The sequence below is a fragment of the Malania oleifera genome, chromosome 4, assembly GCF_029873635.1.
Source record: "Malania oleifera isolate guangnan ecotype guangnan chromosome 4, ASM2987363v1, whole genome shotgun sequence".
Classification (NCBI taxonomy): domain Eukaryota; kingdom Viridiplantae; phylum Streptophyta; class Magnoliopsida; order Santalales; family Ximeniaceae; genus Malania; species Malania oleifera.
Window position 1 is genome coordinate 123,439,455 of NC_080420.1, and position 72,089 is coordinate 123,511,543.

Below are 72,089 nucleotides of genomic sequence, written 5' to 3' on the forward strand. Positions count from 1 at the left end.
TTTAATAGTGCTAGATATGCATGGGTTTGATGTAATATTTGGTATGGATTGGCTAGCAGCTAATTTTTCCAACATAGATTGCCATACACGAGAAGTGATATTCAGACCTCCAGGAAGAGCAGAATTCAAGTTCATAGGGTCATTAGTACAATCCCTGCCTCAGCTAGTTTCATCTATTCAAGCGAGGAGACTACTACTGAGTGGTTGTCAGAGGTTTGTGGCTTTTGTGAAGGAGATGTCAGAGAATGAATTGAAACTTGTTAGTACGCCTGTAGTAAAGGAGTTTACAAATGTTTTTCTAGATGAGTTGTTAGGTTTGCTACTTGATCGTGAGGTAGATTTTCCTATCGATCTACTTTCAGGTACTACACCGATTTCTAAAGTACCTTACCGAATGGTGCCAGCGGAGTTGGCAGAATTGAAGAATCAGCTGCAAAATTTGCTAGATAAGGGCTTTATACGACCTAGTGTATCTCCGTGGGGAGCTCCATTTCTATTTGTAAAGAAGAAATACGGGTCTATGAGGATGTGCATAGATTACAGGGAGATTAATATAGTGGCAATCAAGAACAAATATCCTCTACCCCGTATAGATGATTTTTTTTAACCAGCTCCAGGGTATCCGGGTGTATTCGAAGATTGATCTTAGATTCGGCTATCATCAAGTGAAAGTGAAAGCAGAAGACATCTCGAAGACGGACTTTAGGACCAGGTGGGGGCATTACGAATTTCTTGTTATGTCGTTTGGTTTGACGAATGCTCCTTCGGTATTCATGGACTTGATTAATAGAGTCTTCCACCACTACCTAGACCAGTTCATTGTTGTTTTTATTGATGATGTACTGGTCTATTCGAGGAGCTATAAGGAGCATAAGACACACTTGAGGCAGGTTCTGCAAATGCTACGAGAAAAGAAATTGTACGCTAAATTTAGTAAATGTGATTTCTGGCTTAAGAAGGTCGTGTTTTTGGGGCATGTTATTTATGGAGATTTTATTTCTATGGATCCTAGTAAAATTGAGGCGGTAGTGAATTGGACTAGACCGAGGAACATCTAGGAGATCAGAGTTTCTTAGGATTAGCTGGTTATTATCGTCGTTTTTTCGAGGGGTTCTCAGCTTCATCAGGGCCTCTAACACAACTGACTAGGAAGAATGTCATATTTGAATGGGATGACAACTGTGTCGCGACGTCCCGGGAGCGGGTGTGCCCTGGGTGGCGAAATTAAAATCAATTTGAATTTTCAATTAAAAAGATGAAAGTGTCGGAGTCGCCACTAACCTTTAGTGCGGTTAGAACACATGATTACTATCCCGTTAGGGGTAGAATCGGTCTACATTATCAGAATTGGGGTCGGGAGTTCGGTTACGCGAGGGGAAGGTACGAGCACCCCCTACGCGCCCGTTCTTACGAATGGTACCTAATTAATTTGAAATTATCCCTAAGTTAATCTAATAATTCTTTAAATTACTCCTTTTTATGAATTTATAAATACATGTAAAAAATAAATAAATAAATAAATATATACATATATATATTCCCTCAGAGCTTAGGGTACGTGGTGCCCAAAGGCTCATACCCCCGCAATAAAATCATAGGGATTATGAGTAAGAAAATATACTCCCAAAATTTTGAAATTGTATATAGAATTTTTATAGGAAAATACTTAGTATGGGAGGTTTTAATATATATTAACAAGATAATAAACTAATAAATTAAATTACTATAATATATGCAATAATAATAAGGATACATATATGCTATATATACTATATAGTAATAAATTGATTATAGCACCTAATAACTTATCCTAATAATGAACCCACCTAATAGATAGTAATAATACACATATCATCATAATAATAACAATATAACTCATATCATAATAATACTAAACTTAGGATAATAATAATAATGATACTATATTATACGTAATAATAATAACGATAATATTAATAATGACAATAATATACTACCATATAATAAGATAATGACATCCTATAAATACAATAATAACAACCCGGAAATAATCAAAACCTTAAAGTTAATATTCAACGTATACACATATGGAAACAATTAATACCTATGGAAACAAATTGGACCCTAGAATAAATGTACAAAATGCAATAATAAATATGGAAATAACTGAAATTATGGAAACAAATTGACCTAAAAATTAGCATGTTAATAAACAATAATATATATTTAAAACAATTAATAAAATTAAGGCAACAAATCAAACCTAAATAATATATAATAATAATCAAAAACCCTAAATCAATATGACTGCCCTAATATACAATATCAATATTACAATAATGGTCACCCAAAATATACAATATCAATATGACAATGATGAAAACCATAGAATAACTATATAATAAGATCAACTAAATATTAACATGATAATTACAACAATAATAAACAATAATATCACAGGAATACATAATAGACAATAATATTACGTAAATATATATACATGCAAATTAGATATACAATTTGAATATTATGGAACTACAATAATAATATGAAAATATGTAAGCTCATATGCAATAGAATGTGCATGAATATGCAAATAATAATATAAGACAATCACAATAATAATACAAATATACAAATTATACAAAAAAATGTGCATTCAAAATAATATAAATATACAAATAAACATATAAGGCAATAACAATAATATATATGCACATTAGATAATAACTAATAAATGACAACAATAATAATAGTACTCCACTAATATAATAATAATAATAATAATAAGAACATACCAACAATATATATAATAATAATACTAATAATAATAAGTCAACAATATAATAATATTACTTAATAATAATACAAACAAAGTAATACTAATACAAACAAAATAATACTAATACAAGTAAAATCAATATAATAATGTTAATACAATTAATATAATGGCAATAATAATATTCAAGCAATTTACTAATAATGATATATAAATAATAATAATAATAATAATAATAATAATAATAATAATATTACTAATAATAATATACAAATAATAATAACAATATGATCAACCTATAAAAAAAAACCTTTAATAACAATTTTAATATATATAACAAGTATAAAATAAAGAAAAGTTTAAACATTAAAATATAAAGTGTGTGTGTGTGCATGTGAAAATATGTGTGTGTGCGCTCACTGTGTGTGTGCGTGTACAGAAAAACTTACAGTGGGGGGGGGGGGGGGGGGTTACCCCAGGACTGAGAATATCCCGGAGACGGCGATGGTGGCTGGAGAAAGGTGGGAAAGCGGCGGCGACTATGAGTGGCCGGAGAAGTGGCGGTTCATGCAGCAGCAGCAGGAATACACCGGAGCTGGTATTATTGGGTGAGCTTGACAGTGGCCAGCCGGAGCAGAGGGTAATAGTGGCCGTCACTGAGTCGCCGAAGGACTCTGGTTCGTGGGCTGTGCGGGTGGCTTGAGAAGGTTGCAGAGGGCTGCTGACGAAGTTCTTGGCTGTAGTGGCCGGAGACAGCCGCGGCTGTGTTGGCGACGACCACGGCTGGGGACAGGTGGCCGCAGCAGCGGCGACTTCTTGCTGGTTCGTCAGGTGAGTGGAGAAGGAGAGTGATGGAGAGGGAGAATGATAGAGGGGGTCCTGCGTCTGAGCTTGGAGGATGGTGGTGGTCGTGGATCTCGTGGCCGAGGATGATGTGGAAGGAGTTGCCGTGGCCAAGAGGAGGATGAGCAACGAAGGAGGATTGAGGCGGCGACAGTGGTGACTGTGGTGGCGTGAGGCTATGACTGGTTCAGTGAGGAACCAGGGGAGAGCGGAGAGGATGGATGGCCGGGTTTTTTTTGTTTTTTTTTTTTTTGGTCTCCGGTTGCCGGCTGTCAAGCTCACCCAATAATACCAGCTCCGGCGTATTCCTACTGCTGCTGCATGAACCGCCACTTCTCCGGCCACTCATAGTCGCCGCCGCTTTCCCACGAGTCTCCAGCCACCATCGCCGTCTCCGGCATCTTCTCAGTCCTGCGGTACCCCCCCCCCCCCCACTGTAAGTTTTCCTGTACACGCACACACACAGTGAGCGCACACACACACTTTATATTTTAATGTTTAAATTTTTCTTTATTTTATACTTGTTATATATATTAAAATTGTTATTAAAGGTTTTTTTTTATAGGTTGATCATATTGTTATTATTATTTGTATATTATTATTAGTAATATTATTATTATTATTATTATTATTTATATATCATTATTAGTAAATTGCTTGAATATTATTATTGCCATTATATTAATTGTATTAACATTATTATATTGATTTTACTTGTATTAGTATTATTTTGTTTGTATTAGTATTACTTTGTTTGTATTATTATTAAGTAATATTATTATATTGTTGACTTATTATTATTAGTATTATTATTATATATATTGTTGGTATGTTCTTATTATTATTATTATTATTATATTAGTGGAGTACTATTATTATTGTTGTCATTTATTAGTTATTATCTAATGTGCATATATATTATTGTTATTGCCTTATATGTTTATTTGTATATTTATATTATTTTGAATGCACATTTTTTTGTATAATTTGTATATTTGTATTATTATTGTGATTGTCTTATATTATTATTTGCATATTCATGCACATTCTATTGCATATGAGCTTACATATTTTCATATTATTATTGTAGTTCCATAATATTCAAATTGTATATCTAATTTGCATGTATATATATTTACGTAATATTATTGTCTATTATGTATTCCTGTGATATTATTGTTTATTATTGTTGTAATTATCATGTTAATATTTAGTTGATCTTATTATATAGTTATTCTATGGTTTTCATCATTGTCATATTGATATTGTATATTTTGGGTGACCATTATTGTAATATTGATATTGTATATTAGGGCAGTCATATTGATTTAGGGTTTTTGATTATTATTATATATTATTTAGGTTTGATTTGTTGCCTTAATTTTATTAATTGTTTTAAATATATATTATTGTTTATTAACATGCTAATTTTTAGGTCAATTTGTTTCCATAATTTCAGTTATTTCCATATTTATTATTGCATTTTGTACATTTATTCTAGGGTCCAATTTGTTTCCATAGGTATTAATTGTTTCCATATGTGTATACGTTGAATATTAACTTTAAGGTTTTGATTATTTCCGGGTTGTTATTATTGTATTTATAGGATGTCATTATCTTATTATATGGTAGTATATTATTGTCATTATTAATATTATCGTTATTATTATTACGTATAATATAGTATCATTATTATTATTATCCTAAGTTTAGTATTATTATGATATGAGTTATATTGTTATTATTATGATGATATGTGTATTATTACTATCTATTAGGTGGGTTCATTATTAGGATAAGTTATTAGGTGCTATAATCAATTTATTACTATATAGTATATATAGCATATATGTATCCTTATTATTATTGCATATATTATAGTAATTTAATTTATTAGTTTATTATCTTGTTAATATATATTAAAACCTCCCATACTAAGTATTTTCCTATAAAAATTCTATATACAATTTCAAAATTTTGGGAGTATATTTTCTTACTCATAATCCCTATGATTTTATTGCGGGGGTATGAGCCTTTGGGCACCACGTACCCTAAGCTCTGAGGGAATATATATATATGTATATATTTATTTATTTATTTATTTTTTACATGTATTTATAAATTCATAAAAAGGAGTAATTTAAAGAATTATTAGATTAACTTAGGGATAATTTCAAATTAATTAGGTACCATTCGTAAGAACGGGCGCGTAGGGGGTGCTCGTACCTTCCCCTCGCGTAACCGAACTCCCGACCCCAATTCTGATAATGTAGACCGATTCTACCCCTAACGGGGTAGTAATCATGTGTTCTAACCGCACTAAAGGTTAGTGGCGACTCCGACACTTTCATCTTTTTAATTGAAAATTCAAATTGATTTTAATTTCGTCACCCGGGGCACACGCGCTCCCGGGACGTCGCGACAGCTTGGCGACTCCGCTAGGGACCTAGAGAGTCGAGCCATTAATTAATTGAAAATTATCCCAAGTTTAAATTTAATAAATCTATTAATTACTCCTTATTTTGTAAATATTGTAATTTGTAAATAACTTTACTTAATTGTAAATATTTTACTTCCATAATTTGTAAAAAACCTCAATTAATTAAAAATATTTTGTTTCCTAATTTGTTGAGCATTAATTGTAGATATTTTGTTTCTAAATATTATGAATAAGCATATTAATTGTAGATATTGTGAATAAGCATATTAATTATAGATATTTTGTATACTAATCATAAATATTTTGTTTCCTTATTTTTTGTTTCCAAATTTTTTAGAATCAACATGTTAATGGCAGATAAAATGTTTCCATATCTTGTGAATAAATACATTAATGGTAGATATCTTACTTCCATATTCTTTATAGCATGTGAATAAATGTGGGGATGGCGGGATTAGGTTAAAGTTTGAATTCACACACTCTCACACTCTATACCCGAGCTTTACCTACTAAGATTAGATAGGGGTGTAATAGCGTTTGTTCCTTCGTAGCTTAAGCTTGATGGGACCCGCGAACCACCTCGCTCAATGCGAGTTTTGTCCGGACCCCTATGGGGGAGGATGAAATTTCAAATTGGGGACCTTTTTGTCAATAGGGATTAGAGCCTACCCACACATACTTGTCTATAGTCTGCCCTAACTAGGATAGAGCCATGAAGAACCCTATATATACGTACCTACCCTAGGTTGGGACAGGAGCCACATCCTTCTTCATGAATAGTGTATTGTATATATGTTGTGGAATACTTTGTATTATATCATGCATTTGACATACATTTAGACATACATACTACTTAGCCAGTATTCAGAAAAAGCCCAGTAGTGAGACAAAGGCCCATCCTTTCAAAATGAAGCACTTGGCCCAACTATTTTAAAATATGGGTTGGCCCAACCCTTTTCAAATAACTCGGGCCCAATTTTTTGAGAAATAACAAGTATAGGCCCAACATTTTCCTAAGAAAAAACTCGGCCCAGGCCTGATTTTCAAAAAAAAAAAAAAAAGGTTAAACCCAAATTTCAAAAATGGGCTTAGGTCCTATTACCTAAAAATCCGGCCCAACCCTTTTCAAATAACTTGGGCCCAATTCTTTAAAAACAAATCCAGGCCCGACCTTTTCCTAAGTAAAAACTCGGCCCAAGCCTGATTTTCAAAAAGGTTAAAACCCAGATTTCAAAAGTGGGCTTCGGCCCTATTGTTTAAAAATATGGGCCAAGATTTTTCTAAGCAATCCAAGCCCAAGCCCTTTTAAAACTAGGGCCTGATCCCATCATGAAATATACTGAAGCCCATATTTTAATATGTTTGAGGCCCAAGTGCACACTAAAATCTACAAGCCCATATTGAACAAATCCAGTGGGTTGACTAACCTGGGTCAACCCCAACCTCAAATCATAATTTGACCCTTCATAGAATCTGAGGTACATGGACTGTTATCAAGGAAAAGAATGATTGAGGGAAGAATTGAATTGAAATTGTGACCCATCAATGATTGTCTTGATCTTAAAATCTCTCATTAGTAGGACTTTTCCTAAAATACTGACAAAGTAGTTAGTTAGGTTACATTGCATCCATGCATTCATGCATAATTTCACACATAATCATGCACGATAGGTCACATGCATGGTCATATCTCTATTTGTATGTGTAATTGCACTAGTTACATCCATGCACAAACATTCATTGCACCCATGCATTCATGCATAATTTCACACATACCCATGCACGATAGGTCACATGCATGTTCATATCTCTATTTGTGTGAGTAATTGCATTAGTTACATCCATGCACAAACGTTTATCACATCCCATGGTCATGCATTAAATACTCACACATTCATGCCTTACATAATCATACATTCAGTTCTAAAAAGGAAGTTTTGGTCCACAGCTCTCTCAAGGAAAAGAAGTCGTTTGAGTAGAAACAAGCAATAATTGAAACCACTACATATCAGTACAATACCCGAAGAAAGGTAAAAGAAATGAGCGAACAGTTAGAAAACAAGGTCCTGGGCATAGAACAAGGACAAGAAGAATTGATTGAAAAAAATGAGCAAAATTATAGAATTGTTGATGAACAAAGGAAAAGCGGTACAAAATGATTCCGAAACAGATATGGACCCTACTCATCCTCCAGGGTTCACCCCAAATCATGGACAAACATCAATTCCACCACAGGGTGTCATGGGGGATCCAATGCCAAATATGCCTCCATTTATCCCAACTGTGCCTGCACAGGGGTTTCCAGTGGCAGGGACTTCTCCCTTAGCAACTCCTGATATGGGGATAAATAGACCTGAGTCTGAGCGTCGTTGTGACGTATTAGAGGAGCGCTTGAAAGCAATTGAAGGGTATAATACATTTGATTCCGTTAACCCTAATGACCTTTGCCTAGTACCAAAGGTCACTCTGCCGCCAAAATTCAAGTTGCCGGATTTTGAAATTTTCGATGGGACCCACTGTCCTCGGACCCACTTGCGCTTGTATTGCCAAAAAATGGCTGCACATACTGATGATGAAAGGTTGATGATGCATTGCTTTCAAGATAGCTTGACTAGAGCAGCTATCAGATGGTACATTCAGCAGGATCGAGCTCGAATTTGTACTTGGAAAGATCTAGCAAATTCCTTCATAGCTCAGTACCGCCACGTGATAGAAATGGCACCTGATCGCATGACCTTACAAAGCATGCAAATGAAACCTAATGAAACATTCAGAGAATATGCATATAGATGGAGGGACATGTCCATCCAAGTGAGCCCTCCAGTGGAAGATAGGGAGGCTATCTCCCTATTCGTGAATACATTGAAAGATCCCTACTTCGGACATCTCCTAGGGGCAACCCCACATGACTTTATGGATATTGTTGCTACTGGAGAGAGAATTGAAACGACCATCAAAGTCGGAAGAACCAAAAGTGGTGATGCAAAAACTGACCCAAGTAAGAGAAAGAAAGACGAGGAAGCACAGATGATTCAGGGGCATCATTACCAAGAGGGTAAAATCCGGGGGACAAATAAGAATTTTGCCTACAAGCCCATAGTCCATCAGATAGTGCATTCAGGTGCGCAACCCCAAGCAGTTCCCTTTGGACCTAAGCCTATTTCAAGGCAGCTGAGTGTTCAGGACACGGGAGGGAGCCCCCTAATGGAAAGAAAGAGAAAAGAAGTTCAACCTATTCCGATGACTTACGCAGAATTGTTCCCGCAATTGGTGGAAATTCAAATGGTTGCACCAATACCAGGATTGTTGCTACAATCCCCTTTCCCAAGGTGGTACGACCCAAATGCTCGATGCGAGTATCATTCTGGGGCAATAGGTCATTCAATCGAAAAATGTTGGCATTTCAAGCATAAAGTACAAACCTTAAGAGATTTGGGTCTATTGGCAATTGACGTGGAGGAGCCTATTTTGCAACATTGAAGGAATATTTTGAAGATTAGATCTGTCAAAGAAGTACAACAAGTTTTGAACCAGAGATATTCCGCATATAGTCTGAATAAATGGGTTTACTTTTGACCATGGAAACAGAGAAATACAAGTGGCAAGCTTTTGATTATTCGCCCCCTACATGGATGCTTTTATCTTCTTTTGTTTTCTTCTTTCTTTTGTTGCAATTTATTAAAGGTTTTATCTCCGAAGTTTCCTTTGCTATCAAAGAAACGAAATTATGCATTTTCGTATATCACTTGCATCGGGAGTTCAATGTCCAAAATTTTGTTTACTCGTGTTTCTTTGCTAAGATAAGGAAAATAAAATACCAATATTCATGAACCAAAAGCAGGTGTTAGTTATGAAAAATTCAAGCTACGAGACGAAAATAAAGCAAGATGAAACAATGTTCATCACTCTATGAGTTCGAATACTGCGAAGAAGTTCTGAAAGCCTCAGTAAATATGGGTTGGTTCCATGAATCTCATGTCAGTCCGCTAATCAAGTTTTGATCGAATGATAGATGGCCATCTTTGGCCAATCAGTTATCCCTAAAAAGAACCCAATATTGATTTACCATTTGTTAACCCACTTGAGCTTGATTGTTAAACTAATTTTTCTTAAAAGTCAGTTCACCAGAAATTTAACTTGGGTTTGAGTGCCTTAGCATTTGACAAGTCATTTGAGACAATAATCATTATCAAAAGGATGGCAGGCTATTTTTTCTGCTACCCAAAAGAAAGGCAAAAGAGAAACCCCTTGCAAAGCCCTTTTTAAGCCTGAAAAATTTCATTCTTAACCCGTCAAAGGATCACACCCCATACTGGGGCAGTTTTAAGAAAATGATCAGTTCCAAATGGAATTCAAATGAAAATGAAGTTAAGATTCCTTCATAAAAGGAAAAGCAAAAGTTGCGATAAAAGGAAGAAGAAAAGGAAGAAGAAAGAAAAATAAGGGACGTACTACATATGTGATCTTTGACCAAATTACCCTTGATAAAATCAACGATTTTGAGCCTTATTTAACTCTTTTCTTCTTTAACCCAAACCCTAGCCTGCATTACAGTCCAAATGAAGTCCTAACCAGATTGGTATACATTGTTGTATCAAATGATTTGTCAGACGCAATATTGTGTCTGAACTACGTAATGACCTGATCCTGAAAGGGTACGTAGGCAACTTGTCCAAATGACAAGTTCGGTCAATACCTTGCAGAAACCCCAATCTGGGGCAAACATTATGAGGGAATGGGATTTTTGAGCCTTGGTTTCCCATTTATTTTGAAAACCCGTATTCCTAAGCCTACATTTCGTCCTGAGTCTTAAAGACCATCTTGAGATCAAAACATGAGTCGGACTTGGCTAGACTAGGGGCAACCATTAAATAGGAGGTTCCTAATGGTTTCACGGCAGAACAAGGTAGAAGAATAGTCCCCTAATAAATTGGGGCAGTCGGCGAAAGAAGAAAATTAGCTATTCAGTTCGAAAAGTTAGCACCATCATTATAAGCTCTAGAATACCGGTATGAATTTTTTCCATTGAAATAGCAGGTGAACACAGTAAAACATCTATTTTGTGCATATGGCCTTTTGATTTAGAAAATTGATGTCCTAAATGCATGATCATTCATCATTCATTCTTTCATTCAAAAAAAAAAAAAAAAAATTTCTTCAAAAGCTCCAAGAGGAGGACGAATGGTCAAAAGGGCTTAATCACTGACACATTCGCCAAAAGAGGATCCTTGTGAAAGCCAAGTAAAATGGTCAGGAATAGTTACAGATGCACCTAAGTGAGGCAAACTCTATGTTGAGTACCAGTGACGCCGATTTGGGTGCCTTCATGTTGAAGCCAAGATCAGTAACAAACGATGGTAACTAGGGCAGATTTTGGTTTGCGTTTTGTTTGGACTAATTTCGATGCTGTCATATCAGAGTGCATGATGAAAACATAGCCAAGATCAGTGGATGAGGATCGAAACTAGGCAAATTTTGAGTTCATCGGAGCAAATTCAAGAACTTTCAAGACAGAATCAAAGTCAAAAGCAGGGTCATGACCAGTGGCATATAAACACTGAGGCAGATTTTGAGCGCCTTTTGGAATTTGAAACATGGCCAGAATCAGCGGCAACTTGGAATTTGAAGGCACACTCGAGATCAGAGATTGGGTTGTTGATTACAAGCACGTTGGAAGGAGAAAAGATTCATGTATTACCATACATCCCATGCATTGCATAATAAAGGAAATACGAAGGGCATCTCATGCAATATGCATACATCTTTGCATTCATGCATCATTATACACACATAGCAACATTTCACTACATTCCAGCATCTTAGGTAGCAACATGCATACATATAGCAATAGAGCACCATTCAATCATACTTGCTCGGTTGAATAAACTTCTGAATAATTCTTTTGCCTCATTGACTGAGCCATTTTTGTCTAGACATATTTTGAAACTGGGGCAGCTGGCCCCAATGCACAGATTGACATACTTTGAAACTGTGGCAGTTGACCCCTTGGTTGTTGAGTCTCAAAGAGGGTAATCTAAAGACAGCCAAAGAAACTCATGTTTTCATTCCCGATTGATAATCCCCAATGGAATAATTCTGAGCCCTATGCTTGAGGACACTTTCCAAAAAATCTCAAGACTTCGTACCCGATTCATCATCCCCCATACAAAGTAGCCATTTTCCTGGTCCAAATTGAGTCATCTACCTTAAAATTAGGGCATCGACCCTCAAATCCAAAGTTGGTGTTGTTCATGACGAAATCGAGGTGTTGGATCACCTCAAAGCTTTCTTGATTACCTCATTCATGAGAGCAGTTTCATCCAAATTATTCTGATTATCTTATTCACTTTTATTTGACCCATCGCAGTCCACTCTTATTGACCCATTGCGGTCCACTTTTATTGACCCATCGCGGTCCATTCTTATTAACCCTTCGTGGTCCCATCTTATTGACCCTTCGCGGTCCCACCTTATTGGCCTATCACGGTCCTATTCTTATTGACCCATCGCGGTCCCATCTTATTGACCCTTCGCGGTCCCACCTTATTGACCTATCACGGTCCTATTCTTATTGACCCATTGTGGTCCCACCTTATTGACCATTCGCGGTCCTATTCTTATTGACCCATTGCGGTCCCACCTTATTGACCTATCACGGTCCCATCTTATTGACCCATTGCGGTCCCACCTTATTGACCTATCACAGTTCCATTCTTATTGACCCATTGCGGTCCCACCTTATTGACCTATCACGGTCCCATCTTATTGACCCATTGTGGTCCCACCTTATTGACCTATCACGGTCCCATTCTTATTGACCCATCGCGGTCCCATCTTATTGACCCATTGCGGTCCCACCTTATTGACCCATCACTGTCCCATCTTATTGACCATTCGCGGTCCAACTCTTATTGACCCTTCACAGTCCCACTTTATTGACCCTTGGCGGTCCCATTCTTATTGACCCATCGCGGTCCCACCTTATTGACCCTTCGTGGTCCCACCTTATTGACCTATCACGGTCCCACTTTATTAACCCTTTGCGGTTCCATCTTATTGACCCATCGAGGTCCCATCTTATTGACCATTCACGGTCCCACCTTATTGACCCTTCATGAACTATAGCTCGGGTTCCTACACCCAGTGCAAGTCATCCTCCGTGAACTATTGCTCGGGTTCCTACACCCGGTGCAAGTCACCTTTCGTGCACTATAGCTCGGGTTCCTACACCCGGTGTAAGTCACCTTTCCGTGAACTATAGCTCGGGTTCCTACACCCGGTGCAAGTCACCTTCCGTGCACTATAGCTCGGGTTCCTACACTCGGTGCAAGTCACCTTCCGTGCACTATAGCTCGGGTTCCTACACCCGGTGCAAGTCACCCCTCCGTGAACTATAGCTCGGGTTTCTACACCCGATGCAAGTCACCTCTCATGAACTATAGCTCGGGTTCCTACACTCGACGCAAGTCATTCTCATGTGCTCTCAAGCATACATGCAAATCGGTTTTCACAAATCATTTTGGTCTCTTCCGTTACAATGGGCCTGGTCCAAAATCAGCGTCTTTTATCTTTGCAGGCTTGTTGCCACAAATAACGTAGGAGAGATCTTACTTTTACTTTGAAGCAACGAATCCTACAAAGAGGGGCAGCTGTAGACACCCCATTTTTACCCAGGCCCAATATGTTTATTACTATTATTATTATTATTATTTTATTATTATTAGTAGTATTTTTATTATTTCATTTATCCTTATTATTATTATTATTATTATTAATTAGTATTATTATTATTATGTTTATTATTATTATTATTATTATTATTCATTAGTATTATTATTATTACTTTTATTTTTATTTTTACTTCTATTTTTGTTGTTTATTATTATTATTATTTATTATTTTCATTATTATTAATATTATTTTTAATTTTTATTATTATTATTATTATTAGTATTTTTATCTTTAGGATTACTATTATTATTATTATTTATTTTCATTATTATTTAATGTATTAGGGTTTTAGAAAAAGCCTTTAAAAAGGCTTGGAGCACGGCTGTGGAATGGGGGGGGCGCTGCGAACGCAGAAGGCACTGCGCACACACACAAGCAGCATGCCAAAAGAAAAAACCCTGTCTTGTTCTACCCCCTCTTCATCTTCCCAGAGAACACGCCCCACTCCTCTCATCTCCATCTCGCCGGCGAACCGTTCTCCTCCTCTCCAGAAACTCCAGCAACAGCACCATCCACGCCACACCCAACCCAGGCTAGCTTCCCGCCGGCCACTCACAGCCCCATCTCTGTCGCCGTGTCTGCAACTGCTACCGCTGCAACCATCCGAGACCTACGCAGCAGCAGCGGCAATTTGTTCCAGCCACCACCGTAGCTCTTCTCCAGCAGCAGTTCCTGCAAGCACCACTCCGGCAAGCCTCCAACGAGACACCAGCCGAGCATCTCTGCTCTGCTGCACAGCAACCCGAACCACCCAGTCCTCTCTGCTCTAGATTTCCAGCCATCATCCTCTCAGTCCCGGCTGTACCCCCCTCCTCTGTAAGTACCCGCTGCCGTCTCCTGTACACGCACACCACACACACCAGCACACACAATCTGTATATGTATATATATTTGATTACATTGTTGTTATTATTACTCTAACACTTGTATGTTATTATTATTATTATTATTATTATTATTATTATTATTATTATTATTATTATTATTATTATTATAGATTGTGGTATATTTAATTGCCCTTGTTTTTTTTTTATACGTATATATCTCACATCAATTTGTTTCTTTTGCAGGATTTCTCTTTTTGTAGCAACATTTATTTAAGTAATATATAAATTATATAGATTTGATATCAATTTGCCTTTTATGGCAGAATTTTTCTTCTTTCTAATTTTAGGAAATCCATATTATTTCTGTGTTAGTGTTCAGGGTTTAGGCCATATTCATTGTTGTGTGTGTTTTAGTGTGTCTTGGTTATTATTGTATTTATTTTACGTTGAATAATTGTAAATTCATGGTTGTGTATTGTTTTTGGTTGCCATATTGAATAGGTACACATTAATTTTGACAATAACTTGTTTCCATAAGTTCAATTATTTTCTTACCCTTTTCATTGGTTTCCATACCTTAATTTTAAGTTCGATTTGTTTCTTTAATTAATTGTTAGCATATGTGTGTTGCATATCTTTGACAGCGTGTTAATATTAAGCTAAAAATCCTATTAGTAAAATATGTATATTATTAGTTAACAATATTTATTATTATGACTGTTAATATTATTCTTATTACTATTATCGTTATTTATTATTATTATTGTTATCATTAAGGTATTTTTTATTATTATTGTTAATATTAGTATTATTATCACTATTGTTTATTCTTATCATTATTAATATTGTTATCACTATTTTTAGTATATTGTTATTGTCTTATATGTTTATTTGTATATTTATATTATTTTGAATGCACATTCCTTTTTTGTATAGTTTGTATATTTGTATTATTATCGTGATTGCCTTATATAATTATTTACATATTCATGCACATTCTATTGTATGTTAGCTTACATATTTTCATATTATTATTGTGTTTCAATTTTAGGTTTTTCTATGTTTCCATATTGTATAGTTTACATTTTACTTGTAGGATTGATTTGTTTCTTTAATTATTTCCATATTGTATATATTTATATATATTGTTAGGTTGTTATATTATTGTCGTATTGTTATATTGTTATCGTTGTAGTGAATATTCCTATAGTGTATATTGTTATATTGTTACATGGTGTATATGAGTATAATGTTATATTAAGTACGTTGTTATATTTAGTATCCTTAGATTACACGTTCATATTAAGAATATTGACATATTTTAGTATTATATTAAGTTTAGTATTTTATTCTATATTATTATTATTATTATTATTATATTTTGTATTATTAGTGTATACACACACACACACACACACACACACACACATATATATATATATATATATATATATGTATTTTAGTACTCTAATATATATGGTCTTATTTTGTTTTAGTATCTTTAATATCTTCATATATATAGTATATGGTATTTTATTGCTTATTATATGTATTGTGGTAGTTTAATATCTTAGTTTTTTTATCCTATTATCATGTATTGAAATCTCCTATGGAATTTTGGTAAATATTTTGAATTATTTATGAAAATCTATAAATTTTGAAAATAAATCTGGGAGCTATTTTTGTAAATTATTTTCGATTTTTTATCCCTATGATTTTATTGCGAGGGTATGAGCCTTCGGGCATCACGTACCCTAAGCTCTGAGGGAATATCTATATATATATTATCTTTATTTATTTATTATTTTATTTATTTATTTATTTATTTATTTATTTATTTTTTACATGTACTTATAAATTCATAAAAAAATGAGTAATTTAAAGAATTATTAGATTAACTTAGGGATAATTTTAAATTAATTAGGTACCGTTCGTAAGAACGGGCGCGTAGGGGGTGCTCGTACCTTCCCCTCGCGTAACCGAACTCCCGAGCCTAACTCTGGTAATGTAGACCGATTCTACCCCTAACGGGGTAGTAATCATGTGTTCTAACCGCACTAAAGGTTAGTGGCGACTCCTACACCATATTTTTCTATGAAAATATTAAAATGATTTTTAATTTCGCCACCCGGGGCACACACGCTCCCGGGACGTTGCGACAAACTGTTAGTAGAGTTTTCAAGAATTAAAGCAGAGGTTAGTCACAGCACCAGTATTGATCATTCCATCAGGAGGTGAGGGTTATGTCATTTACAGTGATGTGTCCTTGAAAGGACTTGGTTGTGTATTTATGCAGCATGGCAGGGTGGTGGCATATGCTTCCAGGCAGTTGAAAGAATATGAAAAGAACTATCCTACCCATGATCTTGAGTTGGTTGTAGTAGTACACACATTAAAGATATGGAGGCATTACTTGTATGGCGAGCGGTGTGAGATCTTCTCTGACCACAAGAGTTTAAAATATTTCTTCACTCAGAAGGAACTGAATATGAGACAGAGGAGGTGCTTAGAGTTAATTAAGGATTTCGATTGTACCATCAGTTATCACCCAAGAAAAGCAAATGTAGTAGATGATGCGTTGAGCAGGAAATCTAGGGAATCAGTGTTGACGGCTATGGAGATCCAGTATTTGATCATAATGGATTTGGAGAGACTCAACATCGAATTAGTTGAAAATGATCCTCAAGTATGTATCGTTAGTTTAGTAGTGCAACCTACTCTACAAGAAAGAATTAAAACTGTTCAGAAAGAAGACCCAAAATTAGCAGAGGTGATGGATAGAGTGCGGAGTGGTCAGGGGGAGGAATTTAGTATTGCAGATGACGGAGCTTTGCAATTTCGTTCCATATTATGTGTTCCTGCCGATATTGAGATCAGGAAGACTATTTTATAGGAAACTCACAAATTTTTGTATACAGTTCATCCCAAAAGTACGAAGATGTATAGGAATCTACGAGATTCGTACTGGTGGAGTGGTATGAAGAAAGAGATTACTGAGTATGTAGCCTAATTTTTGACATGCTTGCAGGTAAAAGCTAAGCACCAGAGGCCAGTGGGTCAGTTGCAGCCGCTATTTATCCCAGAGTGGAAATGGGATCATATATCTATGGACTTTGTGTCAGGATTGCTGACGGCGTTACACAACCAGAATGCCATTTGGGTGATTGTTGACCGTTTGACTAAGACTGCCCACTTTTTACCTATCAAGATCAGCTACTCCCTCAACAGGTTGGCGGAGATTTACATTCAGGTTATAGTTCATTCACATGGGGTGCCAGTACTTATTATGTCAAATCGAGACCCACGTTTTATATCACATTTTTGGAGAAACTTGCAGGAAGCTCTAGGGTCTCAGCTATCGTTTAGCACGGAATTCCATCCTCAGTCAGATGGGCAGACTGAAAGGACGATATAGATATTAGAGGATATGCTTCGAGCGTGCGTATTAGATTTTGGGGGTAGTTGGATTCAATTCATGCCACTGGTAGAATTTACATATAATAATAGTTATCAGACCAGCATTGGCATGGCACCGTTTGAAGCACTGTGTGGTAGGAGTTGGATTCAATTCATGCCACTGGTAGAATTTACATATAATAATAGTTATCAGACCAGCATTGGCATGGCACCGTTTGAAGCACTGTGTGGTAGGAGATGTCATTCTCCTTTATTCTGCGATGAGATGGGTGAGTGGAGTGTTGTGGGACCAGAGCTTGTTCAACAAGCACGTGATAAGGATCAACTTATCAGAGACAGAATCAGTGTAGCTCAGAGCTGACTAGAAAAGTTACGTAGATAACCGCCGCAAGAAATTGGAGTTTGATGTTGGTAATCATGTATTTATGAAAATAACTCTGTTAAAAGGTGTTATGCAATTCGGGAGGAAACGTAAACTTAGCCCTAGGTTTATCGGTCCATTTGAGATTCTAAATAAAGTAGGGCCGCTTGCCTATAGGCTAGCTTTGCCACCTATGTTGCCCAGAATCCACGATGTATTCCACATTTCCATTTTGAGAAAGTACATCCCAGACCCTTCTCATATTATCAGCTATGGTGAATTAGAGGTCAATGATTCACTGGTGTGTGAGGAGGTACCAGTACAGATTCTGGATAGGAAAGTATAGGAGTTACGCAACATGAACATTCCTCTAGTAAAAGTTTTGTGGAGAAATCATGCAGTGGAAGAGGCTTCTTGGGAGTTTGAGAAACAGATGAAGCAAAAGTATTCGCAATTATTCCAAGAAGTTTAACTGGGTAAAATGTAAGTAGTTAGGTAGTATTTCTTTTGCAAGTACATGTAATAGTTTGGTTAGTGTATAGCATTTTAGTTTTTGGGGAATTTTCTTTTGTATATGTAATCTCCCAAGACTCGGAATGTAACCACGGTATTCCTCCGCCATAAGTGAGGGTAAGTAATAAAATAAGTAAACCCTTTTTCTTTTAAGGGATGATGAGTTACATGAATAGTAAATTTCAATGATGAAATTTTATAAGGAGAGGAGAATGTAGTGACCCGAAGGAATTATAGTACTTAGATAATACGAGGGAGAAAAGGAAAAATTAAAAAGGAGGCAAAGTAGGTCCTAATCGACGAAAGCAAAAAGTTCATCGACGATGTGACATATTGGACTCGTCGACGAGGGTGTGCTTCGTCAACGAGAAAATACCGAGAGAGGGTTTTGGGTGATTCTGAATTTCATCTACGAGGAGAGTGATCATCGACGAACTGTCTTCTTGACCTCGTTGACGAGGTGACATGGCTCGTCGACGAAGGTCAGTGTATAAATAGCCCTAAACGCGATTTTTCATTTGAATTTGGTTGCAGGAATTCTCTCTCTCTCTCTCCCCTTTCGGTTTTTCCACCTTCTCTTTAGGATTTCGGGCCGATATTTAGCCAATTCGACGATACGAGGCCACCACAACACTCCTGGGGAAGTTCTCTGCAAATCTACTAGAGTGGATCGTTGGTGGGGTTAGTTCAGAATTCATGCCAAATTTAGGGTAAAGCTTTCTATTTAGTATTTGACTTTCCGACAGTTGTAGAAAGCGTAGTACGTGTAGAAATACTTAAGTTTAGCTCTGGGTAAGTTTAGCTCTGGGGAATGTCATTTTCAAGTTGTTGATCGGGGATCCCTACGGGTGCAAGACTGTTTTTCTTAGGGGCTTTTTAGGAATCAGGTAAGGGGATAAACTAAGTTAGATGTTTTATGAAAATAAGTATGATTTTATAGCATTTGATTTCAAGGAAATATATGTGTATATATATATATATATATATATAATTATATATTATGATGGAAAATACTGTTGAATATGATTATATGTTATGAATATACAAAATACCCATTTTGTGTGGCATGAGTAGAATTTATGATAAATTATGTTTTTCTGGGAATTTGATAATGCTATGGATTTGTTTTGCCGACGTACGGGCCGAGCTATGGATATGATTTGTCGGCGTACGAGCTGAGCTATGGATATGTTTTTCCAGTGTACGGGCTGAGCTATGGATATGATTTTCTGGCGTAAGGGTCGAGCTATGGATATGATTTGTCGGTGTACGAGCTGAGCTATGATACGTTTTGCCGGCGTACAGGCCGAACTATGGTAAAAAATATGAAATGTCAGCGTATGGGCCGATGATTTTTATGATGTATATACATATGCAAAATGATGTGATGATGTTAACTTGGAAAATATTAGTATGAAATATTCATGTATCACAGTTTGATTATATATTATATGTTATTATAACCTAATTGGTTTGGTCTAGGCTAACACTTGCACGGTACCGCTGCTATGTGTTCATGATCATCATAATATTGTGTTAATGCTGTTGTATAGAGTAGCTTGAGGATGGATAGTCGATGTGGTTTTAAAAAGTGTGGACTCCCCTAGTGTACAGACCAGGTCTGGCAGACCCATCGGACTTACAGACTGTACTTTTTACTTGGTAGTGGTCGGCCAACCATTGGCAGGTCTTGCCTTCGGGCCACACAACCCAATCATGTGGGGGTAATACATGACAACAGCCAGTTAACCTACTAGGGTTGTTTTCATATTATACTTATATGAGATGAATTACGCTATGGAATCCATTATGTTCTGTCATGCTTTGATTATACATACTTTTCCCAGAAATGATACATACAATTTTACTGATTATGTTTATGTATATGATTATATGTATATCACATAAATGCTCATATTGCCACACACTAGTATTAGTTTATTTCCTTTACTAAGAGGTGTCTCACCCCGAATTATATAAACATTTTAGGAACCTTTGAGAGGAGAGCAAATAAAGCTCCGTTGGGATAGACACAACTACTTTGCCCTTTCTAAAGGGTAAGTTTTGGTAGGGTTAGTTGGATTTTTGTGGGAAATGACCCTAGGACTTTCTTTTTGGGATGTATATACCTAAATACAATGCATGTAGTAACTCTAGTATTGAGATGGATGGTTTTGTATTTATGATATTATGATTTTGTTTTTTCTTCTGCTTAGGCTTCCGTATTGTGTGTTTGATATATCCCTAGTAAACTCAAGTTCAGGTTGATTATGATCTGCTAGATGGTTATATTTTTTTCTATTTTATCAAGAAAAAAAATATTTATGGAAATTAAGCAGGTCGTTACATTTATGGTGTAAGGTGCAAGATCTTTACTAACCATAAGAGTCTCAAGTACTTCTTCACCCAAAAGGAGTTGAATATGAGACAGCGCAGATGGCTCGAGTTAATAAAGGATTACGACTGCACCATTAGCTATCACCCAAGAAAAGCGAACGTGGTAGCCGATGCATTGTACTGAAAATCTGGATTACGTCAACCTCAACAGTTATGGCTTCGCACCAGATCATAATGGACCTAGAGAGGTTAGGAGTAAAATTGGTAGAAGGGAATCATCAGGCGTTCATTTCTAGTTTGGTGGTTCAACCAACTTTATGGGAGAGAATCAGAACAGCTCACTTGAAAGATGCAGAGTTGATGGAGATTATAGAGAAGATATAGGATAAAAATCACACAGACTTTAATGTTGCTGACGATGGAGTTCTCTGATTTCACACTCGATTGTGTGTGCCAGATGACACAGAGATAAAGAGGATGATTCTGGGGGAAGCTCACCGCTCTCTCTATACTGTTCACCCGGGTAGCACGACGATGTATAGAGACTTGTGAGAATCGTTCTGGTGGAGTACCATGAAGGGAAAATTACTAAATTTGTAGGTCAGTGCTTGACATGTCAACAGGTAAAGGTAGAACTCCGGAGGCTAGCAGGACCCCTTCAACCACTAGATATCCCTACGTGGAAGTGGGAGCATATCTCAATGGACTTTGTATCAGGATTGCCTTCAGCATTGTATGGGGAAAATGCAATATGGGTAGTGGTTGACAGATTGATGAAGACTACCCATTTCATTTTGGTTAGAACCAGTTATTCCATGGATAAGCTGACAAAGCTTTATGTTCAGGAGATAGTTAGAATACAAGGCGTGCCTGTGTCCATTGTTTAAGATCGGGATCCGCGGTTCACCTCCCGGTTCTAGAAGAGTCTATAGGGAGCGTTGGGTTCTCAACTCACTTTCAATACTACATTTCACCTTAAGATGGGTGGACAATCCGAACAAACCATTCAGATTCTCGAGAATATGCTACGAGCATATGTGTTAGATTTTGGGGCAGTTGGATCAGATGTCTGCCATTGGTTGAGTTTGCATACAATAATAGTCACCAAGCCAGCATTGGAATGACACCATATAAGGCTTTGTATGGTCGACAGTGCTGATCTCCGTTGTACTGGGATGAAGTAGGTGAACGGCAGATTTTTGGGGCTAGAACTTGTTCAGTAGGCCTCTGCAAAGGTCGAGCTTATTGAGGAAAGGATCAAAGCAGTCTAGAGTCGACAGAAGAGTTATGCAGATACTCACTAACGGGAGCTAGAATTCGAGATAGGTGATATGATATTTTGAGGATTGCTCCGATGAAGGGGGTGATGAGGTATGGAAAGAAGGGAAAGCTAAGCCCTAGATACATTAGGTCGTTCAAGATTTTGGAGAGGATTGGTTCGGCAGTGTACAGAATAGCATTACCTTTAGCATTGTCTAGGATACACGACGTGTTCTACATGTCCATGTTGAGGAAGTACATTCCAGACCTCTCACATGTGATCAGTTATGAGTCATTGGAGATCGAGGATGCTCTGGCATACGAGTAGATACGAGTTCAAATTATGGATCGACAAATACAAGAACTGCGTACCAAGAATATACTGTTAGTGGAGGTGCTGTGGCGGAATCATGCAGTTGAAGAGGCTTCTTAGGAGTTAGAAACGAAAATACGCCAGAAGCACCTGCATCTATTCAGCGAGGGCTAGTGCTAGACAGGTAAGGGTATAGTTGTATATGGAGGGATTAGAGTAGGTTGTGTAGTTAGTTGTTGGTAGTTTTAATTATAGATAGTCTTTGGGAAAATTTGTTATGGTTATTGTAATTTCCCAAAGGCAGTATTTTAATCACGGTATTCCTCCACCATAAGTGAGAATAGTTAATAAACTTGGGACGAGGCCGCTATGTGGGTGGCTACCGACTCTTCTATAGACAGGGATAGTGAGTTAAGAATGTAATTGATGATAATTAACAAATTTCGAGGACGAAATTTTTGTAAGGAGGGGAGAATGTGGTGATCTTAAAAAAAATTATAATTATAATTATAATTAAATTAATTAATTAATTAATTATTACTGATTATATAATATAATAATATATTAATATTATATAATATATTATTATATTGATATAATATATAAATATGTTAACAAATCAATCTGAAGCTTCAAATTGAAGCTTTAGGAAATTTAGGAAGGAGAAGCAGAGGCAAGTCCTTCGTTCCCCTCGTCTCCCCTCTCCCATTCTCCTCCATTTCTTTTTCAATATTCGTCCGATCGAAAATCAGAAAATACTGTCGGGCTTCATTCTCTGCTACCGACACTTCTACTAGAGCGAATTTGTCGTGAGAGCGGCATAGGCATATCTCCTAGGGTAAGGCTAACATTCACTCTTACCTCAATTTTTCTTAAATCTCAAGTCCAATTAACGAACAGAAATTTCTAGGAGATTCGTGGATGATTCTCTACAATCTAGCTAGAGCAGGCTTTTGAGTTGGAGTTCCGAGGTACCAACCCTAAATCGGGGGTAAGTTTAACAATTTAGGCTATTTAGGGTATTCAGAACCTATGGGGATTTTAGGGAAAGTTACTCTAGGGATTGTGATGAATAATATGGTTAAGTTTGAATTTCAGGATTCAGGGTTTTGAACGTTGTGGGGTGTAGACCGGGGTTTTATCAAGCTTTTCAAGATTTAGGTAAGGGGATTAAGTTAAGTCAGAATTTTATTAAATATGAACTGATTAAATTGTCATATATTTATTTATTTATTTATTTATTTACATATTTAAGAATTTAAAGGTTATTTCGAAAACCAACCATTCAAAATGGATTTTACAAACTTAGGATATATGGTATGGTATTTTGAATAAAAATGAACGGTGGAATGTTTGGTTGTTTATATGGTTATGTTTAAATGTTGAAATTGTGTGACCGATGATTATTTGGTAGGATTTATTGTTTAACTGGATTTGAAACTGATTGCGAAATACTGGAACTGTTTGTGAAATATTGGAATTGTTGTGAAAAATACTTAAATTGCTTGTGAAAAATGCAAGATTTTGAAATAAAGGCAAGTGGACGGTATTATTTGATTGGCCAAGGGCCAAGATTATTATTTGACGGCCAAGGACCAGGGTTTTATTTAAATGGCTGTGAGCCGGATTGTATTTATGGCTAAGGGGGACAGGTTTTTGGAATTATAGGAAATATATGTGAATTGATATTTTAAATGGTGATTTCTATTATCTAAATTGCATAATATGCTTTAGGAACCCTAGGGACCAGTTTATTGTGAGCATGTCGTTGCTAATTAGACCATGTGCACCCACATTGTTCTAGATAGAGGTGTAGGGGGGTCTTAGCCGACTGCCTGCGTGAGGTTGAAGTAAGGGCGTCGGACCTGCAGCTTTACTGTGGATGCCTGCAAATGTGTTTGCAGAGGATGTTGTTTTTTGACTTTGTTTGGGCTGATCACTCGGGCTTAGTCCAGCCTTCGAGCTATACAACTCGTGCCATGGAGGAAGTAAATGGTGTGTTTGTCACAGAGAGTATCTTATATGCATATCTGTTAATTTATGTGAATATGAATAATTAAGAAGATAATCTCGAGTGCTTACTGAAAAAGGTGAATGTCCTAATAGTAGTAATGGTATTAGAACAAAGGGAATAAGGTATCAGATACATAGATGTCACAAAAGTAGCACCCCGGGCCCACGTGGCGGGTTGAGGTCGCTACAAAAATAATATTTGAAATTATTGATTTTGAGTCTTAAATTTAGATTTATCTAAATTTAGAAGGAAAAAAAAAAAACTCTCTGCATAATCTACACAAATTATTAAATTTTAAGATCTAAATTTGATCCTGCCATATGCAAAGTAACAGTTAAAAATAAATTTAAAAAAAATATTAAAAATATTTTTGTTAGTTGTTCTATACAAAATTGAAAAAGTAGAAATCAAGGTGATATTTTTTAAATTATTTAAAATTTTAAAATAAAAAATAAATTTTGGTAAAAGGAACAAATAGTGACAATATTTACAGTTGTTCATTTATTTCATGTAAATATTACAAAATTTTTTAAAAAAATAATTAATTCTTTTTATAATTTTAATAAATTAAATAAAAATAAAAATTATTTTCCACAAGTAACTTTTACATTAATGTTCAAAGATCCCATAATTATCATTTCCTACACTTTAGGTTGATAGGAAGGTAATATTTAAATTAGGGCAAGAGGCAACCTCTCCTAAGGTTTGACAAAAAGGCAGTAGCCTCTCATGAGTTTTCAAAAATTAGACTTTCCCTAAGGTGTCAAGAATTTTAAGAACCTCCCTGAGGTTTGTCAAAAAGATAAATTTTTTCTTACATTTTGCACAAAGACAAATTTTTTGAACAGAGATTTCTTTCTTTTTGACAAATCTCAGGAAAGATCTATGATATTTTTAAAATCTCAAGGAATATCTATAACCATTTTAAAATATCAGGTGAAATTTCTATCTTTTTAACAAACCTCAGCAAAGTGAGCGTCTTTTTATCCTTTAAATCATGAGGAAACTATTTCAATCCAATAGTTCCCTTCTATTTCAATATTATGAAAAGTTATTGGTATGTTTAAACATCATAATAGTGCATAATAATATATTATCCAAATGCATTAATATATTATTTATAAATATAATAATATCAATACATTATATATATAAATATAGACTATAACATTATTGTTAATCCTAGGGAATTGACTTTTTAAGTGTCATTATCAAAGCAGAACTATATACATGATATAGTATGATATTTAATTTTAAAATTTTATATAAAATAACATTTGAAATTATTGATTTTGAGACTTAAATTTAGATTTATCTAAATTTAGAAGAAAAAAAACTCTCTGCATAATCTACACAAATTATTAAATTTTAAGATCCAAATTGTATACTTCCATATACAAAGTAACAGTTAAAAATCAAAAAAAAAATTAAAAAGATTTTTTTTAGTTGTTCTATACAGAGTTGAAAAAGTAGAAAACAAGGTGATATTTTTTAAATTATTTAAAAATTTTAAATTGAAAAATAAAATTAGGTAAAAGAAACAAATAGTGACAATATTTATAGTTGTTCATTTATTTCATGTAAATATTACAAAATTTTAAAAAAATAATTAATTATTTTTTTATAAATTTAATAAATTAAATAAATATAAAAATTATTTTCCACAAGTAACTTTTACATTAATGTCTGAAGATATCCCATAATTATCATTTCCTGCACTTTAGGTTGATAGGAAGGTAATATTTAAATTAGGGTAAGAGGCAACCTCTCCTAAGGTTTGGCAAAAAGACAATAATCTCCCTTAAGGTTTTAAAAATTAAACTTTCCCTAAGGTGTCAAAAATTTTAATAACCTCATTGAGGTTTGTCAAAAAAGAAACTTTTTCTTATATTTTGCACAAAGACAAATTTTTTGAAGAGAGGTTTCTTTCTTTTTGACAAATCAAGGGGAAGAACTATGATATTTTTAAAACCTCAGTGAATGTCTATAACTATTTTAAAATATCAGGTGAAATTTCTATCTTTTTAACAAACCTCAGCAAAGTGAGCGTCCTTTATCCTTTAAATCATGAGGAACTATTTCCTTTAAGATTTGAATTGGTTAATCCTAAATCACCAAAATGAAAACAAAAAAGAAAAACAAAGTTCATTGTCCTCGAGTGGTAAATCCAAAGCTCTCTTAAATAAATGACCATAGTTCGGGTGGGGACTACGACTCCTAATATGAGATAATACTTCGGTATTTAAGTGGAGAATGATAGAGAGATGGATATATTATCTCAGTGAATTAGAAGAGCCTCGAACATCATCATTTTCAAACAAAAATATTATCATAATTACAAAGTAAAATACAAAACAAACCAATGAAAAATATATTAGTTTTAATATCCAACCATATTTGCATAATTTTGCATTCCCATTAATGCTTGAGATGAGAACTACTAGAGAAAATTAATTCATTCTTTCTTTCTTTTTTTCTTTTTTGTTCTCTCTCACTAAAATACCTGATCCAAACAGGGTTCGATCATTACAATAAATTGATCAAGTCATTTAACAGTACATTGATGGATTTGCATTTGCAGGGCTTACCTCCTTTGGAATTTCAACCAACGTATACAACAGGCAAATAGACAAGCAACTAGGAGAGGGTAGACAAAAATAATAACTCCCACAATTGGTAACCGATCGCGTTGATACCCAAAATAATCTTTCACAAAGGCAGCCAGGGCTTTAGTTTCTCCAAATACCAAAATCTCCCGGTCTACATCCCCATACTGTGAACCCATCAGACCATGCAGCGTCCAAGATGCAGGCATCAGGTAATAGAACCAAACCCACCACTTTGGAATTTGCTGCAAGAAGAGGGAAAAACATAAATAGAAGGAACCATAACTCCACTGAAAGAGAAACATAATGGAGATCATGCCATCAAGCATATATTTTAAAGTCAATATTTTTTGACATACTACTTTTGTATATTATTATTATTATTATTATGCCTTGTAGTAACTCGCAAATGTCATAATCGAGTCAGCTGATCTAGTTGGATTGCCACTTATGAAATAATACAGTTTTCCTCAATCTGAAACATAGGCTGGAGCAAAAAATTATCAAAATAAGGGTGCAGATTTTTTGACAAAAATAATGTCCCCAATAATTCTTGTATGGACAGACAAGAATTACAAAGAAACAATATATAAAAGTTAAAACGTCAATGGAAAAAATGAGGGCCAAATTTCTCACTTGTTTTAAACTTAAATGGCATATTTTAGTTAATTTTGGATGTTTTAAGACGAGATAAGGAATTAACTAGTGTTTTTACTCAAAAGACAGGACTCAATGTGATGAAAGTAGGGATAAAGGGCCTTTGACAGCAACTTTTGCAGGCATTCCTTTGCATCCAATAGTTCTCTGCGTTAAGCACCTTACATACTGATATTCTCTATTTATTAGGACAAGATTTTAGATCAGTAACTTACTGGTTGAGGAATGATAAACCCACTAAACAGATACAGGATCCTGAAGAAGGCTGCAGCCAGAATTGCAGCTATTGCGAAAGTTGGGGTCAATGATATAAGCAGCATTCCCAGATAAGTGAAGTACAGCAGCGCAAAGAACATGGCATAGAAGTACCAAAAAATATTTTGCGCGGACCAGTAATACCCCATCATTGGGTATGTGATGATCACAGATATAACTGCTAGAATGAATAGATAGGGAACCTCAATAATCACCTACAAAATCAGTAACAACATATAAATAAGTTGGAAATACATAAATATATATATATATATATATATATATATATATATATGAATCTGTCATATAACATAACCACGATTTCAAATAATTGAATGATGATCAATGGCCTTCAGTTTATTTAATGTTTCTAGGGAGACAGTCAAGATAAATTATCATTCTAAAATAATTTCAAAGATTGCATATTATTCTATGCTTTATTATATTAATGATGTGATCATTCGATATTTTATTTTTTTGTACTTGATAAAATGAGCATGTTCAGGCCCAATGAATCAAAAAAAAAAAATGTGTGCACTTAATTTCACCAATGGAGCTCTTAGGGTAACTACTCCTTGGAATGATTCTCTAAACAAGTAGTTCACAATAAACCAAGATGTTGCAAACGTTTTGCAGTGTGATTCGTAATTTATTTGGATAATTCGGACTTGGAAATTGAAAAAGATTACTTGAAAGAACAATTTTATACTGCCCAAAACAAATATTCAGGGTTGTGAAATCATGCATACATTAATTTTTATAAACTTCTGATTAATGTTATGGTTCATAATTTTTTCTGCATATATCAAAAAACTAGTTTGTGTATGTACCATGGTTTTGAAACTAGTACAGGCTCAACCAATTGGATCAGATTGAATCCTGACCCAACCACTTCCAATCCAGGTTTCTCAACAAACTGGAAATGGGCTGCTTGGGGTCAACCTGGCCAACTGGTAGACCTAGCATGATTCGAGTGAACCTGCAGATTAGACCCTGCCTTCAACCTAAAAAAATTCAAAGGCATGAAACCTTTGACATTTTAGGAGGAATAGCCTTACATATCAGTTTTTTATTGAAACATAGAACAGCACATATAGTATTTCTACTTATATGCTCATATATGGTTACAAACAATGATTACAACAACAACAAGAAAACCAAGCCTTAAGTCCCACTAGGTGGGATCGGCTACGTGAATCCTTTTCCGCCAATTTATGCGATCACGGACAATTTTCTTTCAACAAATTCAGGGCTATTAAATCCTTACCCACTATCTAATTCCAAGTTAATTTAGGTCTACTCCTACCCCTTTTACTATCCCTCACAATAATTAACTCACTCTTCCTCACTAGCGCACTATTTGACCTACAATACAAGTGCCCAAACCATCTGAGTTGCCCCCCTTATCTTATCTTCTACAAAAGTTACGCCTAACTTATTACGAATATGTTCATTTTTTAATTTATCTTTCAATGGTATACCATTCATCCATCTAAGCATTCTCATCTTGACAACTTTCACTTTCTGGATATATTGTTTCGTAGGTGCCCAACATTCTAATCCATATAACATAACAGATCTCACAACCATCCAATAAAACTTTCCTTTTAATTTTAAGGGTATTCTACGATCACAAAGCACACTTTAAGCACTTCTTCATTTTACCCAATCTGCTTTAACTCTATACAATACATCCTCTTCTATTTCTCCTTCAGTTTGCATGATAGATCCAAGGTATCGAAATCTACAAGTGCTATTTATTTCTACATCATCACGTTTAACTTTGTCTCCAATATTCCTCCTACTATTATTGAAACTAAATTTCATATATTCTATCTTATTTCTACTTATCCTAAAGCCTCTAGATTTTAAAGTTTCTCTCTATAATTCTAACTTAGCCTCTACTCTACCCCTTGTTTCATCAATCAATACAATATCATCTGCAAACAACATACACCATGGAGATACTCCCAGTCCGTTGATCCATCACTAAAGTAAAAAGAGAAGGACTCAAAGTAGATCATTGATGTACACCTATTGTGATTGGAAATTTTCTAGTCTCTCCACTTATAGTCCTTACATTAGTCATTACTCCATCGTACATATCCTTAATGACATTAGCATACCTACTACATACACCTTTTCTTTTTTTTTTCTAAACGCACCATAGAACTTCCCTAGGTACCCTATCATACACTTTCTCTAAATCAATAAATACCATATGCAAAACCCTCTTCTTTTTCCTAAACGTTTCCATTAGTCTTATTAAAAGATATAAAACTTCTGTAGTAGATCTCCCAGACATAAAACTAAATTGATTTTCTGAGACCTTCGTTTCTAGCCTTAATCTTTGTTCAACTATCCTTTCCCATAATTTCATAGTATGACTCATAAGTTTAATTCCACGATAGTTATTACAATTATGAATATCTCCTTTATTTTTTTATATAAGTATTAAAGTATTTTTCCTCCATTATTTTGGCATTCTTTTTTTTTTTTATAAATGTGTTAAATAAATTAGTTAACCATATAATTCCATTATCACCTAAGCATTTTCAAACTTCAATTGGAATGTTATCCAGTCCTATAGTTTTTCCATTTTTCATCCTTTTTAATGCAAACTTCATTAACTCTAATCTTGCAAATAAATCTCATATTTTTAGTCTTTTCCTTATTTTTCAATTTTAAATTTAAGTCTTTTATTTGGTTTTCATTAAATAGCTTACTAAAGTAACTTTGTCATTTTTGTTTCATGTCTTCTTCTTTAACCAAGACAATATCATGCTCACTTTTTATACATTTTACATGACCTAAGTCCTTACTTTTTCTTTCTCTAACTCTATCAGGTTTAAATATATCTTTTTCCCCTTCTTTTGTATCTAATCTATCATGCAAATTATTAAATGATTTATGTTTAACTTCAATAACGCCCTTTTTTTTGTATCTTTTCTTGCCGCTTTATACTTTTCAAAGTTATCCATGTTTCTATATTTTTGTCATGTTTAATACCAAATTCTTTTTGTCTTTACGGCTTTTTGAACATCTTGATCTCACCACCAACTTTCTTTTCTATTTGAGAATCTTCCTCTTGACTCACCTAAAATCTCTATTGTTATTTTTTAAAATAGAGCTAACTATCCTACTCCAAAGAATGTTTGTGCCTACACCTTCCTCTATAGTCCAATCACCATCTTTGATCATTTTATCTTGAAATTTTATTATATTTCCTCCCTTTAGGTTCCACCATCTAGGTCTCTTACACTAATTTATTTTATCCTTTCTCTTCCATTTTTAATACATATATCTAATACTAAAACTCTATGTTGCACAGTTGAGCTTTCACCTAGGATAACTTTGCAATCCTTCTATGATAAACGATCCTCCCCTAGTTAAGAAAAATCTATTTGACTTTCATTTTGTCCACTTTTAAATGTTATTAAGTGTTCTTATCTCTTCTTAAAGTAAGTATTAATTGTAATAAAATTGTATGACATAGCAAAGTTTAAGATCATCTCTCCAGGCTCATTCTTGTTTTCATATCTATATCCTCCATGTATCCTCTGATAACCGTTATTATCCCTTCCAATGTGTTTATTCAGATATGCTCCTATGAATATTTTTGCAGTCCTTGATATGTCTTGTATAATACTATTCATATCTTTTCAAAATTGTCTCTTAAGCTTTTCTAATAAGCCTATTTAAGAAGCACAAGCACTAATGATATTTATAATCTCTTGGCCTAAGACCATCTTAACTTTTATAATTTGATCTCCTACTCTATTTACTTATACAATACTATCTTTCAAATTTTTGTCTACAATAACTGCTACCTCATTCTTATGTTTTTCTTTTCCAATGTATCAAAGTTTAAATTCTGATTTATCAATTTCTCTAACTTTCTCCCTCACTCACTTAGTTTCTTGAAGGCAAATTATATTAATTTTTCTTCTAATCATGGTGTCCACAATTTCCATACTTTTACCCGTAAGTGTCCCTATAGTCTCTAATCTAATCCTAGTCTCCTGAACTAACTTATTTACTCGCCCATGCACAGAATGATGTGGGAATCCTCACATATTTGACAATGTACCTGGGTGCCAACACATGGCATCGCTTCAAGGTGACGATCTAGCCCACTCTTCGTTACACCTAGGTGGTATAATTGCAACACGTTACTCATAGGGGAAGCCCCAGCAAATATTCGGTAAGGATTCATATCATAGTGATCTAACAAATTTTACGCTAACTATCAGCTACCAAACACAACTCTCCTCTCTTACCCGAGCTTGGGACTGGCTGTATGTGAAAAGATTAAGACATTAAGTGCATCAGAAGCGGAGTTGGTTATAAACATTAATTGAAAAGGTTAATTTATTTTCAAACTAAGTTAAGAGGAATGCAAGGAATAGTTGCTCCTTGCAGTCTCCTAATATATTCTCTTCTATGATTGAACCACTTGGCCATTTTTTTCAAACATAGTCTAAGGTGAACACTTCAGAAATTTTTGGATTATGGTTAAGGATGAAACAAGTAGCCTATTTTTGTTTTTAAACATAATGCCAAATGACCCAATCATACGGAGGGTGTATGAAGAGACCGCATGCAGCAAGTGCTGCTAACATTCCTCATCTTAATATACATTGTTGGCCCATAACCTAACATCTTCAACTTTATTTGTAAGGTGGCGATCTAACATAGTATGGTTGCCAAGAGGGCCGGGGTTCTAGTCTTGTTGCCCACATTTATTATTTGTTTCTTAAGAATTATCTTATTCTCTATAACGAATGTTACTGGTGGTTTATCTCCCTTTTGCAATTGGGCTGCACAGGCGGGGAAGTGTTCATAAAAGCTTAATCTGTTAAGCTGTAGGCCAACCATGTGTATAAGCCTTAACACTCCCGCACCTACAGCTTAACAGATTAAGCTTTTATGTAAAGTGGTGATCTAACAATAATGAATCAAAATAATAACATATACTCATATATTTGATTAGTAACAAAAAATTTTAGTTCAATATTTAAAGAGAGTTCAGTTTTTTTTTCTAGAAATTATTTTATTTATATATGTTTGTACAATTCACACACACATAAATGTACAAAAAAGGGATAAAATATTAATCTAGTACCATTTTTCTAACCACCAGACCATTAGTCAGACCAATTCAATACCCTGTCCAGGCCAAGGACCAATTCTCATTTTAAACATTGGTACACACTAGTCAAGATGCACATGTCCCCCATGAAAATTTTGATGCATGAGAAAATTAAACATAAATACAGCAAGTTAAGTTCAAACAGTTCAATTAAGTAAGATGTAGGTATATACAAACAATAAATAAACAAGAAACATAGGTAAAACAAAGTTCTTTTTCGTAAAAGGAATTAAATTGGATAAAGATTATGCCTACTTCACATTGTTTGTCCAATATTCACAAAAATCTGAGGGAGAATAGGATACTTTTATTATCAGAGTTTGTTTAGAAATTAAATTATTGTTGTGATAATATCATGATAACTAAATTGTTCTTACCCTACATTAGGGACCATGGATTTTGAGCCTGGGATTTAGATTTGTATGGATTTGGAAAAATGTAGTACAAAATTATACTGAGTTTCTTCCATATCCATACAAACACAAGTCCAATAAAAAAATTTTACATGAGAATCCTTTTAGTTCGAGGAGTTCAATTAGCACAAGACAATAAGAATTCATTTAAGATTGACCCGCTTTTATTTTCTTATTGTTTGGATGTGGATTTGATGAAGGTTGAGGGTCATTAGGCCACTTATATTACAAAGTTAAGGATATTGCATCCAAACAAATTATTTTCCTATCTGTCTCTGTGCATATAAAAACTAAGGTAGCATTTGGTTCAAAGTTGGAATTCGAATCGGAATCGGAATCAATATTCACTGGAATCAAAAACGGAGTGTCAAATTCCACTCTCATATTTGGTTTGCCATAGAATCAGAATCGAAGTTATATTAAAGTGTTTGGTATATATACACGTAGGAATTGGAAATGAGTCTAGTTTATCAATTATGTCATTATATATAAAAAATTTATTCAATTAATTTAATATGGACTGATAATATTATAAATATAAAATTATTATATAATATTATTTTATTAAGTTATATAATAAATCATTTTTTACAATAAAATCATTTTGATAATCATATACTTGATTAAACTTGGCATATTATATTTTATTATTATTATTATTATTATTATTATTATTATTATTATTATTATTTAACTATATTATTAATATTATGTTTTATAAGTATTACATTTTAATATGTAATTTATTAAAATGTAAATAAAAATCTCATATAATATAACAATATAACATAATTTATTATTTAATATAAAATAATAATATAATAAAAAAAATCATCATAGCATTGTATTTTATTGTACAATAGTATTTTATTCTTTATTTTTATATTGTAACATTATTAAAATTTAATATTATATATTTTTATTAATGATATTAATAATTAATTTTTTATTTTATTTTAAGGTTATACATAATAATATACTAAATAAATAATCACACCACAGTTATATCATAGTATTCTATAATTTAATACCATTCTATTACTTTTTATGTGTTATAATATTATTATATATAATATAACTATTAATAATAAAGATTAAAATATTTTACATTAAAAATATTATTCTATATTTATATTTAATGACATCATAATATTAACATTACTTTTTAAATTTATGTAATATTATATATACTACAATATTAATATTATTTTTATATTCATGTAGTATATATTTTATTATATTATATATAATATTACATTATAATATATATATATATATATATATGTACAACAACAACAACAAAGCCAAGCCTTAATTTCCATTAGGTGGGGTCGGCTATATGAATCTTTTTCTGCCAATTTATGCAATCATGGACCATTTCTTTTGACAGATTCGAGATATTAAATCCTTACTCACTATCTGCTCTCAAGTTATTTTAAGTCTACCCCTACCCCTTCTATTTCCCCCCACAGTAACTAACTCACTCTTCCTCACTAGTGCACTATGTGGCCTACGTTGCAAGTGTCCATACCATCTGAGTTGTCCCTCCCTTATCTTATCTTTTATAGGAGCTACACCTAACTTATCCCAAATATGTTCATTCCTTAATTTATCTTTCAATGTTACACCACTCATCCATCTAAGCATTCTCATCTCAAAAACTTTCACTTTTTGGATATTATGTTTCTTCGTTGCCCAACATTCCGATCCATGTAGCATAACTGGTCTTATAGCTGCCCTATAAAACTTCCCTTTTAATTTTAAGAGTATTCTACGATCACAGAGCACACTTGAAGCACTTCTGCATTTTACCCAACCCACTTTAACTCTATACATTACATCATCTTCAATTTCTCCTTCATCTTGCATAATAGATCCAAGGTATCAAAATCTACAAATGCTATTTATTTCTTCATCATCAAGTTTAACTTTGTCTCCAATATTCCTCCTATCATAACTAAAATTACATTTCATATATTCTGTCTTATTTCTACTTATCCTAAAGCCACTAGATTCCAAAGCTTCTCTCCATAATTCCAACTCAGCCTCTACTCCGTCCCTAGTTTCATCAATCAATACAATATCATCTGTAAACAACATACACCATGGAACCTTCTTTTGAATACTCTTAGTCAGTTGGACCATCATTAAAGCAAAAAGATAAGGACTCAAAGCAGATCCTTGATATACACCTATGGTGATTGTAAATTCTCTAGTTTCTCCACCTATAGTCCTTATACACTAATCATTACTCCATCGTACATATCCTTAATGATATCAGTATAATTACTACATACACCCTTTTTTTTCTAAAACTCACCATAGAACTTCCTTAGGTATCCTATCATATGCTTTCTCAAGGTCAATAAATATCATATGCAAGTCCCTCTTCTCTTCCCTAAACTTTTCCATTAATCTTCTTAAAAGATATATAGCTTCTGTGGTAGATCTCCCAGACATAAAATCAAATTGATTTTCTGAGACCTTCATTTCTAACCTTAATCTTTGTTCAACTACCCTTTCCCATAATTTCATCGTATTACTCATAAGTTTAATTCCACAATAGTTATTACTATTTTGAATTTCTCCTTTATTTTTGTATATAGGTATTAAAGTGTTTTTCCTCCATTCATCTGGCATTTTCTTAGTTTTTATAATTGTATTAAATAAATTAGTTAACCATATAATTCCGTTATCACCTAAACATTTCCAAACTTCTATTAGGATGTTATCTGGTTCCATAACTTTCCCATTTTTCACCTATTTTAGTGCAAACTTAACTTCGTTAACTCTAATTTTGCAAATAAATCTCATATTTTTAGTATTTTCCTCATTTGAAAATTCTAAATTTAAGTCGTCTATTTGGTTTTCTTTAAACAACTTCCTAAAGTAACTTCACCATCTTTCTTTAATGTCTTCATCCTTAACCAAGACAATGTCATCCTCACATTTTATACATTTTACATTTTCTAAGTCCTTATTCTTCCTTTCTCTAGCTTTAGCAAGTTTAAATATATCTCTTTCCCCTTCTTTTGTATCTAATCTATCATACAAACTATTAAATAATCTATATTTAGCTTCACTAACAGCCTTTTTTGCATCTTTTCTCGCCTCCTCATACTTTTCAAAGTTATCCCTGTTTCTACAATTTTGCCACATTTTATACCAAATTCTTTTCATCTTTACGGCTTTTTGTACATCTTTATCCCACCACCAACTTTCTTTGCTATTCGAGAATCTTTCCCTTGATTCACCTAAAATCTCTTTTGCTATCTTTTTAATAGAGCTAGCTAATCTACTCCAAAGAGTATTTGTATCTATCCCATCCTCTATAATCCAATCCACATTTTGATCATTTTATCTTTAAATTTCATTATATTTTCTCCTTTTAGGTTCCACCACCTAGTTCTCTTACACTGGTTTATTTTATCCTTTTTCTTCTATTTTTTAATATATATATATATATATTTATATATATATATATTTATATATATATATTTATATATATATATATTTATATATATATATATTTATATATTTAACACTAAGACTCTATGTTGTGTGGTTAGACTTTCACCTGGAATAACTTTACAATCCTTGCAAGAAAAACGGTCTACCCTCCTAGTTAAAAAAAAAAAAAAAATCTATTTGACTTCTATTTTGTCCACTTTTAAAGGTTATTAAGTGTTCTTTTATTATTATATATTTACAATTGATGATAATAATAAATTTTTATTTTATTTTATTTTTAAAATTACAAATAATAATATAATAAATAAATAATCATACGACAACTATATAATAATATTAACATTTACTATTGTTCTGTTAACTTTTATATGTTATAATATTATTATATATAATAAAAATATTAAAAATGATGATTTAATATTTATACTAAAATATATAACAATATTTTAAATATTAATAAAGATATCATAATATTAATATCATTTTTAAATTTTATGTAATATAAATTGTCATATTATAATAAATACTGTGTTTCCTGAAATTAAGATTTGATTCCAGAGCAAGAGTTCGGAATCAAAATGTAGGCAAAAGGGGGAATCTCATTCCTGTATGGAATGACAATCGGAATGAGATTACCGTAAAACAAATGTTAGAAACGGGAATCAATCATTCCGATTCCGATTTCTAGAGTTGATTCCCAATTACTAAATACTACCTAATTTCCTACAAAGAAACAATTATTTAAGTCCATCATTTACACTTCAAACGTCTACAAAGAACCCAAATCCCAAAGCAAAAGAATTCAAGGCAAGTTTATAAAGATAAAATAAAATCATTCTTACGAATTTTTTAATAAAACTTCACCTCTGACCCCAAAAAACTGGTTAATCAAGTTATTTAGTAAATTTGAGATACATAAGTTTGATCTGCTTTGACTAAATAAAGTTTGTAATCAACTCCAATGAGTTCACAAAATCATACCTGTGCAAGTGAATAAGCCCATGAAGAGTACATCCCAGCAAATCTTTCCCGGTACATAACCGCTCGCTCTCTCTCAGCATAAGGCATAATAGTTAAGCAAAAATTTGAGCCCAAGAAGAAAAGAGCTGAGAACATTGCACCATGCATGTTGAACAAATCCTGCTCGTTGTTTCTAATATATATTAAAAATAAAAAATGATGTTAGATATAAGCAGAAAAATCTAACCAATAACAGAATCCTAAACTGCAGTTCTTGATAATGCAGCCATAAGATCTAATGAGAAGTAGACCAATTACTTGACAATCGTCATACTATCCTCATGCAAGGGAATCTAAGAAAATGTTTATTGCAAAGAAACACATATTTCAATCAAGAAGTTAACCTCACATTCACACTTATCTGAGGAGGAGTTCATTTGAATAGTAAAAGAAACCAAACTAGGAAATTTCTATATGAAAAGTCAGTCAACAGTAATGAACTTAAGTGATCAACCAATTACAAATCCTTGGTCATCTAAAGCAATGTAGTAATACATTGAGGTATTAAAGGTTGATTCATCAACCTTTGAACCAGAAAATTCCATACCAGAACCATAAAAATGACATTGCTTGGTTCTCTGTACTTGGATGTACACATATCATCCACAATTGCATGAAGCCAAAAGCCATATCAGACAGTATTAAGTAATGTGGCACAGAGGAACTCGAGGAAACTATAGAAAAGAAGAATTTTGGGAAGAATTGGAAGTCAGGAAAAAAAGAAGAATGCAGAGAAATGAGACGGACTCTTTTATTATTATTAATCCAATGAAAAACCAAAAACTAAGACCAAGAATAGGGTGTTTTTATGTAAGCAACATAAGCAATCCAAATAAGGAAAGTAAATAAAATCAGTTCCAATCCAACAAAATCTTAAGTTATCGTCAATTTTAAACTTAAGCTTGAAAATAAGCCCTAATGATTTGTATTAGGAAGCTGCAGAATCAAACAAGTTGAGGAAGGTGCCTCTTGGGCAGTTGAATTATAGAAGCTCCAATAGAAGATTCATTTGGCAAAAAGGAGATCACTCAAATAATATCTCACTAGTACTTCAGTGACAGGAAACTCAACTATCCTGATATCATGCAATCTAACAATGTAACTTGTGTAAAAAGACTTACATTTTTTCCCCTCGCTTCCAAAACAATATCCCAAGAATCAAAGTTGAGACAATTGTAAGGATAAAACGTGTCAAGTTGTATGAAGGGCTTCTCCAATAAGACAAATGTTGTTTCCACAGGCAAGATTTGAATTGTTCCCAACCATTTTGAGAAAAGCGAGTTGGAAAATGTAACTCTCTTGAACCTGGAGGTGGAGTACTCAGCTGCTTCACGAGCATTTTGGTCTCCCTACGAACAGATAATACAAGCAAAGGTTATCTGTAAAAGATGCTATGATTGTGCATCACAAAGCATTCTATCAAAGGCAATAACGGAAAAAACTTTACTAAAAAATGAAAGCAGCCCACTACCATCATTCATGGGATCATCAGTAAAATGGAACACCAATCCCAAACACGAATTAGCAGCATACCAGGATATTATTATATTCCCCCATATTCAAATCTCAGACTACAATTTAAGAAATACTAGTCAGTTCAAAAGAAACCATGCTACAACTAGAGTTTGAGCTACATGGGGGCCTTACATCAATTACTGTTTATTTTGCTGCAACATGCATTAACTGATAGGATGAAAACTGCACCTTTAATTGATACCTGTCAGACTGATTTAGTGATTTACAGTATATTAACTTGCAATCTAAACCTTGCTGTAATGACAGTACAAAAGTGAACGATCGTGTAACCACAAATCAAACTGCAGAAATGATGAGGTTCTATTGCAGTAATCTCCGATAGATAAATGCAGTTTTCAGAAAGCAACAAACCCTTCTTATGCAAACATTACTTTTTTAATCAGTAAAAGAGAGAAATTTCACTACACTTCTAACCCCTCTTCTGTTGATACAATAAACAGAAGATATCCTTTTCACGCAGGTTTCCTTACTTGAGATTATGCACTTAAATTCTAAGTTCCTAACAATACCATCAATTACCTAAATTAAAATTCAAATGTCCTGCTTATCAAATAAATGGACCGTGTGAGTGTGGCTCCTAGTTGACAAGCAACTAGAAGAATGGCCTATATGATAAGCAACCTATGTGATATTTATGATCACCAAATTTGTATTTCCATATAGGTCCACTAACAATGAGGATGACCCAGACCATGTAGAAGGAAAACGTATTTTAGCCCCTTTCCAATGCTTGTCTTGAAGGGTGAAAGTAACACGATCCATAGTTGAGATTATATTGCAGTTATACTTCATAAGGCAATAACAATTGTTCAGTTTCACACATAAGTAGTTGAACTCACTCGCATAGAGCAGAACTTTTATAAATTTGAGCAAAATCAACACCAAGTTCAGCTTCTGCAGATGCAGAAGTGACTTCCAACATCCACGTTGCTGGATTGTAGTTATTTCTTATCTTTGGAACCCCAGGGATACCCTATCAGAAGGAACAAAGGTCATATGTTCATTACATTTATCAATATATTGGATGCAAATTACAAGTAGTATATATATTAAAGAATGAAAAGGCCAAAATCTAGATGGTTAATACGATGCTTTAAACTAACCTCAAAATATTCAATGAGCCTACTTGAGTGTTGACCTAAAGGTCCAGAGTATATTATTCGTCCACGATTTTTCAAGAGAATCAGCTGTAGTGAAAATGAAAAGATATTAGATCTCAACTCCATGCCATCCGCCAAAGAACTAGGTGGATATTTTAAATTTTTAATAAATGCACAATCTATTAAAAACAGGGTGCAACATCTCTGATAAGTTGTAAGTGACTAAAAGTCCACTATATTACTTACCTTCATAGCTCCAAGAAGGGCATCATTCTGGAAGTTCACAATGGTAATGGTAAGCCAACTTAAATATATGAAATTTCATATAGATTGATTAACAATAAACAATCCCGCCACTTAATAGTACAGAAGTTCATTTACTACTCTATCTCGCAAAATGTCGTGCAAAGAGATGCTTTTGGGAGAATTTAATTAGTCATAACAATTCCAAACTACACTTCATTGTTCAATGAAAAAATGAAACTTACATCCATATGACCAACTTCACACTAGTTAACCTTTTGTCTCAGACTGGAAGGGTAGAATGGTGCCCAAACAGTCACAAAAGTGAGGTAACTAACCAATTCAAATAGAGCTATAAAATCTTAATTTTTCCCATTTATAATGATCTTGTCACTTCAACTCACCAAACAAACTTGAGGCTATGAAATCTCAATTTTCTATTTGTATTGAAAGAGGAAATGGGAAGTAACTTGATGAGCTGAGTGGCAACAGACATGAAGGGGGCTCAGTTCACCAATTTGGATTCCCTTTAATATTGTTACTCTTTATGAGGAAACACAGCACAGAACAACAAGCTGTCTCCAACAACTCCCAAAGAAAATGACCTTTTAGATACTAGTAGAAGCCTAACCAAAGACATTATACTATTTTTTGATAGCAAGAGAAGATGAATTTATTAGAAAAAGAAAAATGTACAAAAAGGAGAACAAGAAATCCTCTAAAAAGGAAGAAAGAAAAAGGAGAAAAAACTAAAACATATACAATAAAACAAAAATCAAGCAATCAAACTAACAAAGGATAGCAATCCCGTTAGATATCCGAAAACCTCACTCCTTTAAAACAACCAGCAGAAGCACACCAAAGCAAGGCCAGATAATAAATCTTCTCCCGCAATGAAGATTCCTTCAGCTTTTTTTCTCAAAAATATATGAACCTTTCTTTCAATCCATAAACCACACGAAACTGCAAAAACCACACACATCCACAAAGCATGACCATCCTTCCTTTTACCAAAAACCAGCAAAAGGAGCAGCAAACAAATCCTCTGCCAACTTCAAACAAACCCAATATTCTCCCAAAAGACTAAAAAGCTTATTCCATATATTCTAAACAAAAGAGCATCGCAAAAACAATAAGCCACTGTTTCAGAACTATAAAGGAAAAGAAAACACATATCAGGAGAAAGTGCCTTTGAAGGTCTCCTACTCTGTGACACTCTTGGTGTTAACTCTATTAAGAACAACCAACCAGATAAAAGCCTTGATCTTTGAGTGAACTTTGGCCTTCCAAATAATTCTATGGAATGGAAAGGAAATATTAGCATTAATCAAGTAGTCATAAACAGATTTGCAAGAATAAAACCCCCAAAAAGTTTAAAGATCAAGAATGCCTATCCACCCAAAGGATGGACAAGAAGTCCCCAATAACATCAACAAGGAAGACAACTCCTCTACCTCTCTATCATTAATATTTAAGAGTTCCATGGAGGTGGAAGTCCCAAGAAAATGAATAACCTTCAAAAATCAAAAAGAAGGAAATAACCTCATTATCACCTGAACTCAAAAGATAAAGACAAGGAAAAGAATATAATGAAGCAGTATTTACCACCCAGAAGTCTTCCCAAAAATGAATAAAAGAAACATTACCCAAGACAAACCTAGTATGAGGAACAGAGAAGGTAGCCCTGAGAAATACACCTCTACAAGCTTTATGAAGAACATCTAATTCCTAAATCAGCATCCCGACCATTCACATGCATACCAAATTTACTTTTAATGAATCTATGCCAAAAAGAGGACTCCTCTAAGGGAAACCGCCATAATCATTTAGCCAAAATAGCAATGTTCTTAGAAACCATCTTACCAAACCCAACCCCCCCCCCCCCCTTCTCCAACCTATACCTACAAATAGTCAACATGATCTCTCTTATCCCCAACCCCAGACCTGAAGAAATCTCGCATGATCTTCTCAATTTTACTTGCTATCCCCACCAGAATCCTAAAAACAGACAAATAATAAAAGGGATACTAGCAAGACAAGCCTGAATAAGAGTAATGCAATCCCCTCAAAACATCAACAACCAAAACAAAAAAAAGGGAGATAATCTTGATACTCAAAACCATGATTTAGGTTCTCCATTCACAATAACTGAGAAAAAAGCATTTGACAAACAACCCCCCATCCAAGTCCTCCATCTCTAGAGAACATTTTTTTAGCCAATGCGTTATCCAAAAATTCCAACTAACCCTATCATAAGTTTTTCTCAAAACCCAATTTGAAAAGAATGCCCTTCTCCTTCTTCCTACAAACCTCCTCTACAACCTCATTAGCAACTAAAATAGCATCAACAATCTGCCTAACCCCCCCCCCCCCAAACAAATGCACCACTTTGAACCTTAGAAATGATATTATACACATTTAATGTAGCAATGATATTATACACACTAGTCATTAAACTAATAGGCCTAAAATCAGCAGTCTTAATAGATCTATTCCTCTTAGGCACCAAGGTGATGAAATTGGACTTAATGCTCTTACTCAAAATCCCATTATTAAATACTTTAACAATCCACCCTAACCACATCCAACACTCTTGGGAAAAAAAAACAAGTCAACCCATCTGAAACCAAAGCTTTATCCCTTTCCATCCCAAACACAGTTGTCTTAACTTCCTCCTCCTCAAAAGGCTTTTCCAAGCAACTCATATGATCCATTCCAATTTAAACCCCCAATCATAGGCCTATATAAATTCTCCTTCGAATAAATATTGGAAAAGAAATTTGCAATCTCATTTGCAATCAAACGAGAATAAAAAAATAACATCATCTCCAAAATCCAATTCCCTAATCATCTTTTTCTTCATCTTCACATTAATCAACCTATGGCCTGCTAGTAAACAATTATTATGTCTATAGCATGGCCCATTAGTAAACAATTATCAGTGAACCAGACCTACAATATTGAGTACAGGGAATTTTCAGAAGCAAATCAAACTACTTCCATTTTTGGCTTATCAAAATTCATTCCAGTCTCAAAATTAATTCTATTTTCATATTATACTTCACAGTAGGTGATAAATTGTTCCATTACCTCATCAAATGCTTCAAATATCTCAATACTTGGTTGGTGAATCGTACAAACAATTGTTCTTCCTGTACCAACCACATTCTTCACTGCTCTCATTACAATTGCAGCAGCTCTAGCATCCAAACCAGATGTGGGTTCATCCATGAAGATAATAGAGGGGTTAGCTACAAGCTCCACAGCAATAGTGAGCCGCTTACGTTGCTCATTTGAGAGACCACTAACACCAGGTATGCCTACTATGTTATCTTTGATTCCATCAAGCTCAATAGTCTCAAGGACATCATTTACAAATTCCTGCAAGGGGCATGCCAAAGCATGATTAATACATAATTATCTCAACGATAAATTCAAAACTGAACAAAAAAAAAAATGACATCTATATAACCATACGGATTTAGTTTTTGAATCAACTTCAGGAGACAAACGCAGCCAAGCAGAATAAATAACAGATTCTACTACAGTGATTTGTGGGGAGTGTATGTCAGCTTGCTCACAGTAGCCTGAAATCCTAGCAAATGTTTCTTGAACCTTAGTGTACCCTCCAATTTTAACTGTCCCTTCAACAGTACCACTAGTTTTTCTTCCTGCAAGAACATCCAGAAGAGTTGTTTTCCCAGCACCACTGACACCCATCAGTGCTGTCAAAACACCAGGCCTCAATACACCCGTAATATCACAAAGAAGTTGTAGTTTCCTCTGACTGTAACCCTGTTTTTTCATTCCCTGAAACCAAAAGGACAATATCAGAACTTACCATTATCTTTTCATAAAAATGACAACTTATATGCTACAGCCAACCGGAATATACAAGAAAGATGAATTATATGATTACCAAAGTGTTGTCAACATAGTATTGCATGTCTTGAAATGTCATTGGTAGCGGTTGGAAAGGTAAAAATTTCCTGTCTGTCAAGAGAGGCAAAGCACCCTTAAGAATATTTATAAGTATATTTTAAACAGACTGAGTATGATATCAATGAGAGGAGATGTGGAGGGGCTACAGTCTAAGGAAATGTAAGAAAAGAAATACATAAATCACACCTTTATTGGGTTCTGAAAGAATTGTAGGAGGAGAATTTCTGGACTCATCATTGATGCGTGAACCATGGCTAGAATATTCAGTTCTCTGTATTTGTGCAAGCTTTTCACTTGATATAACGGCACAAGACCTACCAGGAGCTGGAGGCAAGATAAAATGTGGTGACCAATTTGAAATAACTGTACTATTTATTAAGTTCAGATCATTATAAGAATAATGAACTTACACTTTAAGAAAGTCAGGGCCAAGGTAAAACCAATGTTGAAAATGATAATAAACCCTAGTAAGGCACCAATTGAGATCCAAAACAGTTGTCCGTCGAAGTTAACTCCATGGCTCTCAAGTGTTTTTGTTCCAATGTTTATATTTGCAGGCAGCATCTGCAAATGGGGTTGAAAAGCACAAAACAACTGCACAGCTTGACCATCTATTTCGTTTTTATATGTTGTAGCCATAAAGGTCAAAATGATAAGCGGTGCTCAGATATTCCATACTTGTATACACAACAACAACAAAGCCTTAAGTCCTACTAGGTGGGGTCCGCTACAGGGATCCTTTTCTGCCGATTTACACGACCTTGTGCAACATTCTATTACAAATCAAGGGTTGTTAAACCTTACTATCTCATTCCAAGTTATTTTATGTCTACCCCTACCCCTAATACTGCCACAAACAGTAACTGGCCCTCCCCTCCTCATTGGTGCATATACCATACTTGTATATAATCCATTATTCCATATTTCATTATTTTCCAACTGAAGTATCTACAGCTACACCTCAACAATATTCTTTAATCTACAGGCTCAAATCATCTTGTTCATCGGACTGAGCTAATGAATAAAGAATCAGAACATGCAGAGAAGCAAACCGTGAACAGATATTATGTACTTGTATACAATCCATTATTTCCAATTAGCATATCTACTACTACACCTCAACAGCTAATCTTCAATCTACAGATTCTTCCATTAATCATCTTAATGGGTTTGAGCTAATGAACAAAGGATCAGAACATGTAGAGAAGTAAACCATGAGCCATGACACAAGTAATGAAGTAAGAATACTGGCATTCTAGAAAGAAATATAGGAACTGAAACATCGACTAAAAATTACTAATCTGAAATAAGGAAAGAAATAGTCATGAATTATCTTCTGGAAGTGAAATGATAATTAATGGAAACATTAGCAGGTTGTTGGCAGGTGTGAGCAAATATGCCTAAATAAAAACAGAAATCAAATCAAGTTTCAAGACCCTAAAAAACAAAACAGTATACCCATAACTTTTATCATGATACGATGTAATGCAAATGGATTCATGTAATATAATAGTAAAAACTAGGACGAGCAAAGTTACTGTTCACAGTGACGGTAATAATGATGATCATAGTAATTATTACAAAGAGAGATGCAAATCATTAGTTAGAAAGGATTATTGTAATTATTCTATTCAGTATACTTCCCACATTAGTCTATTTCAAGGTTTCATCATCCATTCAAATTGTTCATGCAACTACATGAGCCTTAAAATTATGGCACTCACAAAGTTATGTTCTACCACAAAGCTATTTACATTCACACATTACAAAAACCAACAAATCATGCAGTCTAATACTCACCTTTTGCCAACGTGGAGCAAGAAACTCATTTACAGATAGGGCTATTTCTCCATACGTCATTGGAGAAACCCAAAATCCCCATCTCAACCACACTGGCATAGAGGCTGCAACATAAGAACGAAGCCCTAAGTTCATCTTTCAAGATAATTATCCAAAAATCTAATTGGATAGGGTAGATAGTCAGCCTTACACAGTGGGATGACAAAGCCAGAAAATGAAAAAGCCGCTAACAACAACATGCTACCAGCCATTGAAGAAGCATCTTTGTTTCGCAAGATTGAGGCCAGAAAACGGAACATGGATAATGATGACAAGCGAACAACAAAAAGTAGAATGAACTGGCGGAAGAATCTGATAAGACACAATAATCAATAAAGCTTAAGAGTCATGAAAAGAACAAAGTGAATTTATTGTGCATCCAACATAGTAAAATATAGGGTTATCTGGCATACGAGTGCCCAATGCTGCTGAGATGCTTATATATTATTTAACAGTTTTGATTGTTCCCATGAATAGGCCATCCAGATGTGTATAAAAACAAATAATAATTCATTCCAACCAGAGATGACTAAAGATTTTTTTTTTTTCCCAAAGGAACCCCATGATTAATGCAAGTTTAGGGTATAGGTCTTACCTTCCAACCTCTGGACTGTAACCAATGACATAATAAGTAAGAGATGTCCAAATCAAAGATTCCAACAATGTAAGGGGAACCCTTTGAATAGTGGCTGGAATTGCATAAGCCCAAGCTGGGTAAAAGTAGAAGTCTCTTTGTTTATAAAAAATAGGAAGCCTTGCAGCAGTCAAGGACAATTCTGGAAGTCCGTCAAGGAAATGTACCATGAGTGCATAAAACAGGGCACCCATGTAGTAATTTGCATGAACAACATCAATATCCATTTGAGTCCGCAGAAATACAGTCATCTGGATAAGCGCAAGGATGACAAGCTGCAAAGAAAAGGGATAAAACAAGACTAAAATTTTAAGGGCTTCTGATATAGTAGTGTTAACAAGTTAAAGAGCAAAATAGAAGTCAGTTGTGCTAGAGATTAAAATAAAAGGGATAAAAAGGAAGGTGGGGGGGGGGAAGGCGAAAGAAAAAAAGGTATTGGCCACAACCTGAGCTACTTTAAATATATAGACAAAAGCATTCCTTCTCATTAGAAGAAATTCCCTTGACAAACAAGTGCTAAGGAGTTTCCACTTTGAAAGCGAATACATGCTGAAGGAAAGAGAATTCTTAGGGATTTGGGAATTAACAAAAGGCTCCAAGAGTTCTTCATCCAGCTTCTCCCCTAAAGGAAATGCCTTGAACTTTGAAGAGAACCAATCAATAAAAACATAGCTGTAAGGTTGTTCTGTGTGAACCCAGTACTGTGCTTGATCTTTTCTAGAGATCACCTGAAAAGTAATTAAAAAAGGTTGAGTGCTTCAACCTTGCAGAAACAAGGACATAAATGCAATTGATTTAAAGTAGTGATGCACTTACCTCCTGGAGGAAGTCAGCGATGCCTTTTCTTGCAGGACATTTAAATCCACAATCCTCAAAAAACTCTAGAACATGATCACGTGGTCCATGATACACAATCTTCCCTTCAGCCATCAAAATAATGTCATCAAAAAGATCGAAGGTTTCTGGTGCTGGCTGAAGAAGAGAAACTAGTATGGTTGCATCTACGATATGCACCAACTGCCGCAGATAAGCTACAATCTGAAAAGTAGTGGAACTGTCCAAGCCATTTGATATTTCATCCATAAACAAAGCTCTTGTGGGACCTACAATCATCTCCCCTGCACAATTTGAAACAAAAAGAAGTTCTCTTAAGAACAATTCAGTATATGTTTCCCTTACTCTAAATCTTCCCTTATGACAACTGCTTCTGAAAACTATGATGCATGTGAGATTAATAATTTGCTAAAGCTGTCAACCTTCCATCCACAATACCTGTAGTCAATCTTCTTTTTTGACCTCCAGAGATACCTCTTCTCATGGCATCTCCTACCAATGTCTCAGCACATATATCAAGTCCAAGGATCTGAGAATACAGCGAAGTGATGGACAAATCAATTGAAAAAGGCATTTAAAAATACATGAATTAAAAATTTACAACTAAGAAGAATGATTTTGCTGTTACAAAGAGAATTACTTTTAAAATGTAGTCTGTTCGTAGTGATCTTTTCAGCCCTTCAATGGAAATTGCCTGACAAGACAAATCATAGTTGTCAACATTATGATACATATGTACACTTCACAGAAAAATAGCAGCTATCATTCCATGGTCATTTACATTGACTCAAGCACTACCTCTCATGCTATGTCAGAATGACTTTAACATGCATTGAATGGACAATGTAGCATGGCCCACACACACACATAAAAGCTGCTAAAGCACATCATACAAAGGAAACAGAATTCATATTTGACCAGAATAATATATCAGATAGAACATCGAATAGACCTCCCAATGTCTTCTCCTGGTGGAAGGATTAACAACATTTCATATGCTTCCATAGAATCTAAATGATTCAGTCAAGGTTGAAGCTATGAAATTTATATTTGATAGCATATTTGATAATTTCTTACAAAACAGAAGGTAGATATCCCCTATAATTCCAAATTAAACCCTTCTGTTCAAATCATTTCTGAGATCAATGAAGCCACACAATCCTAGCTGAAAAACTACCTAATTTTGTTTAAAGGATTTGAATTTCACCTTTGCACAAATCAGATAATTTTCACCCATAAAAACTAGATGAGTTCCTCATCACCTAGATCATCAAAGATTCAAAATTGATGAACCATGGGCTCTTAAAAGAAAAATGCCATTGAAATCAATTTTGCAGATTTCTTTTTTCTCCTTTCCTTGTATTAAATAAAAAGTGGGTAAAGGCTCTCGAGTTTGTTTATAGGAAAATGCCCGAATGAGGAAGTCTTCTTTCTTTGTTGCTTTCCCTAGGCGGCTTTTTCTTTTTTTTTGTCTATTTGTTTATTGCAAAATGCACCTTCTTTTTTCTTTCTTCTTTGACGGCTGTAAGCAGAGTTTGTTTCTTGGAATTTGCACTTTAGCAGCAATCTTAATGATTGTGAGGCTGTTAAGCTCTTCTTCACTTAGGATCAATTTGATATCATTTTTGTTCTCTTTTTTTTTTTTGCTTTTGTTGCCGCACAGCAAAGAAGCAGATTATGGCAAACACATTTTTATGTCCCTAGTTTTCTATGTATGTTGTCGATTTTCAATTGTTTTTGAAAAACTGAAAATCAAATTTAATGACTTTCAATTGTTTTGGAAACCTATTGCTACAGAAATATCCACAGGTCCTAGGGTCTGAACCTGGCTTTGATACATCTTGAAGTGTTTGGTGAATTGAAGACCTAACCTCAATGATAGGCCTCTTCCTCTATTTATAATATATGTCAAGCACATTCCAATGACCAAAATACCCTTACAAATTTACACCTACTAACATAACTGTAGCTCATATCAATCATGCTAAATGACCAAAATAACTATTAACAAACTTTGCAGATTAAGTCATTCATTTTATACATAATTTTTAATTAAAATTAAAATAAAATGACCAAGTGAATTTAAAATATAATTGAAGTAAAAATATCCATAAATTTTCCAAACAACTTGAACACGTCATGGACAGTAAAATTATTCTTGTATAATTAAAAACTGAATTTTGAAATATAATAACTAAGAAAATATATCAGTTTTATTATCAAACTTATAATCTATATTCTTTTTATTTTTATTATTTTAATCGTATTTTTAATTGTTATTTGATTCAAGGGCAAAAACAAGGATTTGTTCAAATTAAGTTCTGATTTGTTTTATTTTTTAGAAATATTAACCAATCAGGCTGGTTTTTGGTTTTAGTTTTTGTTTCTGTTTTTTTAGTATTCTTTTGGTTTTTGTGTACATAATTTAAGTACTGATACCAAATGACCCCTTTCCTGGATTGTTTCTTGCCTTCAACAAGAAGGGATTCCAGGGTTTGGATTTTGGATGGTTCTGGAGTCTTTTCTTGCAAATCGTTTCTCTCTCAGCTGACTCATTCTCCTCTATTTCTTTTCCCCTTGCAGATCAAATTTGGAGAGCGAAGGTTCCCACTAAATTCAATGCTCTCACTTGGTTGACAATCCTTGACAGAGTCAACACCAAAAATATGTTGTACATTAGGCAGCCTCACAAGGCCATATCTCCAAATGTTTGGATGATGTGTTTTGGTGGTGATGAAATTCATTGTCAACTCATTTTCATTGCTCTAATGCTTATTGCTGGTGGAGCAAGATGTTTGACTTCCTTCGATAGAACTGGAATTTTTTTATGAAAATAAACTTCTTAAGACCTCAAAATACTAAATAGTAGGTTTTGCAAACAAATTATAGAAATAGGACATTCTCCATCTTAAGAATGCATATGGCCACCTACCCCCAATGCAGGCCCACAACCACAAAGATCTGGCCACCTACTTTTTTTTTTTATTGGCGTGATGTATATACATCTCCTCCATCCCCCATGCCAACATGCCACTCAATGGAACAGAGCATGCATGTACAGAATCATGTACAGCCAAGTCATTAAGAAACTAATACTATTTTTTTTCCAAAAAAAGAAAGACTTATTTCATTTCAAGATCCCAAGGAGAATTTGAGACCTGATGCAGAATTATTATATGATATCTAACTTTGGAAGGTAGGACAGTGAGAAATCTAGAAACAAGTTGTCTTCTTTGTAATTATTTTAAAATCTAGAAATAAAAAAAATTATTTTTTTTTTTGATAACCCGGGGACTCCAGCCACCATTGCGCCACTTTGGACACTATAGTGCAGCACCAAACCTGGGGGGGTGAAAGCCGCCCGCCCATTGACACACCCCTGTTAATTCACCAGGGTAAACTCTCAAGGGGGAATCGAACCCGTGATCTTGGGGTCAAAAAAATGAAATATTATTTTGCACAATTAAAAAAACTTTTTTTCCATTTAATTTGAAGGTTGAAAATTTTAAAAATAAGCTAAATTTTTTACAATATTTTGGAAAACTAAAAAATGGAAACCGAAAAATTTTTCCACAACTAAACATACCCTAAGAATCTTAAACGTTTCTATATTTGGCCAATCAAGTAGACAACACAATCACCAACAACAACAACAAGCCTTAAGCCCCACTAGGTGCGGTCGGCTACATGAATCATTTTCCACCAATTTATGTGATCATGGACAATTTTTTTCGACAAATTAAGAGCTATTAAATCCTTACTCACTATCTCATTCCAAGTTATTTTAGGTCTCCCCCTACTCCTACTACCCCTCACAATAACTAACTCTTCCTCACTAACGCACTATGTGACCTACGTTGCAAGTGCCCAAACCATCTAAGTCGCCCCTCCCTTATCTTATTTTCTACAAGAGCTATGCCTAACTTACTACAAATATGTTCATTTTTTAATTTATCTTTCAATGTTATACCATTCATCCATCTAAGCATTCTCATCTCGACAACTTTCACTTTTTGGATATGTTGTTACTTAGTTGCCCAACATTCTGATCCATATAATATAGCAGGTCTTATAGTCATCCTATAAAAACAAGGCAGAATTCCAGCCATTTTTCTCAGAAAAATGAGGCTACATAAAGATACTAAAACTTGGTTTCCCAGGTTCCCATATCAGATTCTATCACCAGTAAAACCCACTATTAACTCCAGATAAGAGAAGGAATGATAAATAAGAAATGCTAAATATACCTTCATGTAAGCATCCAAGTCTGGATCTGGAATAATTCCTGACTGTTTCTCCCTTCGGCTTACCTCATTCATTATTTCTTTGCAGACAGAAAGCAGAAAAAGGGGAAAAAAACTTATATTATTCATCAAGATTGTTCCACAATGTAACTACTATTCATGTGCACTGACCCACCTGCTAGGCTTCCAACACCCTGAAAACAGGCTGAAAAATCAAGCGTCTCCCTCACAGTCATCTCTGGAATATGCAGATCATATTCACTTATATAAGCAGAAGTCTTTTGCGGAACAAACTCTTCCAACTTATGCCCATTGTATGAAATTTCCCCTGTAACCTATGGAAGACAAACAAATGGCAGGAAAAACTGAAAAAAAAAAAAAAGCAATACTCGAAATTCATTATATTGAATAATATCCATTTCACTAAGATGCCTACCATCAAAATTAACTAAAGCATATGTGTGCATTTCAGTGACCAGCAGATGCATTTTTTATATGTCAGCTTTGGAAGAAAATCTGGTTGATACAATTCAGTATTTGAGCATGCAAGAGTAAAAAATGGTACCCAGTTCCATTCTAAACAATGCATAAGGTAAATGATATTATTTTCCATTGGCTCATTCCCAAACCCACTATACTGGCGAGGATTCATCTTTGAGTACCATTTATATCAATCAATTCCGACAAATGTAACATTTGTCCACTATGGGTCAACAGGCTTCACAGTTTTGTCCCCAAAAGGTGCCTGCCTCTGAGCATTCAGTTGAAGCCACTCCACCCCCCGCCCCCAAAAAAAAAAAAGTAAGCTTTAATGATCCAAAAGGACGTTCATCTAATCATTTTTTCTTCCATGCATGTTTGAAGAAGAAAAAGTAGAACCAATTGATTGTTCAGAAAAAATTTCTTTGCAACTGATTGTAGTTTTGTACATCAATTCCTATTTATGTCTCAGATTACCCATACAGGAATTATGAAGAACATCAAGTACAAAGACTGTGCCAAAAAGGCAAACCTTCAAAGAATGGTTAAGATTCCCCGAAAGTGCCAACAAAAGGGATGTCTTCCCACAACTCGGGGGGCCAAGCAGTAGAGTCATCCTGCAACAAAGCTTTGCCAAATTCATGAGTGCTTTTAAACCTTTTTCTCTCCAAAATTTTGATCCCAAAAATAAAGGATCTTTTGCTGCTATTAGGACTTAATAAATACTGCAGAGTAATAGAGAACTATAGAGTTTACACCTACAAGTGTAAAAGAGCATATGAGTAGTCAGAAGAATATAATTGGTTTTTCAAAGTAAAACTCCTAAATGAGATATGCAATTCCAATAGATAAAGTATTATTTATACTGGTAAAATTTTAAAACTACACTCCAGAAATATCTAATTTTTATTTAAAATTGCAAATACACAGAGTCATATTCCACTCGTACAAGGGACCTGAAATGCAGGTTCTTCAATGATCCTTAAAATGGTGAAAAATCATTCAAATGGATACATTTTTAGAAATTTGGTAAGCGAAGTATGCGCACATTTGCATGTGTGCATACATAGAAAAACAAAAACGGCATAAATGGTTTGGTTAATAGAATATAAGAGAAAAAATTTAATTTTTCTCTCCCAGGAAGTTTCAAATATCTAGAGGGTTTTAATCAATGAGGATATACCAAATTTAAAAATTTATGTCGAAACAACAATGCGGCCATCCATGCTTCATGGTATTAGACTATGTGGCAGTCAAGAAGCAATGGATAAATATTTAAAAGAGGACTTTCTGATGGGTATGTGCCAACACATGAAAGGATATAACAAGAAAAAAGAAATGCGTGTGGTTAGAGGTGAAATCAACGACAAGAGCCAACTAACATATTATGGTCTTATGGAATGTAAGACCAATCACTGTGCATAAGGGAGAAATGAATTAGTTCAAATACGATGCGCTATGAAGGAAACATAAAGATAAAAAAGAATGTGGATTGAGCTATAAGAAAACTTGAAAATCCATGATTCAGCAGAAAAGGTCAAAAGGAAATTGAATTGCAAGTATTATGAATGCGGTGGATGCCACTGATCTGGAAAAGTTAGAATACTGCTTTATTGAGTTTATTGAGTTGATTCACCAAAATAAAGCTTCCATTACCAACCTTCCGGGCTTTATAACACCACTAACATCCTTAATGATGCTTATCTTGGATTTGCGTGATTTTGAACCTAGAATCTGGGCAAAGTCCTATTAAACAAAAGGCAGCAATCAGCTTTTAACATCATAAAAACAAATCAGCTTTTAACATCATAAAGACAAGTACCAAAAACTCAACATATGATAACTCTGGACTACAGAATTAAAAGCTCTTGGAAGTTCCAAGAAACAGCCTAATAATAAAACATGAAAAGTGCATCATCTACAGCAGAATTTGCATACTAAAGGCTACATAAACCAGATGATACAACAATCATGGGTGATATCAGCAATATGAACACAACGTCATCACGTACAGGTACTCTCAGATTAAACTGTATTTTATATTTTCTAATACAATTCAAACCTAATGTTTTGTAATAGTCCTCTCACTCATTTAATGATTAATAAAAAAGACTACTTTCCTGGAAAGTAAATACTTACAGAAAGAGTGCTTCGAACAGAATTCCATAGAGTTGGGACTGGCCTGCCAGGAACTACCTCACAGTCTCCCTCCACATGCAGATTTTTATATCGCACTTCCACCGTGGGCAATTTTACACCAACTCTGTAGAACTCAAGTCAAGTTTTAATGCAAATCTTTACATGCATTGGTAAACTACTGGAGCAAAAAAATGTGTCATTTAAGATTAAGTAGAAAAAAAACCATGAAAATCAGCACGTTGAATATTGCAAAATTAAAGAGCAGCATTAAAATTCATAAATTTTGGTTTGGTTACTAGCTTAAACTGTCAAGACTTCCAAAAAGATAGAAGTTCTAATTTGACTTTGATACTTGTTTCAATTTTAAAAATGATAGATTTTATTGTAAAATGCAAAAAATGTTGATAGAAATTGACAAAGGTTGATCAAGACAAGAATTGCAACATGCAAAGCAAACTAAAGTGTTCTTTTTCCATTGCCATCAATTAATATAAACAACAACAACCAAAGTTCAAGTCCCGTTGGGTGGCTTAAACACATCAATTAATATAAATATGATTCATAAATAACTAAACATTGACAAGATTTAAATGCAACCCATCAAACATAAATGTTTTATTAAAATGTTGTTGTGAGCCCATAGCTCAATATTGCATAAAATTTTAATGTTAAATAACCTAAATGTATAATTCATAGTATCACTCGCTACCACATTCAGCACTTTGTTTTTTTTATGACCCAGAACTCCTACTTAGGCAAGCCCTTCAGACCCACCCAGGCGGCACCAAACGAGGAAAGTCCTCTAGGAGGACCAAAGTGATCCTCCCATCAAAGCTCTCCTAGCAAATGAAAACAAACCAAATAGTGAATACTACATGTTAGGTTCAACATATAATTTGATAGGATCCACAGTTTAGTGTATTTTCATTGAATGAAAGGACTTAACTGTGGAAAACATAACCACTCAGCACATTGATATGCATCCTAGTAATTCACCAACCAAACCACAAGTAGAGAATCAAACTTAAGACCTTGAAGTCACAGAAGCCCAACTCCGCCTTTACTATTAGAGCAAACCTTACTGGGCTTCAGATCTCCAAGAATATTATCAAATATACTAAACAAATAATATTTGTAGGAAGATTAAACCGCAATAAGTTCTTACACTCATGCTACTACTCTTTATGAATGAAATTACAAATATCAAAATCGTTGCTTAAAAAGTAGTTTCAGCTACTGTTTTCGGAACTATTGGTTGAGCAGAGTTTTTAATTAAAAGAGAAAATATCTGTATGCACGATTGCACGTATAGGTCTAACAAAATAATAAAATGATATTTCAACACGGATAATTTCATTTAAGAAATAAAAAAGTTTCGAAAAATCTTAAAATCCAAATAGGACAAGTGTTAAAAAAATTTCTAGAAATTTCTTCAACTGAATCATTTTCTTTAACCAAATCACTACACAGTTGTTGAGTTTTCAAGTTGAAAAAGAAAACTCCATAAAATTTTCAAGAAAACATACAGACCTTGGTCTTCCCTCGGTTCTGCTAATACAAGACATGTCTCTCTCAATTTCACCAAAATTCCACTGTCTCCTCTTTCTTCTTCATCTTCCTCCCTGTCTCCTCCCGTTTTTTTTTTTTTTTTTTTTTTTTAGGGGTATTTCCCAGTAGCGAAAGGACTTTGTTGAAATGAAGACACGGAGACGGGAATATGAACAATAGAAGAACCTCCATGGAAAGATTAGGAGAACTGCAATGTCTAACTGGGGAAAATTAAGAAGATTACGAGATCATCAACCTGCGGAATGAGCTTTTAGATTACGCTGCATCTGGGAGCATGCAGTTCAAAAAAATTATACTAAATTTTCTCATAATTCACAAAATTTCAAGTCCGGGTTCGAAGTATATGCTCGCAAAAGAACAGTACGAGGAAAAACCGAGGAGGGGGAGAAAAGGGATTTCACGGATAAATTGAGTTGCAGTTGTTTGAATTCCGAAGAAAAGGAAGAAGAGACGAAAGCGTAGACCCGAGAGCGAGGGAGGGGAGCAAAAGCTTACGAAGTAGTAAAGTCGTTTTCCTTAAAGACGATTTCAACGGGTGAGGTTGAACAGCACTTCTGAACTTGTGTTGCAGGACCGCGTTTTTTTATAATTAAAAAAACATTAAAAAAGGAAAAAGAAAAATGTAAACAAATTTATATTTTCATGTTTGGTTTTCAAGAAAAATTAAAAAGAAATAAAAAAATAACAAATCAATGAATAAAAATTTAATTTTAAACGTATTTAACATTTAATTTTTAATTATATTAAAAAAAATTTCATTTTTAATTATATTACTCAACAAGAAATTCTCATTACAAATTCTATAAGAAGACTATTTAAAGGATATACAAAGTCGTTTTTATTCTTAAAAAATGAAATTTTACAAAATTCAAGATCAGGCATTTTTATCTCCTAAATATTATCTTATATATCAAGAATTAATTATTCAATGACCAAAAATTCAAATTTAGATTAGGAGGCAATTTTAATGATATTCAAAATTGGATTGGCAATTATTTAATAGTCTCAAGATTTCACAATGATTTCAAAATTTTCATAAATTGAGGTATGTAGTTTTAATTGGTAGGAAAAATTTATATGTTAATTTTTATTTATTTAGTTTCTAAATTACCCATATATCATTTTTGAATATTTATATTTGAGGGTTGAACATGAAATTTTTCGATATTCGATATTAACAATAGAATAATTCTTAAAAATCAAATCAAAACTTATTTAGAATTCTCTTAGTTAATAATAGAGAAGAGATCGATAAGCTATTTTTTCATATCCATAGTTGCATACATAAATATTTTTGTATATGCTAGAGTTAGCCATATTTGTGTAAGTTTAGGAGTTGTTTGGTAGTAGACATGAATTTTATTTTTAGTCTTCTAAATAATTTTAAAAAAAAAAAAGTTACCCATTTTCCAATCTTATTATATTTGTATTTAAAAAAAAAATAAAAACTTGGGAAACAACAAAAGAGTTCTGCACCATTCATGTACTTGTGGAAAATAGTTTTATTTTTCTATTTTTTGGTTTTTTAAATGATTACAAGTATTTTGTCTTGTCTTTTAATTTTATAAATTTTTATAGAAATTTTGAAAAGTATCTTTTTAATATTTTCTAAATTTCTAATTTCTTTTTTTTTTAATGGAACTTCGTATATTTTGGTAGTTTTTAAAATATAAAATGAAAAATAAAATCTATTTTTTGCAACCAAGAAACTTTTACTTTCTATATTTTTAATACAAATTTTCAAAAACTAAAAAAATAAGCTGGCGTTTATATAATTCTTTACAAAACTAAATAGGTCTTGGTTTTTATTATGATCATAATTACGTAGGATAAAGATCTTTTATGTGATATTGATTGAAACTTTCAAATTAGAGGTTTCGGAAAAAGAAAAATAGAAAGAGATTTGAAATGAGAGTTAGGCTACCTATAGCCCAACTCAATGAGTCTTTCGATAGAAAAATAATAATAATAATTTTAAATAAAAACCGTTATTTTGTCATCAGTCGTAATTTGTTATTGAGTCTGATCAAAAGCTTTGACCAGTCTAAAGTACACTAATAATATTTTCAGCACGTTTTTTTATATGTACCACGCACTAAAAAGAAAATAGATAATAAATAAATAAATAAAAAGGCAATTGAGGCAGCAACTTTGTTGAGCTCAAAATCCCTAGGGCAAAAAATTATCACATCATATTAAGATTCGGACTAAAAAGCTCAAATTTGTTGGAAGCAACCTAAAAAAGAAATATTAATAGGCTATGATATATATGTAACGACCCAAAGAATAACGACATTTAAATAATAAAAAGGGAGGGAAACGGGAACAGAAATAGAATGAGGCAGCAGACTTTTACAAAAATAGTAGTAGTATTATGAAAAGTAAATTTATGTAGTTTTTAATATATGTTATTTATACCAACATTTACAATTTTAGTTATCCATGATATATTTTTTTTAAATCAGATTATTTATACAGAAATATAACTCAGTAGTCACACACTAGTAATAACATGTTTCGTCTTATTGAGCGTCGTCTCATCTCAGTATTGAATTATTTTTCAAGTGAACTAGTTAGGCGAGCGAATCAAGCTCGCAGGTAGAAGGGCTGTTAGTCTGCCCTGTTAAGAGTGAGTAGTATTTTTGGGTAGCATTTTTGTATGCCCTGAATTCAGTAGGGAATAGTTTTGAGGAGAACAGTGTTTTATGTATAATTTATGGACTATTTAGACGCTCTGGTATTATAATTTATGTGGTTATGTTTATATATGTGACTTTTCGCTATTTAGGTTAATGTTTGATATTAAAATAGTGAAAAAGATTTTATTTTATTAATCGGACGTTAGAATATACCTATAATTATTATTTTTTTCTTTTCTTTTTTGAAAGCCCTTATTTTTATTGCTCCTATATGTCTCCCAAAAGAGACGCGCTTTCCTATTTTTTCGCCCATGTAATTCCATTCTCATTCCTAGTATTCTTTTTTCAACAAGCAAACATGCGGAGAACCACTTTTTCATCAAGATTAATGTAAAAAATAATTTAAATAGTAAGTCTCATCGCTCATGTTGCAACATAGTGACCCAAAATGCCCAAAGTCTAGGGATAAAATCACTAGCTAGATGCATTACTTTTTTTTTCTTAAGCCCTTTCTTTGGGACAGTACAACTCCTACTAGCATCCCCAAAGAGGAATGTTTTCCTGTATTTTTGCAAAAAGTTCATACGACTTATTCCCGTTTTTAGTCAATTTTATAGGATTTGAACATATTCCAACTATTTTTTAAAAAATTATGGATCGTACTGAATCATTATATCAATGGCATGAGTAGGGGGCAATCTAATGCATAAAGTTCCCACGAATGCAGGGTTCAGGGAAGGGATGGACCACAATGGGTCTGTAGTACATAATCTTACCTTACATTTTTACCAAAAACTATTTTCACGTCTGGAACCGACCATGACATGCAGGTTAAATGGCGACAACCCTATCGTATTAATATTAAATATTTCTTTTTTCAACAAGTAAACATACTCTGGGAACCATTTTTTCATTAAGATTAATATAAAAAATAATTTAAAAAAGAAGTCTCATTGCTCATATTGCTAACATAGAGGCCCAAAACATCCAAAATTTTCACGTAAATTTGCTAAATGCATCATTAATACCCAAAAATATATATATGAAACACACTACACAACATTTACAATAATCACAATTTCAATTAAGGCATGAAACAATTAATGAACAAAATCATAGATGATTCAGAGAGAGAGAGAGAGAGAGAGAGAGAAGGAAGACTTACTTATCAATTCTTTCTCTCATTTTCAGCAACAACCGAAGATTATCATTCTCAATGTGTTTGATGAGCTTCTCGATGAACATATGCCTCTCTGCAGGCAGAAGCTTCCTAACATCAACCACTCTCTTTCCCTTACCACTGCCATCAACTCCTCCTCCGCTTCCATTATTATCATCGACATTAATTCCAAATTCATGGTCAAACAGAGCCAATCTTGCTCTTTTGTAAGTTGGCAACCTCTCAATCTCACCCCAGTACTCCAAAACAGATTCATCAACCCTATCACCACCACCTTCATCACCACCATTCATCATGTTCATAGAAACCAGATCAGAATTGATGGAGAGGAAACTAGCAGCACTGTGATGATGATGGTGCTGCGGTGATAAGCTTCCTCCAATCTCATCCATCTGATCAATCCTTGATGATGATGCTTGATCATGGACATGATCATCTGTATGCTCCGCCAACCCATGAGCCATTATGTGTTTAGTTGGGATTAACTTGGGGAGATTCAAACTTGGAAACAAGATGGGAGAAGGAGAGAGTTGTGTGTATGGATGTGTGCATGCAATCTCATTTTGTCAAGCTTATATAGTACCAAGAGTTGAAAAAAATAAAATAAAAAAATAAAAAAGGGAGGTGTAATGTAAAAACTTTTAACCCATTTTTTATTATAGAAGTTCCATCCACTTCGTGTACTCAAAACTTTCATCAACAACCTTTAGGTGTTGGGCTTTGTGGAGCCTCATTGTATCTAATCCGAATGATGACCCAACCCAAAATAATGAACCTTTAGGTGTTGTGATTTTTTAATCAGCTCAAGCCTCCACTCCATGGACTAGCCTCCTAGGGGTCCGACGGCAACGCCCCCGAGAAAAATTTTTGGGCCCGTTTTGTAATCCATTGTGAATCTTGTGCACAGGATATAGAAACCATTGTTTTGGTGATTAGGGTTTTTTTTTTTTTTTTTTTTTTGATGTAGTTTTGAGAGAGAGGAAAAATTGTACTGCCGCACTTTATATTTTTCCCTGATAATAGTGAAATCCCTACAACTTTGTGGACGTAAGCAAATTGTCAAACCACGTAAATACTGTCTTGTGCGTGTGATTATTTTCTTTTTTCTTTGGCGTGTGTTTTTTTGTCTATTTTGTTTCTCACAAGTTTTGTTTTGAGAATTTTGTGATAATTTCCCTACAATTGGTATCTAGGCCTAGGTTTAGGTTTGAGTGGGAGCAATGACAGAGGAAGCAAGAAAGGCACATGGAATAGAAAAGTTCAATGGCATAGACTTTGGATTATGGAGGATGCAAATTGAGGATTATCTCTATGGGAAGAAGTTGCATCTGCCGCTTCTAAGTAAAAAACCCGCGACTATGAAGGATGAGGAATGGACTCTTCTTGGCAGACAAGTACTAGGATTTATCAGGTTAACTCTGTTTAGGTCTGTTGCACACTATGTTGTAAAGGAGAAGACCATAGCAGATCTGATGAAGGCTTTGTCTAATATGTATGAAAAGTTGTCAACAAACAATAAGGTGCATCTGATGAAGAAACTGTTCAATTTGAAGATGGCAGAGAATGCATGAGCAACACAATATCTAAACGAGTTTAACACTATCACAAGTCAATTTTCATCTATAGAAATTGATTTTGATGATGAGATCTATGCACCGATCGTTTTGGCTTCCTTGCCAAACAGTTGGGAAGCAATGAGGATGACGGTAAGCAATTCTACAAGAAAAGAAAAATTGAAATATAATGACATAGGAGATTTAATTCTGGCTGAGGATATTCACAGAAAAGATGCAAGTGAAACATTGGGATTTGGTTCTACCCTAAACCTTGAGACGAGGCAGAAGTAATGACAGAAATTCAAATTAAGGCAGATCAAAATCCAGAAATTCTAATTAGAACAGAAGTAAATCTACATCAAGCCAACAAGTACAATGTTGGAACTGTGGGAAAACGGGTCACTTTAGAAGGCAATGCAAAAGTCTTAAGAAGAAGAATGAAGATGATTCTGCTAATGTTATAACAAAAGAGGTACAGGATGCATTACTTCTTGCAGTAGACAAACCACTTGATGATTGGGTTTTGGACTCAAGAGTTTCGTTTTATACCACTCCACAAAGGGAGTCAGAGTATTGGCTCGTGGAAAGAAGACTAGTACTCTATATATGACCTCAAGTCCAAGAGACACAATCGTTGTTGCTGAAGCAAATACTGACACAAGCTTATGGCACCGCAGACTTAGTCACATGAGTGAGAAAGAGATGAAGATGCTGATGTTAAAAGGGAAACTACCATAATTGAAGTCCATTGATTTTGACATGTGTGAAAGATGTATCTTAGGGAATTAGAAAAAAGTGAGCTTCTTGAAAACTAACAAGACACCGAAGGCTGAAAAATCGGAGTTAGTACACACTGATTTTTAGGGGCCTTCTCCGGTTGCATCCCTTGGAAGTTCAAGGTATTACATCACTTTCATTGATGACTCGAGTAGAAAGGTATGGGTTTATTTTCTGAAAAATACATCACTTTCGTTGATGACTAGAGTAGAAAGGTATGGGTTTATTTTCTGAAAAATAAATTTGATGTATGTGAGACTTTTAAGAAGTGGAAGGCTATGGTTGAGACAAAAACAGGTTTGAAAGTAAAATGTTTAAGGTCAGACAATGGAGGAGAATACATATATGGAGGGTTCAGTGAGTATTGTGCTTCACATGGAATCGGGATGGAGAAGACCATTCTTGGGATAAATTGAGGACCTTCAGTTCCCATGAAGTTCAGACTTCTTGAAAAGGTTTGGAGTAATAAAGAATTAAATTTTTCCCATTTAAAAGTCTTTGGTTGTGTTTCTTATGTTCATATTGATTTCGATGCTCGTAGTAAACTTGATACAAAGTCTAAAATATGTTTTCTATATTGGCTATGGTGATGAGAAATTTGGCTATCAATTTTGTGATGAACAAAACAGACAAATCATCAGAAGTAGAAATGTGATATTTAATGAACAGGTTATGTACAAGGACAGGTCAACTGTAGTCCCAGATGTCACAGAAATAGATCATAAGAAATCTGAGTTTGTCAACTTAGATGAATTGACTGAAAGTACTATCCATAAAAGGGGTGAAGAGGATTAGGAGAATGTAGAATCATAAGTAGATCATAGCACACTTGTAGCTGAAGTCCATAGATCTTGCAGGACTATTAGACCTCCACAACATTATTCACCCGCTTTAAATTATCTCCTGTTAACTGATAATGGTGAGTCAAAGTGTTATGATGAAGCCTTACAGGATAAAAATTCAAGCAAGTGAAAGTTAGCCATGAAAGATGAGATGGATTCCTTGTTAGGGAATTAGACATGGGAACTGACTGAATTGCCAGTAGGGACGAAGGCTTTGCACAACGAGTGGATATATAGAATAGAGAATGAGCATGATGGTAGCAAGCATTATAAGGCCAGATTAGTTGTCAAAGGGTTCCAACAAAAGAAGGGCATTGCCTACTCAAAAATATTTTCTCTAGTTGTGAAGATGTCAACAATTAGACTAGCATTGGGAATGGTGGCTGTAGAAAACCTACATCTTGAGCAGTTGGATGTGAAGACGGCATTTTCTTCATGGTGACTTGGAGGAAGACATTTACATGATTCAATCAGAAAGGTTCATTGTTCAGGGACAAGAGAATCTAGTCTGCACACTGATAAAGATCTTGTATGGCCTAAAACAAGCTCCAAGACAGTGGTACAAGAAATTTGACAATTTTATGCATAGAATTGGGTTCAAGAGATATGAAGCTAATCACTGTTGCTATGTTAAGTTCTTTGGCAACTCTTACATCATTTTACTGTTGTATGTAGATGATATGCTCATTGCAGGGTCTAGTATTGAGGAGATTAATAATCTAAAGAAGCAATTATCAAAATAGTTTGCAATAAAAGATTTGGGAGCTGCAAAGCAAATCCTTGGTATAAGAATCATTAGAGACAAGGCTTATGGTATATTGAACTTTTCACAATCAAAGTATATGAAAAAAATTCTTAGCAAGTTCAACATTAATGAAACTAAATTAGTGAGCACACCCTTGGGTAGTCATTTCAAACAAGCAAAGAATAGTCACTGAAGACAAAAAAAGAAAGGGACCACATAAGCAAGGTGCTCTATGTCTCGGCTATTGGCAGTTTGATGTATGTTATGGTGTGCACAAGGCCAGACATTGCACAGGCAATGAGAGTTGTGAGCATATTCATGAGTAGGCTAGGAAAGCAACATTGAGAGGCAGTCAAGTGGATTTCTGAGATATCTGAGGGGTTCATCAGATACATGTCTTTGCTTCACAAGTGTAAGTTTGAAACTGCAGGGTTATGTAGATGTTGATTTTGTTGGTGATATTGATAGTTGAAAAAGTACTACTGGGTTTGTATTTACTCTGAGTGATATGGCTATATCTTGGGCTTCAAATCTACAAAATATTGTTATTTTGTCTACTACAAAAGTTGAGTATGTTGTGGCAACTGAAGCTGGAAAGGAAATTATTTGACTACATGGCTTCTTAGATGAATTGCGAAAGAAGCATGAGATGGTCATTCTACACAGTGACAATCAGAATGCAATTTTTCTTGTTAAAAATTTGGCTTTTCATTCAAAGTCGAAGTATATACAGACAAAATACCACTTTATCCATTACCTTGTTGAAGATAAGCTGGTAATACTTGAGAAAATCTGTGGATCTAAGAACCAGGCAGACATGTTGACAAAGGGTGTCACTATTGAGAAGCTGAAACTGTGTGTAGCTTTAGTTGGCCTTCAAGCTTAAGGATAGGAGGATGAGTTTCAAGGATGAAAGATTTTTCTTTTGGAGGATTGCGGTTGATGTTGGTGATTGAACTAGTCTCCAAGTGGAAGATTTTTTGGGCTTTGTGAAGCCTAGTTGTGTTTTATCCAAATGATGACCCGACCCAAAATAATGTCGCGTAGTTTTTTAATGGGAGATTTTTTTTTTTTTTTAAGCTTAGTCCATGGAGCGAAGGCATGGGCCGATAGGTCCAAGCTGTAGCGCTCATGGACAAGCCTCCTGAGGATCCGAGCGCAACGCCCTCGAGAAAAAAATTTTGGCCTGTTTTGTAGCCCATTGTGAATCATGTGCGCTAGATATAGAAACTGTTGCTTTGGTGATTAGGGTTTTTTTTATGTAGTTTTTAGAGAGAGAGAGAGAGGGAAAATTGTACTGTTGCACTCTGTATTTTTTCATGATATTAGTGAAATCCCTACAACTCTGTGGATATAGGCAAATTGCCGAACCACATAAATATTGTCTTGTGCGTGTGCTTATTTTCTTTTTTCTTTGGTGTGTGCTTTTTTTTTTTTTTTTTTTTTTGTTTCTCACAAGTTTTGTTTTGGGAATTTCGTGATAATTTCCCTACATTAGGTACTAGCTTTAACCACTCATTGTGTGTGGTGTAGTCAGTAGTATATACCTTGTTTTAGTTGTAAAGCTCCTAACTTTACAGTATTTTAGGAGATAACAAGAAAATTGTAAGAAGATTTTAGAATTTTAAAATTTAAATTATTTTGTTAAATTAGAATGTTACAATTGAATGATAACTTAGTAAGATATTGAGGGGTTTTAAGAATATATAAGAAGGAAAAAAATGTTGATTCAAAACTAATTTCTCTTCCTTCAATTAATAGAAATTGAGAGATGTAGAAAGAGAAGTTGTCAACTACAATTAAACTAATGAGGTGTTTTCGAGGATGAGGATGTGCAAATGTAAAGTTTAAATAAATTTTTAAGATGTGTTTGGGAGTATATTTCTGACTCTGAATTTGGATAAAAATCGGTGTAATTTTGTATTACATTATCCAAATTCACGGAAATCCAAATCAAGGTTTCCTCCCAAACATAGGGTTATAACAACAAAATTGCGCAAATAAAAAAGGGGTAGAGGAAGCCTATAAAATTGACTATTTAAGGTAAAATATTTTAAGCCACTTTTTATTAAATATTTTTTCATCTAATTGTCAAATAGTGCCCAAGCACGTTTAAATATTAACTCTAACCACTCATTGTGTACTGTGTCCCTCATATATCTCTCAAAGTTGTTGTAAAAAAATTTTAGAAATTTAAAATTCAATTATTTTGTTAAATTACTTACTTACCCATTAATTTATAGTTTGTAAATGTTACAATTGAATGATAACTTGTAGGATTAGGGTTTTCAAGAAGAAGAAGGAAGAAAGATAACTTGTAGGATTGGGGTTTTCAAGAAGAAGAAGAAGAAGGAAGAAAGAGGTTGATTCAAGACTATCTCCTCTTCCTTTAATTAGTAGAAATTGTATAATTTTTTTTATTAATAAAAATAGAAGTTAAAACCAACTTAGAGAGAGAGAGAGAGAGAGAGAGAGAGAGAGAGGTTGTCAAATACAATTAAACCCATAGGCATTTTCAAGGAAAAGGATGTACTAATGTAAAGTCAAAAATAACTTTTAAATCACGTTCGAGAGCATAGATTTTAGTTCTTGAATTTTGATTTTTATGAATTCAGATAAAAATTAATATAATTTTGCATTGTATTTTATTCGAATTCATCTAAGAGAAGAGTCCTACTAAGCCTAAGGTTATAGTAACAAAGTTGCCAGGAAAATAAACGGCTAGGGGAGCCTATAAAATATTGTGCATAATGTATTACTTTTCATCAAGCACAATTAAATATTAACTTTAAACACTCACTATGCATTGTGTCCCTTATATGTCTCACAAAATTCCAAGAGAAAACATGGGAATTGTAAAAAGATTTGAGAAATTTAAATTCAAAAATTATTTTATTAAAATTGCTTACTTACCCATCAATTTACCGTTTGAAAATGCTACAATTGAATGAATAACTTGTAGGATTGAGGGTTTTTAAGAATAAGGAAGAAAGAAAAATGTTGATTCAAGACTCTCTCCTCTTCCTTTAATGAGTAGAAATTGTAATTTTTTTTATTAATAACAATAGAAGTCAAACCAGTTAGAGGGAGAGAGAGAGGTTGTCTCAAAAAAAAGATGTCGCTAATGTATTATGCATTAGCAAACTAATGCATAATCTACAAAATATAAGACTTAATTAGATCTAATTGATGCAGATATATTATGCCTATTAGATCTAATTTGTTTAATTTCATGAGGTCCAATTGATCCAATGGAAAAATGTTTCATAAAATATTTTCTTCTAAAAGAAAATCATATATTGTTGTTTATGGTGTAGCTCTTATACTTGTAGTTTCATAAACAAGGGAATGAAGAACATGGAGGGGCTGCACAGCAGGCACTCGTCCACTCGTTGACGAGTGCCCTGAGCTCGTCGACAAGTAGATACCGAGAGCCAGAATTTCTCAAAATTGAAGACTCATCGACGAGAGTATGGACACGTCGATGAGTGGTCTTCTTCGTATCGTCGACGAATCCTTGTACTCGTCAACAAGTGCGCCTGGACTAAAAGAAATTATTTGAATTTTGAATTTGAACGGTGTAACGATTGGGGATTCGGAGGGAAATCTCTAAGGACTTGTTATATATGTTCTTCTAGGCATATTTTAACATGTAAGAGAGTAAGAGAGAAGGAGAGAAGATCATTGAGTGTGTATCTTTGATTATATAGTGAAATCTTTTGTCGATTACTCCCATGGATGTAGGCTTTGCCGAACCATGTAATTCTTGGTGTCGTTGCCTTTATTATTACTCTTTTTATATTGCTATGGTTGTGGAATAATTCTATATTTCACCATTTTAGATTGTTGCATATAGTATTGTTTGATTATTTACAATGTTTGTTCCGCTACGCATTATTGGAAGAGGCGTTATTTTTACAATATATAACAATTATACAACTTATAAAAAAAATATGCATTACATAAATAATAATATAAAAAAATTTATGAATCTACATATGGTACGAAAAAAAATGATTATTCGCAAATTTTACTATAAAAAGGTTTACTTTTATATGAGATGGAATAAAAATAAAGTTTTTAAATTATATATTCCCATATAATTTTCAACCAACAAACATGTTATGCATGTTGAAAACAAAACATTCCTACTCGTTGAAAACAAAACATTCCTACTCATTAATAAGTGCTACAAAAAGTCAAGGAGCCATTGATTCAATCCAAATTTCTAAACTCTTAAAAGTTTTCATTACTTTTGTTCTATGCTTTTTTAGCCAAAACAAAATATGTGAAAATATAGTATGGATATTTTTTTTTGATGACCCAAGTACTGCACCCACCATCGCGCCATATTGGACATTATGGTGCGGCACCAAACCGGGGGATGTTTAGCAGACCCCACCACCGACATCCGCTTAATATCTTGAGTATGATTTCAAGGGCAGCGGGCTCAAACCCTTGACCATTTGGTAAACAAGGCTCTCACCTTACCACCTAAGCAACCCCATGTGGCAAGATTAATCATATTACCACTTGTGTTTGAATTCTTTAGTGTGATTGTTCATAGCATATTTATTTTTCAAAAGAATCTTTCACCGATAATGATATATGTTTGCGTGTTCATTGGCAAAACAAGAAACAAAGAAAATGAAATAAAAAGGAAAACTAGTAGTCAAAAGAAAATATCAAAGAAGTACATTAAATAATTTTTTTGCTTTCTTAAAAAAAATCATTTGGCTATGACTATTGAAAAAAAAAATATTTAAGTGTCTTCTTTAAAAAGAAAAAAAGAAAAAAGAAAAAGCAGAAAGAAGATGGATGGATTTGAAGCAAATCTATGTTCTAAATTCATGTCAAACTTTAAACTTCTTCAAACTCGACTTACTCGTCTTGTGCATTCAAAATCAGAACATGACTCATTTTGAAAATGATGAATTAAGATCATGAATTCAAATAGCCCTTCTTTACCTTGAATTTTTTTTTCTTTGCATTTTCAATAGCATATAATTCCCGATTATAATTAAAACTAGTGATTTTACACATTTCATTGAAAAATTTTAAAATGAATATAATATCTTAATAATATATATTACAAAAGAAATAATATTGTAAACATGTACACTATGCAGCCTTATTGATTTGATACTAAATCATTAAAAGTTCAGTCTAATAAATAAGTAATAATAAGAAACAAATTTAAACAAAAAGCAAACACAATGAATAGAATTCTAATCTAAATACTTATTAAGTACTTTGAGTCTCAATTTTAATTCGTTAAGTTTAGAAAATGATTACAAATTCAAATTATAATCAATTTTTTTATAATATCATTCAAATCTTAGTCAGATAAAAGCATAAATATTCATAATTCATATACTTTTTATTTAATTATTTGAAAGAGTGATGGAAAAAAAATTTAAAGGAAAAAAGGTGAAAAACAAAATTAAAAAATTTCTTGGTTATTATTTAATTATTTGAGAGAAAGGAGAGAAAACTAAAAGTGTAACGACCTGCTTAAATGTTCATATAATAATACATAATTAATAACAAAGTCAACCCGAACTCGTGGGTATCGGGGACACCTGTCATACACAGCGGAAACTTAAGCAGCCGTAAATTTAAATAACATTTTCGTAACCATAAAATGCAAATACCAGAGTTAACTACATTCCCAAATATCTGTGTTTATATACAATCTCCAAAAATACAAAATATATTCATATCTAGGAACCCACCACACCAATCTATGGCTCCTAAATCAAAAACTTACCCTCCTAGAAGGGTAGAACTACACTATCTCAACGGCGGCCTCGATCCGCCGGTCCTCCTGGGTTTCCTGAAAATTATTTAAGTTCGGGGATGAGACACTTCCCAGTAAGAGAAAATAAACTAAATACAGTTGTGTGGCAACATGAACATTTAATGCAATTATACATATACTGTACATTTCATATATCTGAAAACATTCATCATAACATACTGAATTAATCATATACTTTCATATTTGCTAATAAATCATACCATTCATAAAATGTCTATTATAGTTGATAATACTGAAAACATACTCAAGATGAACCTGATGTCATGTATTACCCCCTATAACGGGTTGTGCAGCCCTAAGGCGGGACCCGACAATGGCTGGTCGACCACTGCCGAGTCAAAAATTTCTGTAAGTACGATGAGTCTTCCACACCCTGGTCCGGACTACCAGGTGGACGTCTACAACTCTACATTGAAAGTCACATTGACTATCCATCTACCACCCTCTCGTGAGGTGGTTAGCACCAATATTGTAACGACCTCAAATTCCTTAATATAAAATATAACATAATAAATAGAAAAGTCAACCCGAACCCATGGGTAATGGGGACACTTGTCAATCACAGCGGAAACCTAAGCAGTAGTAAGTATAAAATCTCAATCATCCAACCATAAAACATAATACCAGAGTTTACTACATCATTAAGATACTGTATTTATATACAACCTCCAAAACATCAAAATAATCCTAGGATCTTACAACAAAAATCTTTTGATCCTAGATCAGCGCTTATCCTTCTAGTAGGGAAGCTCAACTCACTCAACGGCAGCCTCGACTCGCCGGTCTCTCTGGGTCTCCTGAAAAGTTAATTAACGTTGGGGGTGAGACACATCTCAATAAGGGAAAATAAACTAAATACAGCTGTGTGGCAACATGAATATATAATGCAGTTATACATATACAATACATTTCATATATCTATGAATATTCGTCATAACATACTGAATCATCATATACTTTCATATTTTTCTAGTAACTCATATCATTCATAAATCGTTTGTTATATCTAATAATACTGAAAACATACCCAAGATGAATAGCTAGATGATGTCATGTATTACCCCTCATGACGGGTTATGCAGCCCAAAGGCGGGACCCGACAATGGTTGGCCGATCACTGTCAATTCAAAAATGTAGTGACCCGAAGAATAATAGTATTATAATAATAAAGAGGGAGGAAAATGGAAACAGGAACCAAATGAGGCAAAAGACTTCGTCGATGACACTGCATTTTGAGGAAATAATAATTTTAGGAAACTACCAGGCTTCGTCGACGAATACAGGGATTCGTCGACGAAGGTCTTCAGGATCTCGTCAATAAGGTCTCATTTCGTCGACGAGAAAATACTGAGCGAGGATTTTGGGCTACTCTGAATTTCGTCGATGAAGAGTAAGCTTCGTCAACGAATTTCCTTAAGGACTCGTCGACGAGATGACGTGGCTCGTCGACGAATCCCGCAGTATAAATAGCCCTAAAGTGATTTTTAATTTCAGAATTTCAGCCGAACTCTCTCTCTCTCTCTCTCTCTCTCTCTCTCTCTCTCTCTCTCTCTCTCTCTCTCTCTCTCTCTCTTTCCTCTA

General features: G+C 34.0%; 1 protein-coding gene across 1 annotated transcript; it reads right to left on the reverse strand.

Annotated features, from left to right (window-relative positions):
• Positions 1-27,162: 27,162 nt before the first annotated feature.
• On the reverse strand, positions 27,163-57,414 carry LOC131154401 (pleiotropic drug resistance protein 3-like). The gene is made up of 24 exons (XM_058107134.1): positions 56,910-57,414; positions 55,380-55,503; positions 54,901-54,986; positions 53,773-53,857; positions 52,936-53,095; positions 52,764-52,840; positions 49,157-49,210; positions 48,955-49,045; positions 48,499-48,800; positions 48,129-48,410; positions 47,644-47,957; positions 47,200-47,360; positions 47,010-47,113; positions 45,620-45,773; positions 45,396-45,533; positions 45,187-45,260; positions 44,745-45,077; positions 44,358-44,648; positions 41,028-41,111; positions 40,764-40,897; positions 39,510-39,737; positions 38,350-38,521; positions 28,293-28,547; positions 27,163-27,665 (listed from the first exon to the last, which is right to left on the reverse strand). The coding sequence occupies exons 1-24, from the start codon at positions 56,942-56,944 to the stop codon at positions 27,399-27,401; spliced, it is 4,005 nt and encodes a 1,334-aa protein (XP_057963117.1). The 5' UTR covers positions 56,945-57,414; the 3' UTR covers positions 27,163-27,398.
• Between the last annotated feature and the right edge of the window lie 14,675 nt (positions 57,415-72,089).

Excerpts from the sequence above, each read along its gene's own strand:
- LOC131154401 (XM_058107134.1), bottom strand. The coding sequence starts at position 56,944 with ATGTCTTGTATTAGCAGAACCGAGGGAAGACCAAG. Across the intron at positions 53,096-53,772 it reads ATCTTAACCATTCTTTGAAG|GTTACAGGGGAAATTTCATA; the intron begins GTTTGCCTTTTT and ends TGTCTTCCATAG. Across the intron at positions 38,522-39,509 it reads TGGAAGCGAGGGGAAAAAAT|AAACAACGAGCAGGATTTGT; the intron begins GTAAGTCTTTTT and ends AATATATATTAG.